We start from the raw sequence: 72,089 nt of genomic DNA on the forward strand, positions 1-72,089 counted from the left end.
AATTATTGTTGATGAATTACACAGACAGGCCAGACATAATTTTAAGAGACTCCCAGTAGTTACAAAAAGCATAGATGATTTATGGCAGAGCGACTTGATTGAAATGGCAAGTGGACAGTTGAAAAACTTAGACAAAATCAACAAGGGCTACAAGTATCTACTCACTGTAATAGACACATTTTCAAAATTTGCTTGGGCTGTGCCACTCAAATCCAAGACTGGAAAATGTGTTACAGAAGCCATCAGAACAATCATCAATCAGAGTGGAAGATCCCCGCGCTATTTGCAAACAGATAATGGCAAAGAATTTTATAATTCAGTGTTTCAACAATTTATTAAAAGCCAGGCAATAAAACATTATTCGAGTTACAGTGATCTCAAAGCCTCAATTGTAGAGAGATTCAACAGAACCTTAAAAAATCTTATGTATAAACAATTTACACTGCAGGGTAATTATAAATGGGTTAATATTCTTCCAGAACTTCTACATAAATATAACAACTCGGTCCATTCCACAATCAACATGAAACCCTCTGAAGTAACTTCATCTGATGAGCAAAAATTAATCAGCACTGTTTATTATCCTAGATACCAGCCAACAACAAGAAAGGCCAAATACAGGGTAGGTGATCAAGTAAGAATCAGCAAATATAAGCACTTATTCAAGAGAGGCTTTACAAGAAACTGGAGCACTGAATTATTTACAGTGGTTCAGGTTAAACCCGGGACCCTTAACACATATATAATAAAGGATCACCGAGGAGAAATTCTCAAAGGCAGGTTCTATGAACAAGAGCTCAGCAAAACTAAACAGCCTGACACATATCTCATAGAAAAAATCATCCGCAGAAAAGGCAACAAGTTACTTGTCAAATGGCTGGGTCATCCGGAAAACAGCTGGATCGATGCAAACAAAATAATAATATGAACACCTGGGATGTTATAAAGAGGCTGCCAGAACCTGAACAACAGAATAAGAGAAATGGCAAATTGCTACCTGATAATATTAGATGTCTTATTGTTGGGCCATCTGCTTGTGGTAAAACTACACTAATGGTTGATAATTTTTTATTGGCACCCAACTGGTTAGACTGGAAAAACAGGCACTTGTATATATTCTCTAAGAGCTTGGAACAATTAAAATATCAGCAGCTGATGAAGCTATATGATGGATTGGATATAGCCACTTTTGAACCAGATGTTAAGCCACTTCATGAATGTCTCGATAATTCTGTTGTTGTGTTTGATGACATTATATTGGATAATCAAAACAAGGTTAGAAATTTCTTTACACAGGGCCGACACAAAAACATTGATTGCTTCTACCTGGCACAGACTTTTTCAAAAATACCCAAGCAGCTGATCCGTGACAACAGCAATTTTATATGTATATTTCATCAAGACCATACCAACCTCAAACACATACATGATGAATATGTAGGTGGGGACCTGAGCTACAATGATTTTTCCAAGTTTTGCAGCAGGTGCTGGAACCAGGACAGTTATGGGTTTGTCACAATTGATATGACAAGAACACCCAACAGTGGCAAATACAGAAATAAAATCAACAATTTTCTAAACATTGAAACATAAATAAACATGAAAAGGCCAATCATTGATGATCTTAAATTAAGAGATTATCTTGTAAAAAGATTTAAGGGATGGAAATCAGAGAACCGTGGAATTTATGAAAAACACAAACAAACAGAACAGCCTGTAATTGATGCTATTAATAATTTAGGTAAGAATATCAAAACTGTTACAGAGCAAAATCAAAATTTGCTCACAGAGCTTGTACCTGTAGCTGCTAGGAACATATTAGATTATCCATTCACCCCACTTTCAAGTATTCATACACCTAGTCCTATTGCTCCTAGAAGAATTGAAGCTAGTTAGGATCCTATTGAATTGGGTCTTCTTGCTCAAAAATATTTAACCACACCTAAAGACAATAAAGATGAGGTGTTTGGCTTATATGCTGACACAGAGCTTGATGGTAGCATCATACATAGAATTGGCAATTTCAGAGTAACATTTATGGGAGATGATATAATTGTATATTCAGAATCTCGACTTGGAGAAAAAGGTGCTTTTGTTAAGTACTCCGGAACACCTGGATTGTGGGAACTCATGACTAGGAAAAGGCCTGGCAGCTATACAGATCAAGACTATGAGGATTACAAAGAAATATTAATAAAATCAGATGCTCTATACCAGAACAATGATCCCACACAAAAAAGAGTCAAGTCGAGCAGTGGGGCAAAATACAATAATTTAATCAAGCCCATATGGTCTCAAATCAAGACTGGAAGTGGAATCAAACAATACAACACCCTGCCTAAAGAATTTGTGTGGGTTGATGATGTCAGGAAACTTGTAGATAGGTTATTGGTGATAGCTGGGGAGGAAAATGCTGGGAACCACAATTTTTACAATGAAAAAGTTGGAATTATGGACATGATAAGCACCAAATTGTCTAATTTTATAGTGAATGATACTAAGGGGATTGGATATCTCATAAAAATTATTAATACTCTACCCCCCAAATTTTGGAATATTTCTGAGGGTCGGGGCTTGGTTAATGACATTATAAACAAGCTGCCATTTGAACTACATATTCCAGGCTATCAGTATTGTGGTCCAGGCACAAAACTGGATCATAGATTAAACAGAGGGGATCCTGGTGTTAATCCTTTAGATGCTGCTTGTAGAGACCATGACATAGCATACAACACACATTCTGATCTTGACAAGAGACATGTTGCAGACAAGAAATTAGAAGAGGCTGCATTTGGTAGATTTGTAAGCAAAGATGCATCTTTGAGTGAAAAAATAGCAGCATTGGGAACCACCATAGCTATGAGCACCAAACAAAAACTGGGGTGGGGGTTGTGAATATGTATATAATAAACCTACAATGAAGGCCAAGGGTGTTATGTATCAAATACCTTATGCAGGTCTCAAATCTCTTGGGCCTATTAATAATCTTCTAACCAAAAAGCGGCGCAAGAAGAAAAATTCTTGTATTGCAAAAGGTCATGGTATGAAATTATTGCTCAGCACCCCCCAATTAAAAAAATTACAGCAATCAAGAAAAAAATCACATGTGGGGGGATTTATATTTACCATCCCTGCCATCTTAGCTGCTCTCGGGGCTGTTGGGAGCTTGGCTGGGGGATCAGCTGCCATAGCAAAAACAGTAATAGATGCCAAGAAAAATAGGGCAGAATTAGATGAGCAGAAGCGCCATAACCTGGCAATGGAGAAAAAAGGCAAAGGTGTTAAGAGAGCCATGAATAAGTTTAAAAAAAACAAGAGCCGCTTACAAACCAAGATATTGAAGCTTTAATCAAGCCTCTGGGCATCAAACATTTTAGAGGTGTGTACATGTCTGATTCTTTGCCAGAACAACCACTCAACAAAGAGTGTGGCATTGTTAATTTGGATGAGTACAAAAATCAGGGCACTCACTGGATCTGCTATCTTAAATATTTAAAAAATGAGGCATTTGTGTTTGATTCATTTGGAGGTGTTCCACCTGAAAATTTAATAAAATATCTAAATTCAGCTAATCTTTATTACAATAATGCCCGTGTTCAAAACTTCAAAGATGTTAATTGCGGACATTTGTGTTTATCTGTTCTTAGATACATGTCTCAAATAAATAAACCATCAATTGAAGATTTTCAAAAAGCCTTGTGGTATCTGAAACATCATGGGGGTATTTCATCTCACCAGCCAAAATTCAATATTGAAACTCAAATTACATGATGATATAGTGTATCCCAAAACAATAGCTCTCAGGGCATTTTACGGCATGTACCTGATCCCTAATATTACACACCACAACAACAAAATTGCAGTTGGGGATGAAAAAATTGTCATCACTCCAGGGCAATATAATCTATCCACTTTAAATGCTCAATTACCCAGAGGTATAGTGTTAAGTCAAAATTCTGTCACTCACAGAGTAGAAATTGTATCTGCTACAGAAACAGTGGATCTGGGTACTATAGGAGAGCTGTTAGGATTTGAGAACAACACAAAACTTGAACCAGGCATCAAACACACTGCTATGAATATACCTAAATTCTTAGCCATAGAAACTCTGAATATTCACTGTAATGTGGCTGAGGGTATGATCACCAAATCAAATGGCATAGGCACTCACAAACAAACCGGCATCATTGCAACATTCAAGCCTAATTCTGAATTTATGGAGCCAATCATCTACAATCCATCCCCAACATTATATTTTCCTGTGTGCCATAATAGAATAGATTATATTGAATTGATGGTCACTAATGAAAAAGAAGAATTAGTTGATTTTGCTGGAGCCACAACAACTGCAATCATAGAGATTAATATTTAAATAAAAATACATACAAGAAGAAAATGGAGAATATTGAGAGTTATGAGCTACAATCATTCCCCCCAAACAGGAGGACATTTGCAAATTTAAATCAACCCAACACAGAAATTCAGGTTGATCTTGATGTGGGGGATGGATTTATACACCCCCACAGAGCAGATCTATACATCAAATTTGATGTTGTAAAGCTCGATGGTACAGATTATCCGGCAAATTCAAATATAAGACTTGTAGACAATTTTGTGCCACATCTATTCTCTGAAATTGAGATCAGAAAGCATGGCGTTGTTATAAACAGAGTGGATTATCCCGGTATTACCTCCACAGCTTTGGCCACACTAAAATTATCCAAAACCGAGGCTTCTTACTACAAAATAGGAGGATTCGAGGCTGGTGATAAGATATTATCTAAAAACCACACTGTACTGTTCCCTATGCGCCTGTTGCCAGGATTCTTCTCAGATTTCAAAGATATTATGTGGAAGGGTGGGTTAAGAATCACATTTAGAAGAGCTGCCAATGATAATAATGCTTTGATGAGGTACAATACATTAAACCCTACAGGGGAAGCTCTGCCCAATACCCTACCAGATGCAGGCAAATGCATTATTCAGACTATGGAGTTAAGAATCCCAGTTGTTGAATACGAGGCCAGTTATGCTCTTAAATACAAAGCTGATATAATAAAAAATCCACAGATTCCTTTACAATTTTATACATATCAATGTGTACAGAAGCCCGCAACTGGTTCTTATTATGAATTTGATGCTACAAATTCATTCTCAAGCATACAATATGACATGCCTGATTTTGTAGTGGTACTGTTTCAGACTGGAAGACACAACAATCAGGAAAAAAATTCAAGCAAATTTGATAACTGCAACATCAAGAACATATATCTTAAAAATGGCAGAAATGAGGTCTTTCCTAGAGAAAATTATAATTTAGACATGTCCAAGGATGATTTCCTCAAATTATATGAGGCCTTTACATCCTTCAAAAGGGTCACTACAGGCAATACTGACATGTATTACACACCAGATGAATTCAAAGCACAGAGACCCATGTTTGTAATCAATGCTTCAAAAAGAAAACAAGTTGTGGTGAATGACAGGACAAATATTAAAATTATCTGTGAATTCCATGAGGCATTACCTGATGACACCATATGTAGTGTTATTCTCATAGGGGAAAAATCATATGTTTATGATGTAAGAAATGAGAGAGTCACGGAGCAATTCTAGAAGAATTATATTATCTTAATACTAGATATACAAGTTGAGCCTGGTGCCCAATTGAACTTAGACCGGAAGTAAATATGTGTGGGTGTGGGTGTGTATGTATATGTGTATGTGGGTGTGGGTGTGTATATAGGTGAGGGTGGCCTATTTTTATGTGTGGGCAAAAAAAATATCAAGAGGGGCATATTTTTAACAAATTTATGGACAACAATCTCACAGAAGTACCTTTTGTAAGTATAGGCACATCAATCTGAGGGGGGTCATACTTTCTGATGGAATCCATGAGGGCATTTTCACAAAAATCTTGGATTAGACAGGTTCCGCACTTGAGCAAAAAGCTCATATGCTCATGTTGAGCTTGTTTTAAGTGTAAGCAAATCTGCTTGAGGGGGGTTCATACTTTCTACACTTGTAAGTGGTCCTTATCCTATAGCCAATCCCACTACTCAAATGAGCCAGATCGAAGTCTACAGCTTTATGTTTCGGAACATGCTTATCTACGTAGGAAGTTTCAGCGAGACTAGACCGGCTCGGTAGCTCAGCGGTAGAACATTGGCACGGTATGCCAGAGGCACCGGTTCGAGTCCTGGTCGAGTCTGAATTTGTCGCTGAAAATTCAACGTAGTACATCTCCTGTGTGTGCATAATTAAATGAATTCTGTTATGTGTTTTTCAAATGAACCTAAAATCTAAAAAAAGAGATAAATAAATATTATTTATGCAGAATTTCCATTAAAAATAGGAAATTCACATGTGCTGTTTTAAAATGGAATTTTCTATGTGCCTCATAATATATATATACACACACGCAGTGGCGGCAATTGGGGGAACAGTTGCCCCACACTTTTTTGCCACTTTTGCTCCCGCAGCTTGCTAATCCTTATGTATCAAGGGAAAGTAAACTGTTGTTGCCCCCCCACCCCGTTTTGGTATCTTTCCCCCAGTATGTGAATGGAGGTTGACCTTGTATCCCCCCAAATAGAAAACGTTTCTGCGACACCGTGTATATTAAATCGTTTTGAATCAAATTGTGAGCATACATTGTATTTTGAGGTTCAAATCATATACGTTTTCGAGTAATATCGTCGTATTTTGAAATTTACTTTCAGTTCAAAGACATTTCCACTGTTAAGGCTTGCCTTAGACTCATCATTATCTACAAAAGGCAGCCCCTGAATAGTCAGATACCGCGATGCGTCCACAACAAGTGACATGTAGTTGGATAGTTCGTAATATTCGTCCATAATTTACATCTCGACAAATATGTAGTACTCTAGTAAAGGCTAAATATGTTCTTGAAATATAGTGTATTGCTACAAAAAGACCCGTTAGAATGTGAATTGAAAGGTATATTCCTAGGAGTGACCCGGTTTTCTTGAATCGCCTTTGAATGCCTTTCACAAATTCGCTATTCTCCTACGTTGTTCCTCAAGCTCCCCGATGGCCCAGTGGTAGCGTCTTCGCCTTGTAGCCAAGGGGTCCCTGGTTAGATACTCGGTGGGGCCACATAGTGGTTCGGATCCCACTTTAAACTGTAGGTCCAGTCCTGATTAGCATTACTGTGCATAAAGTGGACTTAAAACACCAAATCAATCAATCAATGTTCCTCAAGTTGCTCCTCAATCTTTCTAGCTATTCCGCTGTGTGTAAGGCCCTCTGTATACGGAAGTATTATCTTTAACATCTTTACTAGCGTAAATGCTATGTAAATGCTTCCAAAAATCTTAGAGTAGATAGTATTTTACACAGAAGCGTTTCATGTAACTTTTCGGCTAGCTATTGCGATTACAATGTATAATATACAGTACGAAAGTTACGTCGAGTTACACTATATATGGTGAGTCCACAGTGTTCACAATTGAATCAACTAAAATACCCTTCCATACGTGTACTGTATACGTTATAAACTGTGTATTTAAGCAGCGCCATTGATTTGTACCTAATACCGTTTTGTATTAAACGTTATTCCTCTCGGTTGAGTAGTTACCGACTTTTTAAAATGTGAAGTGGTGCATTGTTTACATCTCACGCGGCCGCCATTACATCTGCATTCGTGACCTAGAGGTTGCGTCTGATTGGTTATGCTACGGAAATAGGACGGATCCTATACTTGAGAAATACCATGAAATATGCCATGCCATCTGAAATGCCATAAAGCGTTTCACCTTAGACTGTGGAATTTTGGTGATGGCGTAAATGTTAAGGAAAATGCTAAGGAAAATTCTTTCGTCTAAAGCAGGCATAATGCCTTGTCTACAAATAGTCTACAAACAAGTACGGCAACGAGTAAGGCGAAAAACAGAAAGTGAGAAAGTACCACACCACTAGTACAAGTTCAAGCAGCAAATCTAGCGTCGTCTGGTTCAGTAGTAGAATAAAAGCAGTAGATGAAAATATAATGAAGAATAGAAATTGTGAGTTTTCATAATTTGCAATGGTGCTTATTTTCACAAACACCAAAATTAAAATATTTAATTATATATGTGGTCTGAATTAAGGTAAAATGAAAGAAATTTAACCTGGCTTTATTTTTAATGCCCCCTCCCCCTTTTCAACTAAAAGTCTGGTCGAATTTCCGTAGGAAATTTCCCTTCGTGTGTTAACACTACCGTCAAGTTGATCGCTACATGTTTAATCTAGTGGAACTTCTTCTAGCGTTAATATTTCTCCATATAAGGTATTCAGAATTTCAATCAATTTGAATGACCCCCGCTTGAAATACTCGTACGTTGGCCTTCCTGACAGAATTACATTGTTTGTATTTTCAGGAAGCTTAAGGAATCACTGAGATGACTCGACCGAAACTTCCTTCCAAAAAAAACGAAAAGATGTATGAGACTCATATGCAAATAACGGCACAGTGGTATCAAACTTCAACAACTTCCTTAGTCGATTATGCATGAGCTCTTGAAATTTCGCAATTACGATTTAAACATTCCGCAAGTAAGGCGTATATTGAAAAACAAAAGTTATATTAATAATTATTACAAAACCTTAAATAGTATTTTTCCAAAAGTAAATTTTGGAGCAAAATTGTACATATAATTCACATTTACTATTCACTCTCATCTGCCATCTATCGGTAACATTTTAAATTACAACCTTCGCCAGGAAAGTAGTGTCACAAATAAACTTTCGGTAGGCATGATTTCAATAATTCAAGTTTTTGCACTCTAAAAATACCCATGAATACGTTAAATGCACCTCAAGGCACTAAAGAAGAAAATTGTTACGGTCTTAATAATAATACTTAAAAGATGAGCTACGACTAATTTCCAGGATCTTCCTGTATATGGTCGATACTTCACAAACACATACACTTTGATGATCATTTATTTGTTGCAAATTATTTTAAAAAGTTGGGAAAATTGTAGGGGAGGTATTCAACACGACTTAAGTCTTATTACATCAGGAGCGGCGCCAAAGGGGGGGGGGGAACAGAGTGGGCCAGGGCCTATTTAAAATCTGATAATGATAAATACACACTTTTCTTTGCAAATGTGTCCATCCAGTAACCCACACTAGAAGCCTGACGCCACTGCTGCTTTATACGGGGCGCAAAACTACAATGGGCCCATTGGGTCCAAACTAACCCAATAATTTATCGTGTTATCATTATTATTATTATATAATTGTTATCGAGATTCGTGGTGAGGTGCTTATAGGCCTTGAGCCAGGCAAGCTGTCGGTACCACTCGGCGGGATGGGTTCTCATATGATTTTTTGGTAAGGTTGGGATGACTAGAGATGGAAAATGTGTGATAGCATGTCATAACTCTTTGCCTTCTGTGTGTTATCACTCCACTCCCCAGATATCTTGATGTACATAAATGCAAAGTTTTGATAATTATTAATATTTTGACTTTTACTATTAGAAATGACAATTATAGTAATTCTGATCTAAATTAATAATAATGATGATTATAATTAAGATTATAATACTTACACCATATAAAATATGTGATTATTTTAAAAATTTCATTGACAAGTTGGATGGGATTTAACACCTTTACTGGATTCAATTCGCTATTTGCCCATCTTTAATCTCGATATATCTGAATTGACAACTGAAGTGCGTAGCTGTGAGAATGACAGTAGAAGTCCAAGGACAGCGTAAGAGTTCATTGAGGAACGTGAGAAAATGGTACAATGCCTCTAAAGTGCGATTTACCTGAATAAATGGCGTGGAGAGCCATAGGAAGGATGGAAGCTGGACGGACAGACAGAGGTATCTGTAGCCTTTGGAGTGTCTCAAAAATGCCATTTCTCGCCTGTATATTTGGCAATGTCTGACGAAGGTAAGGTCAAGGCCGTCCGCAAGCAACAACACCAAGAGACAACGGATACCTCTTGTTAACAACCGACTGGGACAGATGACAGAATGCATTGAAACTACAACTTGCCATTTCCACAGCAATAGGGCGCAGGTGTCATCTCAAACTGTCTGCAATCGCCTTCTTAAAGATGGCCTCTATGCATATAGACTTATGGTGTGTGTTCCATCATTGTGCAGCTTTCAGTCTGTAGAAATTTGGCTGAGAAACATCGCAATTGGGGCCACAACGAATGGGGTTGAGCGGCGTTCTCCGACGAGTCGCGGTTCAGCCTCCAACTTTACAATAGTAGTGCCTAATCTGGAGGATATGTGGAACACGCCATAACTCTGCTTTTGTGCAAGAAACATTCTAAAAATGGAGATAGTGGACTGATGGTGTGGGCTGGAATCAAAATTGTAGGACGTACGGACCTGCACGTCATCCAAAATGGCAGTTTGACGCCCCTTAGATCTGGGGACGAGAACCTCAGACCTCTTGCCATGCCGTGCGCAGATGCAGATGCATCATCGATAATCCTCGTCCTCACAGAGTTCTGTTAGTGCACATCGTGCCAGAGGACGAGGGAATCGATAGTATGGAGTGGCCAGCGTGATTACTGGACTTAAATCCTATATAGAGAATGTCTGGGATGCACTTGGCAGACGCATTGTAGGTAGGATGGCACCTCCCTCAACTCTTCCAGAGCTGGTATTGTCCAAAGTGAAAAGTGGCGAGGAATTCCCCATGCTCTTTTCGATCACCTCATCGAGTCCATGCCACACACACGTGCAGCGGTGTTGGCCGTTCGAGATCACACACCATACTAGGGGTGAGTTACTGCTGTGACCCTGTCCGTTTCTGAGCTCTTCTGTTGATACACTCATTGCTCTATAGTGACGCACATCATGTGAGCAGTGGTTCAAGTGATTGTAGGGTCTTTCTGTTTCCTGTACTAATCCATACTCTACTGCATCTGTTCTCTGAATGTTCTTTCAGTTGCATAAACATGGTTTTCGTCTAGTTCTTTCTTTCACTTGCTTGATCCAAGATATAGTAATAGCAGGTCAATTATCAGATAGGTACTATTTGGTCGAATTATTGTGACACCACAGAATCGGAATCTTCAAATGGGCTCTCTTAGAACGATTATCATGGGCTTTAGAGACATACTTGAAGAAAAATGTTATCCCCTGAGGAAATATCTGGAAATTCATTCATGGTGATTGACGGTATGGCTCTTAATCAGAGAGTGAAAGAAGAGGAGTCAAATTTGGTGAGGTCTATCAGCCATTTCCATCGCTTTGCGGAGGAGTCCAAGAATCGATGTCTGTCTGATACGTACAATGAAATGTTTGTCGAGATATGATAAGTCTCGTGATTGTAGTTCTCGTGATTACTGCATGCTACAAAATCTTCCGTACATTGTGTGAATGACATGGCACGTCGTCTATTCTGTGCAAAGAGGGGTGAGATAAACATTTACACCTTGGAGGAACTGTCTCAAGAAACTTACTTATCATGCGATTAAGCCGCTATAAGCAAGAGATGTCTTCTGAATGATCCATGTACACCTTGTCCAAGTGGGAGCAGCTGGACATTGAAAAAACACGGTGGAGCAGAGCAGCTGGTAGTGGACTGGATGGAGTGGCAGCCAGCACCTCAAACCGTGTTACATCTACCAGCTTGCAACTCCATTAGAAACAGCCTCCGTGATGACGGTATCGTCATCGCCTTGTAATCAAGGGGTCCTGAGTTCGATACCCGGTAGAGACACATAGTGGTTCGGATCTTACATTAAACTGTAGGTCCAGTCCTAATTCGTCTTACTGTGCCTAAAGTGGACTTGAAACACCAAATCAATCAACCAACCAATCTATTAGAAACTATAAACTGCCAACATGTGTCTTCTGTCTAAATAGCATCAGGTGCAGTGACAAGTGCAGACTACCCACATGTGAAAATTGATGAGTGATGACACCTACTGAGAAGATGATGGTGATGATGAATGTAAATAATTATTTTTTGTTTATGTTAAATTATAACATTCATGCGTATTTAAGATTTAGCCACCATTATTATTGAAAATTGTAAGTAAAACTCATGCATTTAATCGATGCCAGTGTATGAGCAAAATAATAAAGTTTTATTATTATAATAAGGATTATACTAATATTATTACAATTATTTTAAAATAATATTGAATGTAATCATTCTGATTAAATTAATAAAAAAATAGTTATTCATGTATTCTAATGAATGTATATGCTATTTATAAAAAATATGAAAAAAACATTATTTTTCAGCTATGGTTACTAATTCAAATCATATGAGAACCGATCCCCCCGAGTGGTACCGATCACCTAAATTTGAGGTCCTACCTCATGGATCATTATTGAACATTTCATTTGTTTTCAAAAGCATGGTGTGTATTAATATCACGATACACGGAGGCAGGATTTTTCTAAAAAAATTGTTTTGAAGAGATCGTGAGAATTTTTGTCGTAACAGAATTGAATTCATCTCATTATGAATCAATGTGATTTAACAATGGCAAGGTACCTTCAAAGCAGCCGACCTCCATGACTGTGTGGTTAGCACAGGGCGCTACGTCACCAGAAATTTTGGATTCGAATTCCGGCCTGGGCATGGGTGCTTTGTAGGTATCCTTTCATCGATTTCATCATATCATCACTCATCCTCATCTTCGCGATTAGCCACAGTGGCAGTAAAGCGAAGTGAATCAATCAATCAACCTCCACAACTATGTTATATGAGGGTTGCTGGAAAAGTTTCTGCAAACTACCACCAACAGTGGCGCTAGTGTTCCGCTATTATAAAAATTGGAAGAATGTTTAAATTATCTTTGATTGTTTATTTAGGCCTATTCGTTTATTTTTCACAGCAGTTTGAAGAAGTAGTTTCGTGTGAGAAATGGAAATTTCTCGTGAACACTTTCGGGCAATGATTTTTTATGATTTCAAATGTAGTTTAACACCGAAATAATGCATCGAGCACCCTCCCCCCGGCTAAACCCAAGGCTCGACCAAACACCCCCCCGCCCCCCCCCCCCCCAGGTAACATTTTCCACTTGAAGCACTGGTTCTGACCAGTGATGTGCCGTATCATAAGCCTACGTCTACATACGTTGTCTACAGTAATACAGTATATTCGTAGATTACGTAGACCTACAGCTAACATAGTCTACCTATGATACGAGGGCTGCTGGAAGAGTTTCTGCAATCAACATGAAAAAAGACATGTGAAATTCTGGGAATAGCTTTATTGTTTTTCAAAGTATTCACCCTTAAGACCGATACACTTTTGCATACGCTCAAATCAATTTTGAAAGAATTTTTCCACTCTGAAGCTGACACATCAGAAACCGCTGTTCGGAATCCGTCAACAGCTGCTTCAGGCGACACAAATCGCTCACCACGCATCATATTTTTCATGTGTGGGAACAAAAAGAAGTCATTTGGTGATAAATCAGGTGAGTACGGACATTGAGTCATTAACTCGACATTTTTATTGGACAAAAATCAAGTTTGGTTTGCTGAGTGGGAACTGGCGTTGTCGTGGTGAAGAATAATGCGACGATTTGGGTTTGTTTTACGTAATTCGGTGATGATCTCTTCCAAACAAATTGGTTTATACATTCAGCATTTACATACAGTCCTTCGACCTTCTAAAACTGTTGTTGCCACATGTCCGGTATAACGGAAGAAATAATTTGCTTGGCAGCACTCCACGAACGAACAACTTTGTTGGTTTCGGCTCGGTTTGAAACACCCAAACAGTGGATTGCTGTTTAGTTTCGGGTTCGTATGAAGATACATGTTTCGTCCCCTGTAACGATGTAGTACACCAAATTTGACTTGCCTCGGTTGAATTTTTTGAGCATTTCTTTACACCAATTTACACGAGTCTGTTTTTGAGCTTCGGTCACGTTGTGTGGGATCCAACTGCTTGGAAGTTTCCGTACGTTCGGATGACCATCCAAAATCGTATGCATTGCTTTCATGTCAATGTTCAAGGATGCCTGAATCTCACGGTATGTCACATGCCGATCTCTCTCAATCATTTCACGCACAGCATCAACATTACTGGCAACAACAGACGTGGATGGACGACCTTCACGAAATCCATCACTGAGAATGGTTTAGTATGGTGACAAGAGACCTCTGGGGGAATGATTTGCGAAAATTTTGCTATCTGGAGGCAATGGCGTAGCAACAGATTGCAAGGCCCTGGGGTACATTAGAAATCGAGGGCCCCCATCCGATTTTTTAAATTTGTAATGTCAACGTGAATTGATACAAAATCTTCAGGGAAACGTCAGAAGATTATCATATCTAAATAATAATACTAATAATAATTTACTGACGAAAATGATATTTCATAATAAGTTGCGACGAAGATTTTTTTCAACTTTTCAAATGAGAAATACAATAATAATTTTTACAATTTTTGAGGCCGCTTAGGCTTAGGACCCATCCGCCTGTATGTTACGCCTCTGATTTGAAGTACTCATTCAAATTATAACGTAAAACTATACTTAAAAGCCAGATAAAACATACTTTTTAATAATTTTATTGTTCTAAAAATTAGCCTTTTCCATCTATTTTTCTCACTTCTATTTATAACATTTTCGTACATACACCACGGTACGCGAGGTACTTGCCCACTTCGCCCACTCCTTGCTACGTCACTGTCTGGAGGATACCATCCCCCCGCATCCCCTCTCACTTCGGCCACTGGTGAGAATACATACAGGTATAGGAATGAACATACATAAATAACAGTCAAATTCAGACGCTGAATTACCGTAACGACCTTGAAAATCAATTCAATGTCAAGACGATTTTATGCTCAGCTTTTTAGCGTTTCGATGCATGATAAACGTCAAAAAGAGGTCAAGGAGTGGACAACAATTCCCAGCATGCAATTCGTAAAACGACAGCTTCTCGCTCCTTTCAAATGCCTCAGAATAAGAACATATAAAAGTTTATTGTCACGAGAATTACTGACGAAACACAACAGATTGGACACCAGAGAGAGTCCAGCGCTTCGAAAGATTAAACTTTCGTCCGTTATTCAAACGAAATATCTTTCTTTCACGCTATATTCTCTCCCGATGGATTCGAAGCAAGAGTCGGTCATTTTGTCATAAACTGGCCATAAAATGGCGTACGCCAGCTGCAGGCGTTGCGCATGCGTGAATATCAAAGCACGCTGTGTAGCATCAAATAGCATTAAACTGCGGCTAAATCCATGAGTATTTAGGTCAATTGTGTTTACAATATAAATGCTAAGGTTTGAGATTAGTGGAAGTAGTTGCCGCTATCTGAGTGCTCGTCCATCTTGGTTACTTTCTGCTGAAATACAAAATGGTCGACAGGCTGCTGGTAAGTGTTATTGACCGTGTTTTGCTTTAATCGCCAAACGAAATAATACATTACAGTGACTTATACAGATTCAAGCTAACTCCTGGACTAAATTCACAACACAGAACGGTTATTTTCACAAAGTCCTGTTTCCCTGCTGACCGCTTCGGGAAGACGGGATTCTAAGGTTGCCGCTTGTTGCTCAAACAGGGGGCAGCGGCAGGCCTGATCAGCTGTTTGACTGCAACAGGCTGTCACTGCCACAATGCCTTTCAAGCCATTCTCCCAATGTTTCCCAACATCCCACCTCTAGAATTTTCCAAAAACAAGTCTGGTTTTTGATCATATTGGAGCTAGATTTCCATTTGAATCCCTATAAAGATATTCCTGAACCTCCTTACTCATCGCAAGCTCCATGGCTCACCCAGTCTCCTAGAAACAGATACTTTAAGGGTGATTGTCCCGCCTGGATTTTCCAAGAGGGGTGTAAGGGATAACTCTTTGCGGAGTCACCTCTCTTCCAAGTACTACACTCTGGACGGTATTTTGCAGACTAGCGAGGCCCTGGCGTCTGAACTCACGACTAGTATAATCCTCCGTGCGATTCGTGCTCTTATTACGCAGGGTGTATCAGAAGTGATAGGGCAAACTGAAACGGTGAAAAGTACACGATAGTAGTAGCAAAAAAGTCTCAGTAAACATGAAGGTAGCAAACGAACCCCCTTGCGAGATAATTGTGAATGTAAGGTTACGATTCGCCACCTCCTCCGTGGGTGCCAACTGATTTACTGTCTTTGTCTGCAATTTTGTTTGTAGTGCGGCTTCAAGCTGCGACAAGGACGATTTCGTTTTGTCAGAATGAGAATTTAGGACGACTTAGAACGCACATTTTTGAGCATCCACTTAATGCACAGTAAGGCTAATCGGCACTACAGTTTAAACTGGAATCTCAACCACTATGTGCCTCCACATGGTATCGACTCCTTGATTGCAAGGCGACGACCTTACCACTACGCCACCCGCAAATCTGATTTTACCAGCTTCTCTTACTGGTTTCAAAACTACTTGTTCAATTTTCGTTCTTGCGTTAGACGGTGACAGTGGCTTATAAACTGTTCTTTCGGTGTGTAAGGGGTGTAAGGGGTGAACTTCCTCGTAGTATACACCCAATTGTCAACCTCACTTTCACGTAGTACACCCTGGACTGCATTTTGCAGACAAACGAGGCTCTGGCGAGTGGCCCTATGGTCAGTATAATTTTATGTGTTGTCCTTTTTTTTTGACCTTATGTGTGCTGAGTGCCTCTTTACAGCCTCAGCTTTTAACCAGGGTAAGGATATTTTAGTGTTTAGACACGATTTTTTTTTGTTGTGATAAGGGTGCAGAATAGCCTTAGTGCTGACGCACCCAAAATTTTAATTTCAAATTCAAATTCAAATTCTTTCCGTGTGTAAGCTCTGTCGCAGGAATTTGTGGAGCGAGCGAAGAAAGCTAGTATCTGTGCAAGTAGAAGGGCGAAAAGCAACTGCAGCTACCAGCTTTTGCAACAGCGTGTACTTTTTCGCTTTCTCCTTTTGTCTATCTTTATGCGCAGCCTTACTCCACAGATTACTGGGATAGTGTATAGTACAGCAAACGTTCAATACGTATCATATGGCAACACTGTCGCCATAAGCTCCCCACTGTATTCTTTAACTGAGGATACCGAATAGCAGAGGCTCAACCACGAAGTTTTGTATGGGAGGGCAAGTACCAGGAGGATAAACGTGACAATAATAATAGTAATGGCATTATTATTATTATTATTATTATTATTATTATTATTATTATTATTATTATTATTGACATTTTATCCTGCTATTTGTTCAACACGTTCACTTTCACATTAGCTAATAATGGAAAACAAGCTACGAAACTGTATTTTTGAAAGACAAAAATGACGAATATAATTCTTTTTGTACATAATATGGCATGTGCAACTTTCATGTAGAACATATGTTTTACACATATGCAACATGGAGCGACGTAAAATAAGAAAATACATATGCAACATGTTAACACAAAATTGTGCACGTATTCAATGTTCCTTTAATACATTACATAATGAATTCATCCACCTCATAACAAAGCAACAGCAAAAATTATATAAATTGTCTCTCGATGTGTGTGCTTCTTTCCCTCGAAGCAATTGTTCATACATTTGAAACAAAACTGTTTAGGAGCAACAGTCTGAAGTACATATTTGGTCTTACTTCTCTCTCCAGTAATTTACAATGCACTACAGAAAATAAACACAGTGCTAGCGAAGCGAGCAACAAAATTTTAGATCCAATTTTTGCAAACTGAAAACAATATTGATTTAATAGGGCGCAAATAATTTCGATAACGGTGTGATCTCGCATAAACTAATTTCTTCATTTTTGCAGGAGAAAGTACTTACGGAATTGAGTTTCTATAGAGTGTTAAAAGGCCGTGGATGTATTTTTTTCCATCGTGCAATATATTTGACCGCAAATTCATGTATATTTCAAGAAAAGTTTCTTTCCGACGCTCTACGATAACCAGATGTCGCGTACGTTCAATGACGTAACCCCCTTCAAGTGTTTCCAACCACGCGGTTGTTTTGCAAGATTTTATTTTTTATTTTTTAAAGCTGTCTCGCATTGTGTTACGAACAAAATTTTAACTCTGCTTGTCTAACCTAACCGAACCTAACCTAACCTTGCCGGAAATGGTTCGTGGGGCTATTCGTAAATGGTTTTTGGCGCTATACGTCAATGGTTTTTGGGGGTTCGAACCCGGGAAAAATCCGAAATCAGTAACACCAAGGTAGGTATTTTTCGATTAAGACGGTTGGAAACACTGCATACCCACTGATAATTCACCACGCTACTCAAGATGTGGCCGCCATCTTGTGGTACGCAAGCGCGAAGAAAGCAAGAACAATAATTACTGTTAATGTGATAAATTGAAAGTTATTTTCTTCACAATAGCAAAATCTCACCTTCAAGAACCTTTCGCAATGCATAATCGGTGAGTACGAATGTTAAAACTGACGAAAGAAACGAGTGAAAAGTGTTTGTGCGAGATCGCACCATAACATAATTTCACGGGCCGCCATGGCATTTTATCTTTTCCAACTTTTTCAGTTAGATCGTTCGGTGCCCAGGTCCGACTCCGGCTGCCACCTAGCTGCGACTCTGAACTTGATGAGACTGTAACAAAAGTAGACAATGCAGCGAAGGGAGCAAGAAAATTTTACGAAACGTATTTTTATTTGCATGAAATTTAAATTCGAGGGGGGGTGGGGTGGGAAATTGCCTCTCTGTGCTCTTGGCCGTCTGGAGGAAAAATGCAAGAAATACATGAAAACTAATTCCAGCTTGATTATAATTTTGTCCTACTACTCTTAGATTCTGCTAGCTTTGCTATCCATTACTTTAGTGTTTGCTCCCTTGCTCTCACTAGAATTTGGTATCCGTCCAAGGTTGGTGGGGAGGGGGGCAGGGTTTGAAATCCTGGGGGGACGGGGGATTTCCCCCCACCAACAATCTTGGCCTCAAAAATCCCCCCACCAAAAAAATTCGGGGTGAGAGTTTTTGTTACAACAAACAAAAGGTACGCAATTACTTTTAATTTCAAATATACTGTACTAAGAATAATATCGAAAACATACACAAATTAGAGTGTTCAATGCTTTTTCTCTCTCCAGAGATCGTTAACAAATCTACGTCAATATGCACAATAAAAGTAAAACAAGAATGCAAAACAATAATTACTATGAAATCTAATTGGTTTTTATTAACATAAAGCAAGAACCAAATAAGAACTTACACATAATAAAACCACTTCAACTATTTCATAATTTATTAACATCTTTAACCAGTTAGCAAAGGACGTAGTATGCTTCATTATAATATCTGATATACATGAAAGTAACAATAGGAATTGTAGCTTTCCTGGCGACGTGATTCGAACAGGTGTTCTCGGGTTAACAACCAGGTGATGAGAGCAATGTATGCGCTCGAAACGTTGGAAGCTAACTCCAATCTAAACTGCTTGGTAAGCCGAGAACACCTGTTCGAATGAAAGTAACAAATGTATTTCTTTGTGTGTAATTAATAATAATACTATTCTTAATTACTAAATTTAGTAATTATTTTTTACTTGTAATAACATTATAAATATGTATATTGTATAATTTATATGTATGTTTGTGGGGGGTTGTAGATTAAGATCTCCCCCCATCAGTTTTAAATGATTTCGCACCCTAGGAGGGGCAATGTCCCCCCTGTGGTTGCGCCACTGCCCAATAGCGAATCTGCACAGACAAACCCAGGGTGAGATGACAGTGATACCAGACATATTTATCCTCAGTCTCTACTTGCAGGTTCTGATGCTGCTGGTGTCCACAGTCTATTGCTTATCCGACGCCAAGGATAAAGATAAGGAGAAGGATCTAGATGCGGCCGCTCAGGAATATTATGGACACAATAGACCAGCCTTTGGAGGCCATCCCTACGATCCGTATTACAACGGATACTACCATGGTAAATACTTCAAGGTGTAGAGGAAAGTCACCAAAACTGACATAGGGCTCCTAAACCGACACACCCCTATTTCACACCCGAGAAGTGCTACCACTTCGCGGCAACAGAGTAACTCTATTCTCTAGGCTCTCAAGATATTGTGCAACCAGCGAAACAAGCGCTCGTGACAATTTTCTTTGTGTAGGGAGAGTTTTTTGTTTTGGGGTGATTTCAATATTTTTGTTTGTCCATAGTGTTGTATTATTCATACTGGAAGAATGAGTAATTTTTTGTAGTTTTAATCACGTTATTGTAGATAGAACAACGATTCCAAACATATATTTCCTTTAGTTGTGAAGATGTGGTGTTTGTAGACTTTTGAGATTATTGTTCTTGATGGCGTCGTTCCCTAAACCGACATACGTCAACAATTGAGTTCCCTAAACCGTTGCGCCAGATGAAGACGTTGAATGTATTTTTTGTGAAGGACTTGATTCCGAGGATGCCTGTGGTGAATGTGTATAATGTGCAATATTTGGGCTCATGTTCAATCTGCAGGTGCAGAACATGACATGTCCTCTGTGATTTCTGAAAAGGACTTTATTTGTGTTGCCATTAAATAGGCTAAAAAAATTACATTTCTTTTCATGTTGATGAAAGGAATTGGTTATTCTCTAATAGAAGCCATTAAAAAATTACCACATACATTCGTTTATGTTGCTTTGTAATTTAATTCCTTATTCTAACAGGTATGTCGGTTTAGGAACCCATTTTCTCAGTTGGTATGATTGTATCTTTCGTGAAAAAACTATTTTGTGAAACAAAACGTTGTTGTAATATATCTTGTTACACAGCTTATACTTGGGCATGGAATTGATGTTCACATTGCTGTGTTCTACTTCGGAAAATTCCTTCTGTAATCTGAGTTAAGGTTATTGACAACATTTGAGCTAAGAACAGTAGAGGAATCAAAGACCTTTCCCAACTAAAATTATCCAACAATCATTGAGAATCTGGAACAGTTTCTTTCTCAGACATACACAAACGTTCAAGACAAAAACAGAATTGTCCAAAGATGCAGCATGTCCTTCATTTGCTATAAATGCAATTTCCAATTCATGTTCATCTTCTCACCACGTGTTTCTAAGCATTTCTGGCATGATTGTTTCAATGACTTCTATTATTCATTGTTTAAGTTCAACAATGCCTTCAACTTGGTTGCATAGATGCAGTATATACAGATCCAAAGTCAGAATTTTATTTCGGGGCGTCGCCAGAAATATTTGTAGAGGGTTTCAGCACAGATAAGGATATACGTATCCTTATCTGTGGTTTCAGGCCACAGATAAAACTTGGTTAGTACAAATAATAATGACAATAATATTTATTGTTATTTTACAATAATAATTATGATATGTTATTAAAACTATACCAATTTCAATCCAAATTTATTGTTATTATTACATAAAATGGAGACTTCGCTACTCATCAATAAATATCTAACACAATTGTTGTCCATTATTTTTCATATATTTTGTACAGTTACTGTTATGAAAATCATAGTTATTGTATTTTGTTATTAACTTTTACACAATCGTTCAGTGGTAAATTTTAATCATAAAGTTTATATTCCGTAAACTCTCCCAAAGAAAGCTATAAGTTTTAGAAGCTGTGGATCCATTTATTCTTTGAATGGATTAAATGGTAGAATATAAAAATATAGCCTGGTTTCTCTATTAAAAACTAAACTTTTTTGGATGTAATGCAGTTTTTACTGTGGGTATAACTTTATTTCTGTTATTAACAAAAAATAACATTTAAATTTAACATTTGTAGGATTTCGGGAAGGGCTTCAGCCCCCTTAGCCCTCCCCCTGACTACGTGCCTGAGTATAAATATATCTAGTCTAGTACACTATAATATACATACTCTACCTCTATTTATATTTATCTCCCGTGTGGAAATAGGCGAGGAACGAATGATGGCCAATGCATATAAATGTAAAACAGCAATTCTGTTTTGCCTTACAGTCGTTGAACCTTCCAGGATTCGTTGGTTATTGGGTTTGAATAGAGAGTATGCTAGAAGCACTGTTAGAAATGCCATAGGCTAAGATGTTCTATCACAATGATTATATTGGTTATTGCTTCTTCAATGTGTTTAGGAAATATCGTGAAATACATGTCCCTTGAAACAACATTAATCATGGGGGTGCTTACCTGTGATATATTGCATTTTTCATTTCTTTCTCTTCATTGTACATTAATTGTTATCCATGACAAGCAAGGCCACCCGCAGGATTTTTCCCAGGGCAGCAAGGTCATAGAAACTTTTATTATTATTATTTTATTACGGCTTTTATTGTTGCTTTGTTTTTGTTATTATTACTACTACTACTTATGTTTTTTTTTTAAATTACCTACATTTGTAATTTCCATATTCTGTATATCTATATACAATTTGCATAACTGTGTACTGACAAAAAGCTGTTTTTTATAGTTGTAAGCTTAAATGTAACCCTACTTAATAATAATAATATTAATAGTGGCTGTAACTTACGGCCTCTAAGTCACAGAAAACAATATTTTTTGTTGTAAAATACATCTACAATTTCACCATTCGAATGACATTAACTCTTTCCAGAAATCTCAGGGGAAGCAAGTGCCTCCCCTGGCCCCTCCCTGCGGGCGCCCTTGATGACAAGGTTTGGAGTCCCTGTTTTATCCTAATGTTAACCACTGAAAGACTTGCCACCTTCTACCAGTCTAATCACTGAAACGGAAGAGGCTTGTCAAACCTTTAAACAGCTTTCCTTTGTCCGTAGTTCTGAAACCTCCGTATTTATGGCACTGGTCTCTGTTGTCGTGGGGAGAGAAAGGTTGTCAAATAATGTTGTGGAGTGTAATTATTGTATTGTATCTAGAACTTATGACATTGTAGCAAGTATACTATGGTGTTATTGCAGGCTACAATCGATACCATGGATACCCAGGGTACAACGGCTATTACAGCGGAGGCTATGCAGGATACGACCCCTACTATGGAGCTTATGCCAGATACAACTATTACGGACACCCAGGGTACAGAGGGTATTCGGCATATAGCAGTTATGGCTCTTATCCTCAAGGGTCAAGATACTGAACGAATCTGAAGATTGATTTGTAAATCTTCAGTAGCAAGATTTTGAGTTCAATTTATAGAAAAGTTATTGTGTATGGAATAAATAATCTTACATCAATGCCGAGTATGATTTTTATTTCATTGCTTCAAAGCAGTGGCGTACTCAACTGGGGAGAGGTGGGGGTTATAACTCCCTTTGACCCAGTACTCCTAAACAGAAGTTCAAAGGATGGAAAAGATGGAAAAATTGAGGGTTTTCCTTAAAGTTTTTAATATAACGTGTTGAAATAAAGAAGATTGATACGGGAGAATAAAACAAAGTGCAAAAAGCAATAACTAATAAACGATTGATTCAAAAGTAGAATGCATTGTAGTACAGAGAATGATATACATTTGAGATTTAAGGGAAAAGGGGCTAAGGTTTTCGCTTGTGAATTGTTACCATGTCTAGGTAGGAATCTACATAACCTCGATCTCGGCCTTAGTGGATGTGTGTATGTATTTATTCCATAAGGTTTCTCCAAGGTGACCCACTGAGTGAGTTCTAGATCTACCTATAACGATGCATTCACAGAAGAAGTAGTCCGAAGGAGATAATCCATTTCAGGAATCGAACCCAGGTCTCCAACCTACAGAGATCGTAGGAAGTATTCGTGTGTCAATTATGATAGTAAATAATAATAATTTTCGATCAAACGTTACAGGAAAGAACGACAGAGTGTCGAAAATAAAATTGCTAAATAAAAGTTGAAAATGTACACATACCACAGAAAATAGTCTAAAACGTAATTTTAAATAAAACTGCAGGGCATAAAAATAAATTTATATTTGATACTTTGGAATATACAATAAATAACATAACAAAGTTCAACATGAATATAGAAACTTTATTGTTTCCCAGTAAGGTCTTTATCTGAGAGGACTTCTTTGTTGTTCCTTCGTGCACAATTTCTACGTCTTGAAGAGTTCTTGCTGACGAATTATGAAGAGATTTTACTCGGGATATTGATCAGGTGAGTTTTGAAGAAGATTTGAAATTGTCGAGAGCTAACGTGACGTGAACATCTTCTATTCAGATTCTCATATTGAGTATCATCAACCACCATTGACGTGCCTGCATGTAGGGACGAGCGTGAATTTAACAACTCTGGTATTAAAAATGAATTAGAATATCAATCATTTCAATTTTTGAACTGTGTACTCTTCTTTAAAGGAATATTAATTTTGTGTTCACATCATGTTCTCGATGACAAAAATACGTTACATATTTCCTCACGTAACTGACCTTGAGGCTATTGCCATCTTCACGTATTAAATCTTCTTAGAATTGTAAGATTGCCCAAAGAACTAACATTTTCAAAGTTTCCATTGATTTGTAATTTGTGGTCGGCAGTGATGTGCATTGTCTATGACTTATATACACGTAGAATATTTGGACGTATACTTAATGGACAATGTAAACTATACATTAACATTAATTTTCAAGATTACTGTGAAAAAAGTGCCATTTTTCAATCAGGGTGCATCATATCCTGATGAAAACAATCCTGTTTACGAGAAGTTTATTGCATTCTCTTCAAGGCATTGGTAAAAGGAACAATGTGGACAACAAACACGCAACAATCGTGAGACAAAATTAGTGCATTTTCCAATTAATAACGAGAATATTTCATATATTGTGTTTCGCACTTAGTAGAAAGTTGTTTGTAATTGTAAAGAGTAACATTTAATCAAGCACGAGAATAAGTTTAGTTTAGTAAATTTGCGTCCAAGGACTACCGTGTGTACAAATAATAGCAGATGGTAATATAAACATATCAATACATTACATTACAATACTACACTAATGCATATCCATATATTGTTTCACACTTGGTAGAAAGTTGGTTATAATTGTAAAGAAGAGTGCACAGTTCAACAATTGAAATGATTGATATTCTAATTCGTTTTTACAACGAGAGTTGTTAAATTCACGCTCGTCCTTATGTTGTTTACATGTAGGCACATCACTGGTGGTTGATGATACTCAATATGAGAATACGTGTTGTTCAAGATACGTTGGGTGCTAGTGAAATTTTAGGAAATGGCTATTTGAGCTTAATGAGTAAGTTTTACGACTTGTTAACAGCTATTTAAATAGCTATTAGTGGTCTGAGTGGCATCTAATGTATGCTTGACGGATTTCATGTTCAAATTCCGTAAAGAAATATTGATTTCATGGAAAATATATATAAAATATTCACGTATTAAGGTGAAGGTGAGAATTACGTCACCTCTCCAACATTCTGAATCTCCAAAAACTCGCCTGATCGGGAACCCAATAAAATCTCCTCATCTTCTCCATTTCAAATATAGTTGGAGTTGTAACCAACTTGCAGAATGAATAAATAGATTAAGTTTTGCACAGCGTGCTGCATGGAACATATTCTTCATCTAAACTTGAAATCATCAAAGCCGAAATCCCCGAAGGAGCTCTTGAAGGAATTGTCTGGTGATGGACCTTTTGGCGAGACGTTCTGGCTCCTATCAGAACTTTGTGGTTTGAAATAGCCTCTGTATGACTTTGGCAGTTGATAGGCTGAATTCAGGGCTCCGTGTGATGGTTCCAGAGATGATCCTGAAAGTATTCATGAAGAGAATTATCAGTAATCATCTACTGTTGTATATATAATGGTTTTGGCACACGTATAATATCATATATCTAGGTAGGATCATCGGGAGTTTTCAGTGACGTAGGTTGAAAGTCCTCACAAATTTGCCCTACTCAAAAATTATACAGCGTCTTTTCCAATTTAAGGTTTTCTGAGAATAATTCAACGTACATTGAAGTATATGTGATTAATTGTAGAAAGGTGTCTCCTTTTTAAGAGATAATGATGCTATGGTGCTATTAATCTCCAAAAAGTCTTAGACCAATACGTAACATCATCTCATAAGTTAATTGAGTATCCCTAATAGACCAACCCGCATAATTCCATCTCGACTTTACTACACTTTCTTTAATAGAGCCTTCCTATGAAGTTACTAATATAATTTGTAAATTGTATTAGAACGAACAAAGCCAATTTTGTATGGATATTTACTGCTGACTATGTAATACTTATGTGAAAGTTTTCCACCGATTTACAGATAAGCTAATACAAACCCCTCCTAAGAATGGCAATTTGCTAGCTTATTTGTTTTACAGCTTTTAAGAGAAGGAGAAAACATGAAGACTCTAATGCAAAATATATATTTTACCTTCATCATTGAGGGTTAATTTTAAGCACATAGTCTTGTGTTCAATTCCTGCTAAAGGCACATATTAGGATATGAAGTACTCACAGTAAACAGCTTGACATAACAATAACAATAATAATGGGTTAAGAAGATGCTTTTCTTGAAAGAGAATGCCTATGTTTCATTGTTTATCTCTCTCGTGCGGGTAGACCTAAGTAATACTCTGAACATAAACCTATACATATGTAAGGAGAACTGTAAAGTCAAAAAATGTCAAAGTTTATCTCAAGTTCACTTCTTATGGAGACTGAAATGACTATTGAAGGTGAGATCCGAGGTATTGAAGTGTCCTCACATGGAACTGTATCCACGTCCAAGCAATATGTGCATGCACAGTATGTTAACGTGAATACAAAATTCATATAACCGTGCTTATGATATTATCATTTCGCTCAATATTAGTGACTTCTTGTACGATTTCATGTTGGGACACATTTGACTATGTAAACTGAAGGTATTGCTTCATTAAGTAAACTGTGTATTAAATGGACTTACAATAATGATACAGGTTAAAATACAGAACACTTTCAATAAACTTACCTGAACCAGTATTGCTGATGCCATCAAAGCTTCCTCCTGGGCTAAAGTGTTCACCAAATTGGCCTGCACCATCAGAGCTCCCGAAACTAGATGTCTTCGCGGGTCTACTGGGTGCACCATGCGAAGCACCAAAACTGTGAGGTCCTCTGTGGTTCAGCGAGCGTGCAGGACTATTCTCAGGGCCTGAAGATTTGACGACACCGCTGGACAAACCATGTCCTCCAAACTCACCGAAACCTCCAAATCCGCCTGTGATTCCACCTAGCCCATCCGAAGGCACGAACCCATGATTATCTGATTTCGCGAAGATTCCTGATCTAGCGGAACCCACAGCAACCCTTCCAGCAGATCCTCCAGAACCACCATACCCAGCGACCGTGGAGACTCTTCCAAGATTTCCAGGCCCTCTCTTACCGGAACCGTGTCCTCCGAAGCTGTCGAACCTCTCAAGCGCCGTGAAGTCTCCAGACAGATCGAAACCGTTTGATTTGGCGAAACCGTGGAAATCTCCCAAATTTCCACCATCAGAGAAGGTGTCCAAGCCCAACGAGTCGAATCCCGTCGCCGATTTGTCCTGCGTCTCTATCCTGCTGCTCATTGGCTTGGCAACAGCCAATGTGGACAGCGCCAAGAGACTCAGTGAGGTAACCTGTGAACAAATCACCAGTTGAACATCACCTACTTTTCTTATGGGTACAACCTTGACATAATTAGGCAGAACCAGTGATTTGACCTTAACTGTAAGACTTTCTGGTATGTGCTGGCCCTTGGATGTCTGTCAGATATTTTAGTGGGCTACATCTTCATTAGAAAAGCATATTGATATTGACGTCATGCAAACAAGGATATATTATCCCATAAACTAAATGTTGAGTAAGAAGATACTATAAAAGTTCAAATGTTGCATTGAAAGTGTGTGAAATTTTAGGTTTGATTACATTTCACAACATGGTAGTAATTAAAGGCTATAGACTAGTTAACAGCATAATTTGTTAATGGGAGATATGGAAAGATACTAGTATACTACAGAACTCCATTGTCCAGAGGTTAATTGAGCACGCTCCCAAACTGGATGGCTCGATTTCGAAACTCCAAAGGTATACCACCATATTTATTCATCATTATGTACATACTTTCATTTTATGATTATCACGATGTTTGCATCATATTATATTTTGACAAGTTCGGTAACCCCTCTCCCTCTCACTTAGTGTCGATCCTGCTACAAATCTACTTTTGCACGTGTTGTCTACATGTAATGTGAGTAGATTAAATTGTTCCATTTACATAGCCTACGTAAACAATGTTTACAACACTGTTATTATAAGATAAGTGTCATTTTTTAATCATGTCTGTTTCCATCTGAGAATCTTTATGTTTACCCAAAACCTACATGCACGTACTATGCCGTGAACTGCTTTATTGCTGACTAACGAGGCTCTGGCGTCTGAACTCACAGTCAAAATAATCCTCTGTGTTGTGTGCTTGTCCATGTGTGATTGTGATTGTCCTTTCATCAATTTCATCTTACCACCATTTACCTTCGGTTAGTCAAAAATCGTAAATCAAAACTTTACGTATTCTGTTCCAAGCATCAACTTTTGGTACAAGGTATAAAATGCGTGGGGGGAGGGGAAGGGGGTGAACACGTAGGACTCATGAAATAAAGCAGTATATACTTTTATCAATCAACTAATAGTGGTGGCTACTACAAGAGTTCTTTCATTGACATTTGTAATCAATGGTTTTTTTTTTAAGTATTGGGAAAATTGTGTGTGAAAAATGCAATCCTACATAATTGGCATTTGTCGATTTCCCTATTTAATTACAAATGATTTTGCAACTACTCACAATGGACACTACTATTAAAGGCCTCTGAACGTATTATTCAATAGCCAATGGTGTAAGTTAAATGAAATAGTAAATAGAAATAGAATATGGAAGAGACTGGCCAAGTTGGGTGTACCCAATAAGATAATATCCATCATCCAAAAAAAATAAACCCTGCTGTGTTCTGGAAAAAGGAAAAACATCAGAACATTCCTTGTCTGAGTGGTGGGAAATGAGGAATTCAATGAGATATTACAGGAAGATTGGAAGTTTTAGAGTTTGCAGATGATGTATGCCTATTAGCCCATAGATTTACAGATATCCAGAGTAAATTACAGATCTACATTAGGCAGCAAGAGAAGTATGTCTACAGATAAATATAAACAAAACCAAATAAATTAGGATCCACAATAAGGTTGAAACTAAGGTGAAAGTTGGAGATGAGGACATCCAAGAAGTTAAAAAAGTGTCTGTCTAGATGGTTTTATGTCCACGTGAGGTAGGTCAGAAGAAGATGTGGATTCCAGAATAATGAGAGCAAGAACAGCTTTCTGAATGCTCTCATCGATGTGGAGATCCAACCACATAACCACCAGAACAAAAATCAGATTATTTAATACAAATGTAAAATCTGTTTTACTCTATGGATGTGAAACATGAAAACAAACTCAAAGTATAAGAAATAAGCTTCAAGCATACATAAATAGATGTTGAGATTTTTCCTAGGAATTAGATGGCCAGAAGTAATAACCAACCAGGAGTTGTGGAAAAGAACAAATCAAAAAATAAGTGCAGGAAGAAATCAGATACAGGAAATGGAAATGGATAGAACACATCTTGAGACAAGACAACGAAAGCGTAGCGAAACAGGCTTTAGATTGGAACCCACAAGGTGCACGGAGAAGAGGATGACGCAGGAACACCCGATGGAGTACAGTGCAAAGAGAGGCAGAGAGACAGGGGAAGAACTGGATCGAGATCAAAGAAATGGCAAAAACAAGAATCCGCTGGCGTGCATTTATCAAGGCCTTATGCCTCCAAGAGGGCTGAACAGAACAGTAAAAAAATGTAAATTGTGTAAGAGGACCATATTACGAGGGCAAATCGAAAAGTCTTTGCCCTTATTTCTTTCCATCCGAAATATTAGTGTGATTGAGAAACCGAGATATACATTCAATGCAATAGGTTTCTCTTGGAACGGTCCAGAGTTAACTCTCTGCTGCTCCACAGCATGGCGCTGCTGTCAGCTTGCAAAGATGGCTGTAGTACTCAACACGTCCACGTCGTATGAGCAGCGAAGTGTTATTCGTTTTCTATGGAGTAAGGGGCGAACACGCATCGAGATCCATAGGGAAATGCAGGCGACGTATGAGGACAAGTGTCTCGCTTTGAGAAGTGTAAGGTGGTGGTGTTGTGAGTTCGAAAATGGCCGAGAAGACCTTCATGGAAATGAGCAGTCACTCACAATGGAAAATATTCCTCACTGTCTTTTGGGATCGCCGAGGACCAATACTGCTGGATTTCATGCCACGAGTTGACACCATCATCACTGACAGCTGTTGTGGCACAATCTCACGTCTGTGAGCTGCCATCAGGAAAAAGCGCCAAGGGATTCTCGATGTGGACAATGTGGTTATCCTCCACGATAACGCCAGGCCTCATGTGGCAAACAGGACCATCGACAGACTTAAGTCATTCGAATGGAAGATTCTGGAGCATGCACCGTATAGTTCAAACCTCGGTGCCAGCGATTTCCACTCGTTCGGTCCACTGAAGAAGTTCCTGGCAGGACAGAGGTTCATTTGCGACGATGAAGCAAAGACCGCTGTCCAGCGGTGGTTCCACGATCAACCGGCCGAATTCTACAACAGCGGCATCTCCAAACGAGTGGTGCGATGGGACAAATGCCTGAACCGCTGTGGTGACTATGTGGAAAAATAGTGCGAGGTACATAGAACAATTCCTATATTTTGATTTCCCTGCATGTTTATTATTTCGGCTGAATAAAAATTTGTGCAAAGACTTTTTGATTTGCCCTCCTATTTGACCTAGTAGTGTGTGAGATATTATACTGTGCTCAACATTAAAATATATATATATATATATATAATTATTATTTTATCTTAATAATTTTACTCTGTTCCATTTATTGATTATGACTTGTACGCACGAAATCAACTGTCATGCGAATAACATATGTAATCTTAAAAATAATAACTATATGAATAGTGAAACTCACCATAGCGATGGTCACCTAACCAGAGAGCTGATTATAACACGGTTCTACTGTCACCGTGGAAGTTCACCGTCCGACATTTTATAGCATGCGAAAACTAAACAAAAATCCCCGACATCACATGGTTTCACCCTCTGAGAACCAGAGTCGGTACCGTTCTACAGCGTCCAGTCATCCATGGCCCGAGAAAAACTTATCGAAGAAGAAAAATACTAGTAAAGCCAACGTTCTCGAGGCACGTGTGTGCAGCGCCGCGGTAAGACCGCCAAATAACCGTGAAATGAGGCGTGACGTGGTTGCGGGATTCTTGCAGTTTTTACTCATTTCGGTTGTTTTTTGTCAAAGTGGATGAAACTTTACGTTTCTGCTTTCCAATTCTTGACGAACTGTGAAGGAAGTAATGTGATGATCGAAGCATGATATTTCTGAGACAAATGCAAAAGCAACAGAGTGAAAAACAGGTGAGAATATTCTTCAATACATTTTCGTACCCGAATTACTCACTAAGATTACCCTATAGTGTGATAATGAAGTCATTTGTTTAATTTTTCTTCGCTTTTCTTCTACTTTTGGCTAATCGGTAAGATGAGGATGAATGATGACATGCAGGGCTAGGATTTTGATGAAATTGCATCTTTTTTTCTGGTGAATAAGAAACCCAAATCTTTTAATATTTATATGTTTCATGTCGTGCTGAAACTTTTAAGCACTATTTGTTGGGGCATTTTTTTGCATTTTTTGCCATTATGGGTTGTATAAGTCATTTTTTGGTCATTTTTTTTTATTTCTTAGTTTTCCAGAGCACTTGTACTCTGCGAGTGCATGGGCAGCATTAACGTGAAAGGATTAAGATGAATAAATATCCTATTTTTTCATATCTTCCCTAGACAATTTAAAATATCTGAAACCGCAGCTACCTTCCATCCGTCTCAGAAGAAAATAAACAACACGAATATAACGATTTCCTTACAATGAAATTCAATTGTTAGAAGTTCAAAACAGCTCGCAATTTTGCCCCAGGAGAAGAAAGTCATTGCCCTGCCTAATCTTATCTTCTAATCTGCTCAGACCAATTGTTGTGTTCCTTGAAAGTGAATGGATGGAACGTGTGATCTGGCCATTGTCGAAGTTCCTGTTTATTGCGAGAATTTACTTTGGTGCAGTGTTCAGTAGAGCAGGTTTTCGAAGCATTGGACAAGATGCCAAAACCCAAGCAAAGTACACAGTACAAATTAAAACAGTTTGTGTCCCAGTATGGTGAAAATACGTTCAGTACGGACGGATCAGTATCATTCTGTCAGCTTTGTGGTGTAAGAGTTGCTGCGGAAAAGAAATTCACGGTGGAGCAACATGTCAACCGCGAGAAACACAAGGCAGCTCTGAAGCAAATTCAAGATCGGAAGAGGATGGTGCAATTGTTAATGGGTGAGTGTTCCTCCAAATCCTCCGTTATTTCTTAAGAACTGTGCGACGCTTTTATTTCTGCTGACATTCCTCTAAGTAAACTAAATAATCCTAAACTTCGAGCATTTTTGGAAAAACATACTGGGAAATCGATACCAGATTCTTCCACGCTAAGGAAAAATTATGTCAAGAAATGCTACAACCAAACAATGGATCAAATTCGGCAGAAAATTCATGGTAAAAAAATATGGGTGTCAATTGACGAAAGTACCGACTCACTCGGACGGTACATTGCAAATGTAGTGATTGGTACGATGCAGGAATCCGTGTCTACTCAAGTGTTTCTAATAAATTGTGAATATCTAGAAAAAGTGAATTATTCAACGATCAGCAAAGTTTTCAATAACGCGATGCAGTTATTGTGGCCCGACGGCATTCAATATGACAAGGTGTTGCTTTTCGTAACAGATGCGGCACTGTACATGGTTAAAGCAGGGAATTCTCTGAAAGGTCTGTACTCGAAAATGGTACATGTAACATGTCTTGCACATGCGTGTCACCGTATTGCTGAAGAACTGCGAAGTCACTTTCCTGATGTAGACCAACTGATTGTAAACATTAAGAAGATTTTCCTCAAGTCCCCATCACGAGTGTTAGCTTTTAGGTCTCATGCACCTGATGTGCCTTTGCCACCAGCTCCTATTCTTACTAGATGGGGTACATGGTTAGAGGCTTGTGGTTACTATTGTGAAAATTATAAAGTTGTGAAAGAATTTGTAACCTCGTTCGACAGCAGTGAAGCATTGTGTATAAGACAAGCACAGGAACTCTTGGCTGATCCCGAAATGGAGGGAAAATTATGCTATATAAAGTCCAACTTCGGCTTCCTACCTTCTGCCATAACTTCACTCGAGACATCTGGAGCTACATTGGTTGGACAAGTTAATGTCCTTAACAAAGTTCAGGATAATTTGGAAGCAGTTCCAGGTACTGTTGGAATACAAGTGAGAGAAAAGATGCAGAAAGTGCTAGGGAAAAATGCAGGATACACAATAATATGTTCTATTCGTGACGTATTGTGTGGGAAAACGTTTTCATTGCCAGACTCTGAAACGGAATTAGAACCAAGTGACATTGTATGTTTTAAATATGCCCCTATTACCTCTGTTGATGTTGAAAGGAGCTTTTCTATGTATAAAAGTGTGCTAGCTGACAATCGTCATTCATTTCTTTTTGAAAATTTACAGAAAATATTCGTTACACACTGCAACTCAAAACTGAACAGTAACCTCTCATAATTTGTCAAAAGTTGCATACTAGAGTTGCTGTAATTTGAAGTGCAAATAAAATTTTACTTTGGAATTTTTAACGGTTTTTAGGTCATTTTTAAAGTCATTTTTTGGCAATTTTTAGGTCATAAATGCATCTTTTTAAGGGCATTTTTTACGAATTTTTAGGTCATCAAAATCCTAGCCCTAATGATATGGATGAAGCAGCAATCGAAAACACGCATGGAGAGGACACAACACAGACCCCACACAGGATTATATTGGCTCTAAGTCTAGACGCCGGAGCCTAGTTAGTTTGTTCAATGCAGTTCAGGGCGAGGCTCATTTACGTAGCCAGGAGGGCCGAAGCCCCCGAAATCCTACAAATGTCTAATTTAAATAGTGAACAGTGGTAATTAATTTTACTTCCTTATCAGGATTAAACATCTTGGTTATGATATGTTGTAATATACTTTAAATTCATCTTCATGGTTTCTACCCCCCTCGTCCCACACTTCTTCGCCTTTATATGGTGGCTTCTGGCAAAAGATGAGCCGCCTCCGAAATAAAATTCTGGCTACAGGCCTGGTGTGGCTTTCAGAAATATGAAACAATATTTCGTGATCAAATTGTGAGAAAATTATTCTACTTGTATCGTCAAGATTGCCCACTGTTTGTGTTCGTACATTGATATCAGAACATATGCGACATAAGACTATACATTCTCTTACAATAAACCTGAGCATTTGCAGATTCTTGGTTCAACAGTAATTAGTAAAATTATGGTTTGTTAAAAAATGCTAATCTACATTTCGAAATAATATAGGCGTTTATTGTGAATTTTATTAGCTCAATATAGTTTATATTTGAACTTATGTGAGGTTAATAATAATTTGATAAATGTAAATGTTAATAACAGATGGTCATCTGCGATGAAAAGTTGTATATTTTAAAGTAACTACGACATCAAGGGATCTGGGTTTGAAACCCGGCATGGATGGTCTTTGTGAGTGTCCTTTATGAATTTCATCATATCATCTGCCTTGTACTAATCAAGGGGTCCCGGGAGGAATATGGTTGTTCGGATTCCTCATTAAACGTAGCTCCAGCCCCGATCAGCCTTTATGTGCATAAAGTGGACTTAAAACACAACTCAAACCAACAACTTATCATTCATTAATTCATTTTTCATTCATTAGATCATAATGTATATGATGTTGAACAGGTCAATTCTTTACAATTACATATATCAACACACTATTACGTTTTAACATTTCTAGTAATTACATATGTTAGAATACATCAAAATTATTTTAGTTTGACAATTTGTAAAAAATATGAAAAAAAATAATATTAAAAAATGTTATACATAACTTTGAAGTGAGAAATAGTCAAGTATTATATTTTATTCTTCCATATACTCACTTACATTGTACAGAGCTCTCCCAGTTAGATACATTTTAATAGCTTTCATTTGAATATTTTTCTGAGGGATTAACTTTATGCTGTTTGGTAATTTATTGTAGAATATGGTACCTGCATTTGTCGGAGCTGACTTGGTTATGTTAAGTTTCAACAACAAGAATCATAAATCACTCATCCTCATCGTCGCTATTAGCCAAAAGTGGAAGGTAAGCGACGCTAAAACAAAAATATTTACAAATCTTAAATTTACTGCAACTGAGTGAAGTAACTGTACGTTTAGTAACTTTTCGAAAAATGCTTCTTGTTTGCCTCCAAATCAGGTGAAACAAAACACATTCGCTTCTTCCTTGCGTCACTCTCGTTCTCGACTGTCCCGGTCTGCAGAAAGTGAAATTGACTTTCTTTTGTTCTTGCCGCTAAATGGAGAAATGCGGCAGAGTCCTCCGTTCTTTTCATCCACCACGGAACACAGAAACCTTTGCGTAACCACGTGACCATAAACATGAAGGACGTGACGTCATCCGTAGAAACCGTGACAATATCCTCCTTCCTCATTTCAGCGATCCCATCAGCAAAGCTAAGAAAATAAAAAAAGCATACCATTTCGTGACGTTCATGTCACCTACAGATACGTATCTCGGGAACTGCGGCAGCTACAAACTAAACTTTGTGTCGGGTATCTCTAGAACTGACAAACGTGTAGAGATGAAATTTGGTGTCAGGTGTTGAGGTCCCATAAAATGATATCTACTTGCACAAATGTTTTGATTTGCTTTGATTTTTATTTAGCGTCGCTTTTCTGCAAATTTAGGCTAATAGCGGCGATGAGGATGAGCGATGATATGAGACTGATGAAGAGACACTCACAGGGAACACTCATGCCCATGCCGGAATTCGAACCCAAAGCCCCTGGCACGAATATTATGTATCAGGCATCTTGATAACTGATATACTAACATGGCAATTTTTTTTGCAATATTTCAAGAACTAATAAGCATAAAAAAATGTAATGTGCCAAATGTGGATACAGCGAAAAAAAATCACACCTTAAGTGTATATATACTCGAAATTCAAAATCTCGAACAGAGAATTTGATGTCGGAGGTTGTCATGACAAGGACTACTAGAGATGCAAAGATTTTGCTTAGTAGCAAATACTGAAAGATATACTCTGTCCCAGGAATCTGTGGAGCTAGGCCGCGCATGACGGTAGACAAGGGGAGAGAGCGAGTGGACGGAGCAATGCAGTGCGCCCTGTTGCAAAGGCTGGGCTGGGCGCACATGGCCCGCCTTTCCCTCTAACACGTTCATTGGTCAAGCCCTCTCAAGTCACTAGTTGCGCAGAGACTTGATTTCGTTCACTTGCTCCACATATTACTGGAACAGAGTATAGTTTGTTGTTCTTTGTTCTGTTTGTCTGTCCATGTTTCACCAAAATAATTTATGCATACCTTGATAATATTTCAGGTAAAGTATAAGGTATGGCCAAATAAAAAGGAGACCTTTGCTGTAGCGGCGTTGTATCTAATCGAAGAAGGTAAATATGTTTGCCGATAGATGGCGCGGTGTTTGTCCAAGTTTGCAGGTGTAGCGAACGGCTTCGCCTGCCGTTTCCTCAGTTGGTGAGAGTTGTTTTGCGCAGACGTGTGCATTATGGATTCCTCCAGATCAGCGTAGAAAGCTGCTCCAGGACAATGCTAGACCATATGTTCTCGACCTGTTGAGAACATTTCAATGAGAAGTTTTCACACATCCTCCGTACAGCCCCGATATTTCCCCATGTGACTTCCATATCTTCGGCCCCTTAAAACAATCACTGAAAGGTCAACGGTTCACCTGTGACAAGAAAGTGCAGAACACCGTGGAAAACTGGATTCGTAAGAAACCCAGGAGTTTCTACACTGAAGACATCCACTCCCTTCCTAAGTGCTGGAATCAGTGCATCAATATCAATTGCAATTATGTGTAGGTATCATGTTATATATTAACTGTAATTCACATATTATGTAATGCAAATATTTTGTAATATAATATTCTTTAGATATAACCGTAGTCTCCTTTTCATTTGGGCATAAATACAAATAAGAGGGACCGATGCTGCAGTAAGTGTAACTATTGTTAAACTTGGTCTAATTAAGGTTTTTAAAAATAATGCGAAAGAAAATTCAATATAATTATGTTTCAATTTATTTATATCCATAAATATTATTAGTTACAATTGTTCACAATATAATGGATTAGGCTTGCAAAGTCTTAATTGCAACTTAGTTTCTTTGAGGTATTGGTAAAGGTCATTGTTGGTATTCATTGTTGTTGTTTTCAATGTGTCTGTTGGAGTGACTAGAGCTTTGTTGGTAGTTCTGTTCCTGGTCGGCGTGTCGAGCGGCTACCCTACCGTCTCCATGGTTGTTTCTGGTGGAGTAGATCTTCCCATGGTAGGAAATGGTTGTGGTGGAAGACGCGGCATTTGGCGCAGAAGGGGAGAAGTGGCTGAGTTGCTGCGTTGCTTGTTCTGGATATTGGTTTTGCTGTGTTGCTCTTTGCTGGTAAGCTTGGCTGTTCTGTGCAAATCTGTGGTAGTTGGCAACGTTGAGTTGCTGCTGGTTAGCTTGCCTGGAGAGAGCCTGGGCGTATCTCTGAAGTGCCTGCGCCTGGCCTGCGTTGAGCACCAACGCCTGCTGCCCCTGGTGGCCTGCACTGACGAGGATACCTTGCTGGTTGCCTCCGAGAAGGACCCCATGGCCTTGGGAAACCCCAACGGACTCTTGCTGGGAAGGCTCGAATCCCCCGTTGCTCACGAACAGCGCCTGTTGTTCTTCATGGACTGGCACTCCCTGCCTTGGATCATACGCCACGGGTCCTTCTGCACCAATTGGACCAAACAGGTGTCCTTGAACTGGTACTGGGATCGGAAGTCCATGAGGATAACCTTGGGAATATGCTTGACCTTGAAGGAATGCTTGTCCTTGAGGGAACGCTTGACCTTGAAGTGATTGACCTTGAGGAAATGCTTGACCCTGAAGTGCTTGACCGTAAAGCGCTTGGCCTTGAGGAAACGCTTGACCTTGAAGATACGCCTGTCCTTGAGGATATGCTTGGACTTGAGGAACAAAGCCCCCTATTCCCTGTCCGTTGTAGCCACCCTGGAGCAGCAGTCCCTGACCTACCCCACCTTGGAGTAGAAGCAGCTGATTGGGGTCGATGCCACCCTGAGCATTGGGTGCCTGGAACTGTCCCTGAGCAGTGGGTGCCTGGAACTGTCCCTGAGCATTGGGTGCCTGGAACTGTCCCTGAGCATTGGGTGCCTGGAACCGTCCCTGAGCTCGAACCTGGCCAGCGTACAGTCCAGATTCTGGATTCCTCTCACTGTAGATTGCCCCCTGCCGCTGGACTCTCAGTGCAGGTGTTACCTCAACTGTTTTCCGCTGCTTTCTCTCCTGGTAAGGTTCTGCTTCTGAAACAAGCAGAACACAATCTAATGAGACATTCTTGTAGAAAATACAATAGAAAAATACTGAAATTATTGTAGGGTACGTATTTAACCCTACGTTCATTTTGAAAGCACAACAAAATAAAAATATAGGTAATTTGTTCTAAGGTGTACGTTTATGTACTATCGCGATATCAACAGCGTTGTGCCGTGCCGCACATATCTCACACATTAAAAAATATGGATGACAAGCCAAGTCACATTGCACCCAAGCAAATATATGCGTTTGATACCCTGTTAAGGCACATAATGTTTCGGACCACACTTTAAACTGTAGGTCTGGTCCCGATTAGCCTATCTATGCATAAGTGGACTTAAAGACTCATGGAAAAGTAAGTATGCTGACCAAGGCAGTAATTTATTTGATTAAAAACATAAACTAAACGTAACGTTTCAACCTTCTAGCAAGGTCTTCATCAGACTCTGTATCAGAGTCTTGATACAGAGTCTGATGAAGACCTTGCTAGAAGGTTGAAACGTTACGTTTAGTTTATGTTTTTAATAAAATAAATTACTGCCTTGGCCAGCATACTTAGTTTTTCCTAATCATGGAAACAAGGCTTAATGGTGTTATTAAAGACTCAATCAATGGAATTTATGCAGTCGAACTAGATGTACACCAGCATCTAATACTGAAGAATTGACAACCAGTGGCGGCGAGGGGGGAAGTAGCCCCCCACGTTTTGCTACTTTTGCCCTTGGCACAATGCTTAACCTTATGTATAAAGGGAAAGTAAACTGTCTTTGCCTCCCCCCCCCCAGTTTTGGCACCTTGCCCCCGCAGTTTTGGAACTCAATCGCTGCCACTGTTGACAACCCAATTTCTTTCCCTGCACAGTCCAGTATGTTGTAAGGATCCGTACAGTGTGCAAAATGCTCTCTCTAATGACACAACTGCGTTAATGAGAGGAACAGCTCACCTACTCACAGCCCGTCATCAGTGGCGTATGCTGAGTCTAAGATATGGATTATCTCACAACAATACGTGGCTCTAGGCTATGAAGGAAGGATGAAACTTGAGAACGGCAGCTAGATTGCAAAACTTTTAAGGAATCAGGTTCCCAACTCCTAAGAAGTCAGGTTGCCAACTACTAAAAAGTCAGGTTGCCAACTACTAAAAAGTCAGGTTGCCAACTACTAAAAAGTCAGGTTGCCAACTACTAAAAGTGAGATTTTCAACTACTAGAAAGTCAGGTTGCCAACTACTAAAAAGTCAGGTTGCCAATATCTAAAAGTCAGGTTGCCATCTCCTAAGAAATCAGATTTCTAACTTTAGAATCGCAATCATAACCTTATTGAAATGGGTATTTTCATTTACAGTTTCTAAGCTATTTTTCTTTCTGTATTTCACTCTCTAGGCTTCAGGCTTTGCATATAGTATAGCTAGCCTAGAATATACGCCCCTGTCCGTCATTTTCGCCAAAATGCATTGCTGACGTCATAGTATAGAGATTTATTGCGACTAGTAGAATAGTTCCAGGCATGAGCATTCCCAACAGCCCTCACAAATCTCAAGCATAAGAATGCTAGTAGCCATCGTACCAATGAGCTACAAGGACTAATTGAGCCTTAGATCAGAACCCATTCCTCACATCCCAGCATGTTTCCTCGTTTCCTAGTAACGATATCCTAGTAGCCAAACACCGAACCAACGATTGCTCGACTATTAGGCTATGGGAGTACTCTTGTGTTACCAGTTATTTTCAGACAAAGATTAGATTATGTCTATACTGCAGGAGGCCTTAGAAAGAGCGCTTCGCGGGCTAACAGCAGACGTCGCTCGCACAATGTTGCCGATACACTCTTGTGACGTCTGCTCCTCAGCCGAACAAACAGGCCGAGGTAGCAAGAGGCAGAGGTCACTCACCCTTCCAGAAGGGTGCAGCGAGCTAGCTGTGGCAACCGGGCTCGCTCATTCGCGGACCTGATTCGTTCTCGCAGACACACCCCCATATTGCCATCTGCTGCAAGCCCGCGAAGCGATCTTTTTAAGGCCTCATGGAGTATAGCAGATAGTAATAAGCATACCTTCTGATTCCTGAAAATGTGACGTTTCCTCCGCTATCTGGTCTACTGCGTGGTCCACTAACCGGTTTTCGTCTTCCGTGTCTTCATCTTCTTCCTTGGGATAGGCAGCAGATAGCGTTAGAAATAACGCAAGCGTACAAATCTAAAAGTGAGCACATATTTAATTTCAAAGTTAAGCATGAAGAGGAATATACTATTATTTATGTTTCCACATTTACATCTCATCTTGTTTTCATTTAGACAAACTATCTTTGTCAGGTTGATTATCTCAACACGGCTCGAGAGATGAAATTGCATGCAGTTAAGGATATAAGTACATAAACTTTTGATTTGATTTGATTTGCTTTATTTTACTTCGCTTTTTGTGCCAATTTTGGCTAATTTGCGAAGATGGGGATGAGTGATGATATAATGAATGGACACTCACAAATACCCATGCCCAGGCCGGGATTCGAACCCGCGATCCCTGGCGTCGTAGCGCGATGTGCTAACCACTCCACCACAGGGGCCGGCTAGTATATAAAGTATAAAAAATACTACACACCATGAGTTGTGTCAATAATTCAAATACGTTTCTAAGAAACATGTATTGTAGTATACTTAAGAGTTCCCATTGTGTAATTAACTGCATTTCTGTCTATATAGAATTAACAACAATTTTTTAACACTGAAAATAACTGTTAGACTTTTTCCCCCTTATATCCGTAATTTATTTTATAATGTGAAATTGCGAGGAAGGTTTCTGATATGCCAATAAGCATATACTCTTAAAAACATCGAGTTCTTTGCAGTATCGGTTAATATTTATCAATATATTTTTTTTCGAAAATCGAAAATTATGAGCGCCTCCTTCACAAATACACACAAACTTGATTGATTTGGTGTTTTAAGTCCGCTTTATGCACAGTAAGACTAATTGGGACTGGACCTACAGTTTAAAGTGCCTCCACCGGGTATCGAACCCGGGACCCCTTGATTACAAGGCGACGACGCTAACACTGCGCCATCTGGGAGGCTCAAATACACACAGATCGTACGTAAGCTAGCTTACAATTGATAATATAATTGTAAAGTGCATTAATACATAGTAAAATGTGATGTGTAGAGCTAATTTCATTGTACATTTTGTCTTATTCATTGTTATTTTTACACTATAATTTGCTACTAAGGAGAGCACAGTACTACTCTGTCATGTGAAGGTATGACTAAATATTGACCTTTTTATAATTAATTATGTCATTCTTTATTTACATTACATTTAATTTTGAAAACCCTGAACTACATTCTTGGAGACTAACGTGGCTCTGGCGTGTGGACCCACAGCTTAGGTTGTGGCCCTTTCCAATTTCATCTCATCATCTTTCATCCTCATCGTCGCGATAAGCCAAAAGTGGCAGAGAATAAATTGATCAAAATATTTAATTTTATGTTGCAGTAAGATTCTTATTTCAAAATTATCTTAATACTCCATTGTCAGTTTTGTCTTTCTGAAACAATTTACCAATTTAATAATTTTCTAAACATTTTTGAAAATTTCTAAACAATTCGAAATGTAAATATGTTCTTGATATGCACTAATTATATCATTCATAAGTATTTGTTTTAATTTAATTTTATATAACAGTCAGGCTATTGTTATTATAAAAAAATTGAAAATTAATAATTTTGTACAGTAGATATTGTCTTTCTAGTTAGATAGTGAATACTCTTTGAATGTATGTCATAAAATTCCTAAGTAGAATAGGAGAAATATTTCAATTCTAAAATCTCTAAAAAAAGGCCAGAGATTTAATAGCTGAACTTATTGAAAGCTACAATATGAACTTATGTTAATGTGTAAAATTGTAAGATCTGTTGTATTATTTTATATTTATATATTTAATTTTGTAATTTTGTATCTCTTGATTTTGACATAGTGATATATTGGTTGTCATCACCTAAGTAAATATCATCATCATTATCATTATCATGTGATTATTGATGTTAGCTTACCAGAAACCCGTATTTCATCTCAACCAGTCCGCAATCCCACACTGTAAGTCACCAGATGCTGCTCGGAGAGTAATTTGAAGACAAAAAAGAAGAAGTCGTCGTTTAAATAGCTTCAGGAGCAAACAGCATCATGCAAGGAATCCCCGAGGGCCAGGCACCTTGTGGAAAGCAGCCTCGACTGTTTCCGACTTTCTAGGACAAACAAAGGAATTCTGTCACGCGTGCTAGGACCTTCCGCACATCTCATTGTTACCCCCCTTCCCCACCCACTCTCCATTTCGTGCGTCTTTGCAAGAAAGAGATGCTATCTCTAAGGTTACCAGGTAATGCATGCATTTGCAGTAATGGCACATACGGAGTGGTACAGTGAGATCATTTCCGTAACATCTCTGTCCGTACTGCATTTGCAGCTTGGGAACGAGTCACAGCTACCGAAGGCACCAATCGACAATCGAGCCGCAGATGTCATCTGAAGTCTCTATAGCTCTTTTCCAGTATTACGGCGGGCGCTCTAGAAGCTGGCAAGGGAAGAGGGGAGCGGAAAAGCGACCAATCCAGCGCGATAAGAAACGCAGCAGCCTGTAGAACGAGGTGCATAGAAGTTCCTCCCCCCGATGTGGTAACTCTCGGCTCCACCTCTGTTGTCCGGTTGGTTTGCTGCGTATTCCCCGCTTCCCACTTTCCTTGCCAGCATACAGAGCGCCCGCCGTAAGAGTAGAAAAGACCTATACCTACCACTAACGTTCCCGCTTAGGCGAGTAGACTAAAATAAAATCGTGAACTAGCTGGGATGTTACGAAAATAACTGGCTCTACCCTTTCCTGTAACAATAATTGGCGTCACATGAAGAGAATTTATGAAGCCTTAATCCTACTCCATAAAATTCTTCATAGATGTATGATGAGAATTGATTTTTGTGACGTTGACTATGAAAATCAATATGAAGGTGTTAGCACTTGCAGACAACCTTGTTCCCCGTACATATACCTAGTCTTACCATAAATACTGTCACAAAGTTTTAAGTAAATTGACACAAAATGCTAAGAGATATTTAAATATCCTAACAACATTACTGAAATGGATGCATGACAAATCAAAATCACAAATCAATATTCAAAATGGCCACCCTTAGCACGCACACATTCCGTAAGTCTTTGTGGCCACGCATCAATTGAATTACGCAACACATCGACTGGAAAATCAGCAACTGCCTTCAGAAGAGACCGACCGCTTTAAACTTTCAATATTGGGATATCTCTTCTTGCAAGCCATCTCCTGAAGCTTGGACCACAATTTGTAGTCCAAAGGGTATAGGTCCGGACTTGCAGAAGGCCAATCTGAAGTGGAAATGAAGTCTGGAACATTTGCTATGAGGGCACGCTCCATTTCTGTGAAAAAGGGGTAAAAACATCAGCCAAAGTGTACCAGCAGACAGTGCTTGAGAAACTAGTCAAGAATGTCAACAACACTCACTTGCATGGTCAGAACTGGAGCTTCCAGCAGGATTCAGCCCCATCATATGAGGCCCGAACAACACAGCAGTGGCTGGAGGCAAATGTTCCAGACTTCATTTCCACTTCGGATTGGCCTTCTTCAAGTCCGGACCTATACCCTTTGGACTACAAATTGTGGTCCAAGCTTCAGAAGATTGCTTGTAAGAAGAGAGATCCCAATATTGAAAGTTTAAAGCGGTCTCTTATGAAGGCAGTTGCTCATTTTCCAGTCGATGTGTTGCGTAATTCAATTGATGCGTGGCCACAAAGACTTACGGAATGTGTGCGTGCTAAGGGTGGCCATTTTGAATAATGATTTGTGATTTTGATTTGTCATGCATCCATTTCAGTAATGTTATTAGGATATTAAAATATCTCTTAGCATTTTGTGTCAATTTACTTAAAACTTTGTGACAGTATTTACGGTAAGACTAGGTAGATTAATACGAGAGGTTCCAATTTTATTGTTATTGTTCAGGCAAAAACTCACCAATTACATAATTTTTTAACTATTCACTTGATTACATTATACACAGCAATGTTGCATTTTGCATTTGATTTTATGTTGCAGAAAGGCTCTCATTATAAAATGTACAAATAATCAGTTCAAATACGTCAGTTTTCTCCTTTTACGATACAATTTACTGATTGCACAAATAAATTGTTTAGAAAAGTAGTTTCTAAACAATTCGAAATGTAAATATTTGCTTAATATGCATTATTTATATCATTTATAACAATATTCACTTAATATTTATTTTTATGCCCCTGTTAAACTCTTACTTTTGTATTTGACAAGTTATAATATCTCATTGTTACTTTAATTTTAAAAATAAGTCATATTTTAGTAATACTCGATGGATTGTTAAGAGGTTGGGTTAAATTTCAACCAAGTGCTTGTCCTAATCATGGAATCTTGTCAACGTGATTAGTGTAAAGTGTTTACTAAGACAATGTTAAGCTCTTTCTAACATTCGACAATGCCACAATAAAACAATGCATGTCTTGACTATAATAAATAATGTGAGAATGAACACCCTATCAATGTCAGTATACTGTAGGACACGCATAAGAGCTGAGCTACCACAATTGTTAAGGTTGAGTTTGTATAAGTGGTACTCAGTGACGTCACTAAAAAATGAGGGTAGAGGCAGAATGGAGCGGGAATATTTTCTGTGAAGGGGGCAGTCACATTTAGGATTGACCTAAGTACAATACAAAAACTCATATTCAGACTAAATGAACATTTTTCCTTTTTCCCCTTCTCTACTGGTAGAGGAGCTAGGGTGAGAGAAGTGATTGACCAGGAGGGGTCCTAACCCCCAGCACCCCTTCTGGCTCCAGAACTGTACATAGCCATGCTCCCCTGGGCATTAACCTGTCTGAACCAGGTGCCAGAGCATCGTTAGATTGCAAGAACGCGGTTTCCATCTTGTACTGCGTGGAAAAGGTGTTCATGTTTGACCTTCATCCGAAACATTACCATACATTCCAGGAAAGATCTAGTTTGTATATCAATTTCAAAATAATTTAATACTTCCTTTTTGGTACAATTAAAATTACTGGGTGATATAGGCCTTAATTTGTTTTCTGTTAGGTGATGACACCAAATGGAAGCACGGATAAAGATAAACATTAAATGAACTTTGACACCAAACATTTGGAATTTGTCGTGTGTTATCATATACGTGATTTTGTATTTTTTTTAAATGGTACTTCTCTTATTCTCCTTGTGCATATCTAATTTTGTTTGTCAATCATTTACTTTCCTTATGAGTCTCTTATTTCAGTTGTTCATCATTTGTTGTATGCTGTGAATATCTTATTTTACTTATGCATTCTTTATCTTATTTGAGTATATTTTACTTTACGTTCTGCACATTTTACTTTACATGTGCACATCTTATTGTACTTGTGCACATTTCGCCTCTTACTTTGCTTGGGAGTATCTTATTTCACATCATATACCTCTTACTTTACTTGTGCATATCTTCTTTCACATCATACACATCTTATTTTTGTGCATGACTTATTTCACATCATACACAGTCGTGAATCCAGAGGTTATAGTTCGGAGAGGAGAATTTCAATCGGGTGTAAACTGTAAACAGGAGCTATATTGTTTTGTAAAAAAGAGATTGTTATTTTTGCATATGAGATCCTAATTCTCCTCATTACCACGGTAAACTCAATTAGCAGATATGACTCATATGAGACCGTAAAATGAATATACAAAGAAAAAAAACTCATTCTCTCAAGAAATCTCGGGTTGGATCCCTCTTTTGAGACACATTGCACAGTGGTTCGAATCCAAATTGAAACTCTAGGTTCAGTTCAATTGGCCTACCATAAGCATAAAGTGGACTTATTTATCGAATCTGTTAAACTTGGCGATAAAAGATCGAACATTTGAGTCTTCAAAAATATTATGCATAATAATATATAATAAAAACCTGTCGGTTCGTAGGGGCGATCGGCCCTATTGCCCTCCCCTTGGATCCGCTCCTGATCATACATCTCTTATTTTACTTGTGCACATCTTCTTTCACACCTTGCACCTCTTATTTTACCTGTTTATGTATTATTTCACATCATACACCTCTATTTTATTTCTGCATATCTTCTTTCACATCATACACCTCTCATTTGTGCATATCTCCTTTCACATCAAACACCTCTTATTTTATTTCTGCATATCTTATTTCACGTCATACACCTCTTATTTGTGCATATCTTCTTTCACATCAAACACCTCTTATTTTTTTCTGCATATCTTCTCTCACGTCATACACCTCTTATTTGTGCATATCTTTCACATCAAACACCTCTTATTTTATTTGTGCATATATTCTTTCACGTCATACACCTTTTATTTGTGCATATCTTCTTTCACATCAAACACCTCTTATGTTATTTGTGCATATCTTCTTTCACATCATATACCTCTTATTTTATTTGTGCATATCTCTTTTCACATCAAACACCTCTTATTTTATTTGTGCATATCTTCTTTCACATCAAACACCTCTTATTTTATTTGTGCATATCTTCTTTCACATCAAGCACCTCTTATTTTATTTGTGCATATCTTTTTTCACATCATACACCTCCTATTTTATTGTGCACACATTGTTTCACTTCATACGCCTTTTGTTTTAGTTGTACCTCTCATACTTTAACGTTGTGCACTTTCTATTTATACATTAAGCATTTCCTATTTTTCATCAACATAACTCATGTCATTAAAAATTACAGGACTTTTGCAGAACCATACACGACTATCAGCGGAATAACATGCTTAATTCCTAGTGAAATAAAACATATTTTTGTTTTCTACATACACTTTATTATACAAAATTAACAGCACAGACATCACAGTTTTAACACTAGAGAATCATCCAGTGTGGCTAAAATAGGGAGAGTACTGCAGAGTACCATACGCATGGCCCACATTGGAATGGTACGGTTGCATGTTATATCCAAAGGGTACAGCCCGACCATAGTGGGGGAACGGTGGTGGTTGGTAGGCGGGAAAGGGGTTGCAGGGGTTTGTGTAAGCTGGTGGAGAGAAAGGTATGCCAAAATGGTGCGGATGGTATGCACCATGTGGGTTGGGGTGGTAACCCTCATGATGGTGATTTTGGCTGTGATGGTGGTGATGGCTAGGGTGGTAATATCCTGCATGGGGATGTCCTACTTTAGGGTAGTAGTAGGTGAATCCTTTCGGGTAGCCATATCCTGTTATGTACAGATCTTGTCCGTATCCTAAAAGCAAGAACAAAGTTTTGGTATTAACTCAGGAATAACAGAACAAATTCATAAAACAGATTGCGAATACAAAAATGTATGCACTCATGGGGTTTGCTTTATTTAAGTTAAATATATGCTGAGATAGGCTAACCACGATTGGATAAATAGTTCAAATGGGATCCGTATCACTGTGTATAGTGTTTCCACTGGGAATCGATTCGCACCCATTAATTTCGAGGCGATAACTTTAGCCACTAGTCTACCAGGAACGTCCTCCAGTCAAAGTAATAAATAAAAAAAAAGAAGTAAAGAGCTCCCCTCTTCTTGGAACCACGCTATGAAGGCGTATAGGGGGTGTGGAGTTAGGGTCCCACCATGGCCGTCCAGAAGGGGGGCAAGGGGGTCCGTGCCCCTCCCTGGAAAATGAAAGTCAACCAAAAATTATGTATTTCACACATATAATTTCATTTTAGCCACAATAATATGTGTTAATTATTGCATGAACACCATAAATCAAATTTAAGTAATGTTTTTTAGGAAACAACACACTTTTGGGGGGAAATGTGACTTGTTTGCCCCCCCCCTCTGGAAAAGATAATACCTTCCTTGCCCATTCCTGAAAAAAATCCTGCGGACGTCCACTTTCTTGATCTCGGCCGAGTTGGGGGTGATGTGATCAGCACCACGCCCCTGACCGCTTTTACCCCCCAGAGTTTCCTCCAGGTACCCACTTTATACGACGCTGGGTGGGCGCCGGAGCCGCTTGAACAGTTTGAAAATGTACCGGTTCTCCCCTGCCGGGGATCGAACCTGGGTCTCTCGCATGGTAGTCAGACGCCCTAACGGCGTCCTCCAGTCAAACTGACATTAATCAAGGAAAATACTGATTCTACGTTATTAGTAACGTTTTACTCTATTGTCTAATAAATCAATAGGGGGACATTATTTCAGTGGTTCGGATCTCTTTTCTCAACTGTAGTCCTGGAACCTGGATGGCGTAGTGCCTTGTAATCAAGGGTCCAGAGTTCGATACCCGATGGAGGGGAATAGTGGTTCGGATCCAACTTGAAACCCGTAGTCCCGATTAGCGTTTCTGTGCAAAAAGTGAACTTTTACTCAAAAATATTTGAAGGTATTACATATGAATATCTTTATTTTAATATTAAATACTTTCTCGATGGTAATCAACATCGTTTTGTTAATAAGAAATCAGTGAATCAGTAAATAGACTTAATCAAGTTGATACTATATACGAGGGGATGCTGAAAAGTTCGTAGCCCGACCAAGTTCCCAAACTCTTAAGAGGAAGGTCACATTATGTCTTGAAAATACATATCCTTGTATGTACATATACCAAAAGGCATTGGATAATTGACAGGCTTTCTTGTTGTTTCAGGTTTATTAAGTGACCATGTCTGCTCAGCAAGCGAACTCAAAAAGGGTGTCCTGTTTCTCCATGACAATGCACCTCCCCATCGAGCAGCAGCAACACAGCAGAAATTGCGAGACCTGGGCTTTCAGTGTTTTGATCATCTACCGCCCTATTCCCCCGATCGGACTACTTTCAGTTTCCTCAGCTCAAAAAGCACCTGAAGGGACGCCATTTTGCCTCAGATCAGAAGGTGATTACTGCCACAGAGCATTGGTGCGAGGAGCAAACTTCAGATTTTTTTAAAAGTGGTTTGCAAAAGTTGGAGCACAGGGCCAGAAAGAAAATGCATTGAGTTTCGAGGGGAGTATGTTGAGTAACTATGAAGTTTCATCATTTCAAGTGCCTTCCTTCTACATCCGGCTACGAACTTATCAGCATCCCCTCGTACTTGGATATTTCTAAAGCATTTGATAAAGTGAATCATCAAGCATTGACATGCAAACTTCCTGGATATGGTGTTTATCAATTCTGTAATGGATCCAAATGGCTTGGAGATTACTTAGCTGGTTGAACTTTTATAGTAAAGATAGGAGATAGATTTTCTGAGGAAGGTGTGATCAAAGCTGGTGTTTCACAGGGATCTTCATTACCCCCCCCCCTTCCCCGCCAAAAAGAGAGAGAGAGAGATGATGATGCAGTGACGATGTCAGGAGGAGCATGAAGGGTAGGCACTAAGCTTACTTTTAAATCCAGGCCTGTCACTATATATTGAAAATAAATATTCGTAACTTAAAGAGAATATTGCCACTCCTTGATGTACTTTAGTGGGTGGTGCCTGCTTCCAAATCGATGTCAATATAATCAAATGGGGAAAATACAAATTTTACAAATTAGTTTTCCAAGATCATTGTAAAATAACAGATTTTGTATGTTGTATAATATTTGTAAATATAATTATTGTAGAGTCAGAGTGGTCTCGTAACATCTCCAGCTGAGTGCACGAGTGCGGCCAGCGAGCCCACCAACATTGTATAGCGTGACGAAGCGGGTTAGCAATAGGCGCTCGGTTGAGATGACGTCATGGGCTCTCTTGTTAATTGGATGTTTCAGGAGTCGTGACTCACTCCCCAGCTGCAGGTTCAGAACAGCCAGAGATACTACGAAAGTAATCCTACTATACTATATAGCATAATGATAAAGCATACATACCTTTTGGTACTCTATGGTGAGTGTCAGGGAGGTGCACTCCAAGATCAATGGATTTGTTCTTCAGAAAATTGTAAGTGTGAAACACGTCGTGATAATTGAATGTCTTTTCTTCTTCTCCTTCATCCTTTGCAGTTTCTTCATCTTCTGCTGGTGCTTCTTCTTGCTTGCCTTGGATTCTCGGCTGTCGATTGGTTAATGTTTCTATGTCATCGTCGAATTCTTCAGTGTGATGGGGGATACCCTTTGCTAGGTTGTCAATCTCTTCCTGTTCTTTAGTTAATATGCCTTCTGTGGTGAAGGAAATATAGAAGTATATTCTACTATGTTAAAAATTAGCAAAACATCTAAACGTGCCAAATTTTTCTCACCTTCTTGATATTTTTTGCTACAAAAATGCTATAAATTTTCATTTAATGAGCTTGAGTTTTGAGTTTTGTTTGAAGTCCACTTTTATGAACAGATATTGGGACTGGACCTACAGTTTAAAGTGGGATTCGAATCACTATGCGCACCCACTGGGTATCGAACCCGGAATCCCTTGTTAATTCTCATTTAACAGTTAAGGTTTCATTCCAACTTTAAAGTGTTAATCTCAGTCCATATTAGCCTATCTGTGCATTAAGTAAACTTAAACAAACATAGCAAATCTTTATCACAAGAGAAAATCGAACAGATTCGAACAGAAACTCATAAAATAAAACAAGAATTACGAAACGGAAGTAATATATCCACAACGTAAAAGAATAAGATGCAAACATGTACCATAAAAACATATATTAGTAATAAGAAATACGTAACTGAAAATTGAAGTAATATAATAAGTTACGTAGAACAGAGACAAAGGAAGATTAAGGCTATGTTCTAATAAGAGAACCAGAGCACAATATCAGGCACAGAATACAAATTATAATATGTGTAAAGAACACAATAACCTGGAGCATAAGGGATGCATGCACGTTTGTTGTGATATTTTACGTCGCTTTTCTTACTCCTTCAGGTAACCGTGACGATGAAGCTGAAGGATGAGTCTATTAGATGAATAAAAATACAGTCACACATGGAGAGGAGAGAAAACATAATCTCCAGTGTATCCAGCCACCAGAGCCTGGTTTGCCTGCAAGTTTCAAGGGCGTAGTAAGTGATGCACAGCACGACATAAGAGGCTCACAACGTCAAGTAAGAAATGCACGAGAAAATGACGGAATGACGTAAAATCAGAAATGTACAACGGAAAATTAGAAGTGCGCAACTTCAAATGAGAGACGCGAATCTTAAAATAAGAAATGTACAGCTGCAAATAAGAGACGCACAACGTGAAACGTAAGTAACAAATGAACAACTAGAAATAAGAGACATGCATCGTAAAATAAGAAACACAAATCAGAAAATAAGAACACAACCAACGTGAAATACGTGACGCGCCACAGAAAATAAGAAGTGCTAACTTCAAATGAGAGACGATCATCTTAAATGAAGAAACACACAACAGAAAACAAGAACACAGCGTGAGATAAGAGTTTGAGTTGCTGTTTTAAGTCCACTTTATGCACAGTAAGGCTAATCGGGACTGGACCTACAGTTTAAAGTAGGATCCGAACCACTTGTGCCTCCACCGGGTATCGAACCCGGGACCCCTTGATTAAAAGCAATGACGCTACCACTGCGCCATGGGGAAGGCCCTACGTGCGTGAGATAAGAGACGCGCATCGTAAAATAAGATATGTGCAACGGAAAATAAGAAGTGCACAACTTAAAATGAGAGACGCGCATTTTAAAATAAGAACACAACGTGAAATAAGGTACGCGCTACGTATAATAAGGTACGCGATTGAAAATAAGGAGTACAGAATTTCAAATGAGAGACTCGCATCTTAAAATAAGAAATATACAACGTAAAATAAGAAGTGCAGAAAAGAAAACACGGAAAAAGTGCAATGAATGAATGGAAGTATGGCGTAACTCCTCGCATCTCTTGGGTATTCGTGCACGGCTGAGAGACGAGGCGTGAAAAGACGAAGGGAAAAAATACACCAGTCACGCACAATGTCGTGCGCCATCTTCGGCGCGAGTCGCCAGCGAGTGCGCTGGCCAGCGGACCGTGACGGAGAGAGAAGAGGAAGAAGCTTGGAAAGTAGCAGACTCGCTCTTACCGTCAGCCAGCGGAAGATCTTCTGGCGGTTGCACCTTCTCCCTGAGCCTGTCGCTCGCTAGGTTTTTCCTTCCTTCCAAGAAAGCCTTCTTCTTCAAGTAGTTTCCTTGTCTTCGTCTCTCCTGAGCTGATATCGCGAGGACGCTGGTTGAAATCACGAGAAGAATCACCTGCGATTACATCTGACAATGACATACCCACTTTGACGGTCGTTCCAGCAGTGGAAAAGGGATGTGTGCCTTATATGGGCCTGTGTAGGATTACCAGACGTCTTATATTTCCCGCACATGCCATACATTTTGAGCGTCACATAATGTAAATTAGGAAAATAGTGTTTAAGTTTGACAAAGAGAAATCATGCAAGATACAAGTCTATGTACTGGACTCTCAAACTCAATACTGAAATTTATTTTGATTCAGTAATTGCCCAAAAAAATGTGTCATGCTAGAAAAAAAGACTGAAGCAATTAATGATCAAAGTTTTTGGAGTCACTGTTCAATGCCTGAGCGGAATTTCTTGCTTAGCGGTTTATTCGGATGGAATTCATCATGTAACTTCCCATGTTCTTTTTCCAATGTTCATTAAAATTTGGCTTGCAGAGCGGGGAGGGTATATACAGGGAAAAGTTATCGAAATGAAAAAACACCACAAAAAACTTCTGAAAACATTCCAAGTGATGTTAATTGCTGAATATTTGGTTGTCATTCGAGGTCATAATGTAAATGTTGAGAGAGTACTTTCATTAATATCAACACAAGTTCTCATGACAGAGTATGTACTGGTACTGGTTCAGTAAAATTTCAAAGAGTTTGACTGTTCAGTCTGTCATAAATATATTTTGATTAAACCTGAAATTTTGAGAAAAATTCGCTCCTCTGAGAAGTACGAGTTAAAACATGTATAGTAAGAAGTGAGTTGTTTAGTATTGATTACAAGTTTGGTAATTTTGCATTAAAAAGTGAAAATGTGTCAATTTTACATTATTTGCTAACATGTTGTATTAATGTGTATTTACTCCGAATGTTTTGTGCCCTACATTTTGGAACAGCATGTCGTACTTTCCCCTTATAACGATCTGCTAACCCTAGGCCTGTGGGTTTGATTTTGATTTGATTTGATTTATTTTACTTCGCTTTTTGTGCCACTTTTGGCTAATTTGCGAAGATGGGGATGAGTGACGATATTATGAAATTGATGAAATTGATGAATGGACATTCACAAATATCCATGCCCAGGCCAGGATTCGAACCCGGGACCCCTGGCGTCGTAGCGCGATGTGCTGACCACTCTGCCACAGGGACCGCCCCCATGCCTCTGGGGCTCGAGTCCAATTTGCCTATTACTATGTTTTAATTTAGAAATAAAATCCTCGCGTTTAAGAATACAAAATGTTTCATTGTACATTTCAGAACTTAATTACTAACTGTTACCAAAATATTTCATAATGTTTTTCTTTTTTACAATTTAAATATGGTACTTTTCAGTGTCCTACATTATTTACACTATGCTTGGTCATATTGTTATTGGGAATGTAAGGTGGGATAAAGGCTTGTAACCAGTATGAGGATGGATAGGTACAGTGGCGTGCCTAGGATTTTTGCAAGGGAGGGGCTGCGTGCACATTTCCTGGTAGTCAGCCCTCATTTCGCCATCTTTTCCTACCTTTGATATTATTTTTTTGGAGTACTGAGCCAAAGGGGTGGGGTTATAACCCCCACCAACCCCCCTTGAGCACGCCACTGAATAGGTACTAAAAACTCTCAAAACAGGGAGACAAAAAAGCACCACATTAAAATCGATGAACATAGACACATTTTCATTTAGGCGAATTAGGCACTAAAGAACCAATTATATTTGAAATAGACAATATAGTTTAGTGTTTGAAGTTGAGGGGGAGGATGCAGGGACGGTATCTATCCACTCTTTGGAAATCACAAGTTTCCTCAAGGCAATTGGAGACAACTCTGTAAAACTATTTGGTGTTAAAGTGACGCAGATAGTGGTCGCAGGAAGTCCCTACCGTATTTTGGTCAATGTTTAATCTCAGTGGTGTTAAAATAATAAAAACAAACTTGCAATCATCACTAGTGAGGTTGACCAAAATGTGGTGTGGACTTGCTGGGACCACAGTGTGTTTTTTTCTTCAACACCGTTGAGGTTAAAAGTTGACCAAAATGTGGTGTGGACTTGCTGGGACCACTGTCTGCTTTTCTCTTCAACACCGCTGAGGTTAAAAGTTAACCAAAACGTGATGTGGACTTGCTGGGACCACTGTCTGCTTTTCTCTTCAACACCGCTGAGGTTAAAAGTTGACCAAATGTGGTGTGGACTTGCTGGGACCACTGTCTGTTTTTCTCTTCAACACCGCTGAGGTTAAAAGTTGACCAATATGTGGTGTGCACCTACTGGACCACTTCTGCGTAGGTTCAACACCACCGAGGTTCAACGTTGACTAATATGTAGCTGTGGAGCTGCTGATACCACTCTTAGTCGCTTTAACACCAGTGAATTCTCAGCGCATCCTCGGACAAAGGTGACCGAGCCGTTACTCACCTGATACCGAAGAATCATGTTACAGAATAGATCTCTTGAGCAGCCCGGGGGAAGTGGAAGCGATTATTATGGCGGATCTTACTTTATATACTGCAGGGTTAGACTAGGAACTTGCCAGCAGAGGGAAAATGTCGGCAGCCATATTTCCTTCCACCGCCGACAGTGGAAATCCTTCTCACGACTCCCTCATCCTGCTCGCTGTTAAAAATTAGCGTGGGCGTGGCAGGAGGAGAATTTGCAAGAATGTCCCGGTGCGACTTCCTTGTGCGTCATAGCTAATGATCTCGTTTGAAGAGACGCTCCTGAAACGCACCTAAAAGACAACCCGTGACTGATGCTCGTGGCATGTGCGCTCACGAGTAAACGCTAACGAGCAAGTACGTATCGTAACGTGCCCCGCATCTCCACCATGTAACGTTCTGTCACGAACGTGGGATCGAAACAAGAACCTTTAACCATTGAGGTGGGTGATGCAACTCGAGGTATCATTCATCCTGTTGATTTGAGCGCTCGCTCTTAATGGTAAGTCTAATGGTAAAGAGCAAGAGGTACTAACTACACACTTGGAAATGGCCAAACACAAGCTTTTGGATTTATACCTTCAAGTCTAGATCAACATGGTTGGAAAGAACAATACCTGTCTGTCTCTGATGATAAAGTTCCCGCTGATAGCTGTTTGAATCGAATCGTGTTCGACCGCTCAATCTCCTCAATTGCTACTTGTTCGACGACTCCAGGCAAAAGACCCCACACCGCCCGTTGCTCTCGGTTTTGTTTCCTTACCTGTAACTCTGGTCATTGCCCTGCAAATCCCAGTTACTCAGCACCTTAACTCTAGTAAATCAGGAAGATTTGTTAATAACTGACATGGCATTCTTTGAATGCCTGATAGAGCAACGACCGATGACTGAGGTTAAGAATCCTGGCTCGATATGATTCTCTATTTAGAGGAGATTGATACGGAATTTAGGGGGGTCCAGGGGGTTCGGAACTCCCAAAAGACTTACCAAATACACTCACCTCACTTAGTACTCCGGCAGTTTGTTTCTTTTTACAGCGCATTTACAGATATTGCCATGGCGTCCAGTGAAATTATTTGTGCCCTATTAAATCAATATTGCTTTCAATTGCAAAAATTGGATCTAAAAGTTTTCTTGCTCGCTTAGCTCGAAATGTATTTGTTTTCTGTAATGTAATTTATTTAAATAATATGTGTTGTATATATGTATTCAATAAAATTTGAAAACGTATATAGTTTAGTATTAGCATGTTGCATATGTATTTTTTTTTTATTTCATGTCGCTCCATGTTGCACATATGTGTAACACATATCTTGTACATGAAAGATATACATGTTATATGTACAAAATTAATTATCTTCGGAATGCATTTATCATTCATTTCTTGCCATTCAAAAACACAGTTTGTGTGCTTGTTTTCCATTATTAGCTAATGTGCAATAGACGGTGTTGAAAAAAATATTTCAAATCGTTTGTTCCAAACATATGCTTTATCTTAGAATTCTAACCCCTTATGCGTAATTTAACAGGATAATAACGTCTTTGATTCTACTACTACTACTGCCACTAGCAATAATAATAACAATTATTATAATAATTGGTACGTTTACTCTGGTACTCCCCACGACCACCCAGACAAGAATTCGTGGTTACACCCATAGACAAACTACTAGGAGAAACTTGCGAACTCAATGTTATAATCTGTGGTTTTAATACGTCACGGGCGAAACTAGCGACTTCTATTGGCAGTGCACCAAACAATGTTGCCGATTTGCTTCTCTGTGGGCACGCTAGATGGCAGGCTGGGCAGAGGAGATGGAGGCGAGGGGTTGTACCAAACAATGCATTTCAAAAATTTTCTAAGTTTCTCTTTTTTACCTTTTAAATATCCTACTGTTAATATCATCATCTCTTCAATGTAAGCATGAGCGAAATAACTTATTTTGTAGCTATAGATTACGATAAGAGTGTTTTAAACAGCTTCCACTCACTGCCGTTCCTAACGAGTCCAAAAACAAAGCAGCCTTCATACATCACGCGGCACCCTCGATCCTTGTCCATCCCAGTGTTGCCACAATATGAGGGCACAATTTCCCTTTCCAAAGGGCAAAATTTCCCGTTTTGGACCAATTTTTCCCTTCGCCTAAGCAAATTATATGATAATAATTAGTAGTAGTAGTATTAGCGGCATTATTAGTGGTGTTGGTGGTGGAAGCAGTAGTACTACGTAGTAAAGTATTCTGTTCAATTCGTTATTATTTTGAATAAAAAAATATTTTTAAAGAAATTCTAATTTCAGTTTCATTACTTCCTGACCAGATATCCCAGGTTTCAATCATGGTCAGGAATCCATTTAGTCGTTAATTCTCATCGTTACTATTTATCCAAATATGCATAAAAGCAACGTAAAACAAGTAGGAATACCTAAATAAATAAATAACATAAAAATTAGGATATCAAAATCGAAACTAACACAAACTGTAATAATGTAGTCAGATGACCTTAAAATTTTCCTGCAATTGTGGTATTTTTAATCGAAATTCGCTTTTCTCTTTTGGCCCAAATTTCGGTCCGAATTTCTCTGCAAAAGGGAAATTTCCCTTCATGTGGCAACACTGGTCCATCCACGTCCTTTGTCCAACTGGCGATGGCGGACGAGTGGTCATTTCAAATTCAAAGCTGTGCTTACGGGGGCTGGCGAACCCTCAATGAGTGTTGCTAAATCTTCTCGCAGAAAATGAGCTGAGGACTGGATTACAGAAAGTATGGTAAATGCTTTGTGGAAATAAATATCAATGTGAAGCACTGTGTAATATAAGCTTCATATTACAAGCAGCAAATACCAAGGATTAGATATAATCCCCAGTAATGCTAATTAATATATAATTCGTTTTAAGATGTCTACAGTCTTCTTTGGGAACTAAGGGCCAGGGAATATATATTTCAATTTCAAATGGTACACTTGATAAGATTTATCGTGTTTCTTAATCAAGGAAAGAAGTTCAACACTGTGTTACATAATGGACATTACGCACAAGACCATGTCGCATCCCGGATGGCGTAATGAAAACTTCGTTCGTTGACATGTAATCAAGGTGTGTCGGGTTCGATATCACACTGATGGAGATAGTGTTCGAAGTAGAAATTTTTAGATGAGGGGATGTTTGCTCGAGCCGTGAGTCCAGTTGTTGTATGCTCCTGTGTTTTGAAATAATTAATAAAATAGGACAGGTGCGGAAGCTTTCCGTAGGTATTTCTATCTTAGAGATACCCGACACATCGTTGTCCAATGCAGGCATTGGATGGTGTGGATCCAGGCGCGGCTCGTGCATTATTTACCCGGGGGTTCACTGAAGTGATGTGACATATATTCACTTTCCGCAAAATATACTTCCTTCGCCCAACAAAAGGATGGGGGAGGATTTAAAAGCTTTGTCAAGAATTCTTTTTATCTGGGAGTATAAGGTTTTGTTGTAGGGGTGTGCGAATAAATTTAGGGCTGAAACTACAATAAATTGTGCCTTTATGAAAAAAGTTGAGTTTTGTTGGAATATCATGGACGTCCTCAAGTAGGGGCAAGGAATATATTTTTTCCCCACGAGGAGCAAAAAACACTCCTTCAGTCTGAAGTTACTGCAACGCTTTTATAATAATTACCAAAAATTACTGTGACTGAAATTAAATTATATGCGTGTAATATATAATTTTTGATTTACATTCAATTTCCATTGGGGGGCGGCCCCCTTTTCCCCTTCCGGACGTCCATGCTGACTAATCAGAACTGGTCCTACATTTGTTAAAGGGAAATGGCAACTAATGGCATGCGCATACTAGAAATCGAACCTGAGACCCTTTCATTTATACGCGACAGGTTTGTTCAAATTTGGGGCTGGTCGACCAGCACACGCTTTTTTTCAGTGGACAAGGAAGTTTGTTTACGTTAATTATGTGCATTTCTATCGGTCATTTCTTACCTGCGCGGACAGCAACGCCTACACTGCATCAAATGACATAACCTAGGTAAAGTCCATCCCTCGTTTCACTCGCAGCATCACTTAATACTTTCCAACAAGTATCCAAGCACTTCAAAAACTAAAAAACTTGAGACTTTGACGCCGAGCGACAGCGAGTCACGTCTTCGCGCCATTCTTTCTCTTTCGCGAACCCGAAGTGTTTCCACCTTTAAGGAAAAACCTCTGAATGCATGCACAAGGTATTTTGGTAATGTATCTCCTTTATTTTAATTCATCGCATCTAATTCCAGCTTCTATTTGTTTCCACTCATCCATCTCTGACACAGTCTTGCATTTATTCCAAGAAGTTCGGTGCAAAAATGATGCAAGAGAAGATTGAATATGTAATGTGTGCGCTTCAAACTTGAACCGCACACAGCAACACTGGAAGGGAGGAAGCAGCGAGAAAGGAGCCTTGTCCCGCGGCTTCTGCGAGAGAACGAACTGCGCATGACCGTTGGGTAGAGACATAGGTTCTGGAATCTCATCTCCCATGTATTTTGTCCTATACCCTCCTCGCGCTTCTGCTCCCGCACGAAGCTTTCACAATGGCACGAGCTGTCCTGTGGGGGTTCAACTGAGGGTCTGTATCAGGGCGGCCGATTCGCGGTTTCTTCTTCTCAGCAAGAGAGTTCGCCGTGTTACGGGCACAAATACATGACTTATTGTGTAGAATTTTTAGCGAAATAATGTGAAAATTTAAAGACATTGTTCATTGTTCATTCTCGAGGTGATTATCGTATATTACTGGGGGTTCACTGATCCTGTGCGCTATAGGGCCAACCGCGCCTGTGTGGATCCCATTTTAACCTACTGGGCCAGGCTCAAGTAGCCTATCTGCGCATAAAGCAAACACAAACAAGCTTAAAATTCACGACTTCTTCTGGAGATATTCCTGCGAAAACTTTCAAGTAGATGTCCTAAACACGTTCAATGTAACTAGATCAGCAACTGTATATTGTGGTTTGTTTCACTGTTAGTTGACGATTGCCTGACATCTAGCGTAGAACTATGAAATACTTCGCGACTGAGAAGCGCATAGCGTGGCTGCACTGCCAATAGATGTCGCTAACATCGCTGAAGTCACGAAGACCACAGCTCACGCAATTAGAGCTTCAGGTTACAATTCTGTACCAAACTTCAACCTTCTGAACTAATCTTACTTCCTTTTTCCGATACATTTCGTGGTAATAATACCAACGTGGTTAGAAAAGGAAACACATTTGTATTTTTTGTATATTTAGGAAGTTGCAAGGAATCACAAGAATGACTCTACCAACAAATTCCCTCCAAAAAAAAACAATATTCGTGATAGTAGATTGTAGACACTCAATTTTCCGATAAAGCTACGGTTCTTCAAGAAATAGCATACCACAATACCTGTAGATGTTCTTACATCATGATTTATTATTAAAAAGTATGTGAAACTGACGTAATATGTGACAACGTGGTTTATATAACCTTTTAAGACCTGACAGAACTCAGAAGTTAGGTAAAATAGCTAGTGAAATTTTCTCTGCAGTAGAACGTCACCGACTCCTATTCGTTAAAAGAAATCCTGACATCTAGCGGCCAATTATGAAATTACATCAATGTTCCGTACCACGCCATGAAAGTGATTGCTGTTTTGTTAGAAGTTATCTGAATGTTGAAGCCGCGAAATTACCATCTATCAGTGGCGCAACAACAGAGAGGGCACAGGGTCATTCACCCCCAACCTTCGACGGAAGTCAATTCAACATTGGCGCCGAGGGCACCTGTAAGGGGCACATAGGAGCAATTACCCTACCTCGATTTCTAACTTTATGGAAATAAAAATAATTGTCGTAAAATGTTCTTGCTCGCAATACCTACTTTTCTCACCTTCGTCAAATTCAGAGCCATAGCTAGGGGTAGCCATGAATGCCGAATGATCTAAATGGAAAAAAGTTGCGAAAGAGAGAATGCCTTGGCGCCCCATGATATTATTTGCGCCCTATTAGGGGCAAATAAGGGAGCAAACGTTAACGGCTAAGAGCACCTGCAGGGACACAGAGGAGCACTTGCACCCTCGATTTCAAATTTGACCCAAATAAAAATGCATTTCCTAAAATGTTCTCCTCGCTTCGCTCACAATACCTGCCTGCTATTCTAACTCTCGTCAAGGTTCAGAGTCGTAGCTAGGGGGCGTCGGGAATCGGCCATGGCTGCCGAGCGATCTAAATGAAAAGAAAAGTTGTATAAGAGAGGTTGCAATGGTGTCCAGTGAAATTATTTGCGCCCTATTAAATTAATATTGCTTTCAATTGAAAAAATTGGATCTAAAAGTTTTCTTGCTCGCTTAGCTGGCAATGTATTTGTTTTCTGTAATGTAATGTATTTAAATAATATGTATTGTATATATGGATTCAATAAAATTTGAAAACGTATATAATTTAGTGTTACCATGTGTTCTTATTTTATGTCGCTCCATGTTGCACATATGTGTAACACATATCTTGTACATGAAAGTTATACATGTTATATGTACAAAATTAATTATCTTTGGAATGCATTTATCATTCATTTTTTGCAATTCAAAAATACAGTTTGTGTGCTTGTTTTCCATTATTAGCTAATGTGCAATTGACGGTGTTGAAAAAAATATTTCAAATCGTTTATTCCAAACATATGATTTATCATAGAATTCTAACCCCTTATGCGTAATTTAGCAGGATAATAACGTCTTTGATTCTACTACTACTACTGCCACTAGCAATAATAATAACAATTATTATAATAATTGGTACGTTTACCCTGGTACTCCTCACCACCACCCAGACAAGAATTCGTGGTTACACCCATAGACAAACTACTAGGAGAGACTTGCAACCTCAATGTTATAATCTGTGGTCTTAATACGTCACGGGCGAAACTAGCGACTTCTATTGGCAGTGCACCAAACTATGTTGCCGATTTGCTTCTCTGTGGGCACGCTAGATGGCAGGCTGGGCAGAGTAGATGGAGAAGAGGGATTGTACCAAACAATGCATTTCAAAAAATTTCTAAGTTTCTCTTTTTAACCTTTTAAATATCCTACTGTTAATATCATCTTCACTTCAATGTAAGCATGAGCGAAATAACTTATTTTGTAGCTATAGATTACGATAAGAGTGTTTTAAACAGCTTCCACTCACTGCCGTTGCTAACGAGTCCAAAAACAAATAAGCCTTCATACATCACGCGGCACCCTCGATCCTTGTCCATCGCCACGTCCTTTGTCCAACTGGGGATGGCGGACGAGTGGTAATTTCAAATTCAAAGCTGTGCTTACGGGGGCTGGCGAACGCTGAAAGAGTGTTGCTAAATCTTCTCGCAGAAAATGAGCTGAGGACTGGATTACAGAAAGTATGGTAAATGCTTTGTGGAAATAAATATCAATGTGAAGCACTGTGTAATATAAGCTTCATATTACAAGCAGCAAATACCAAGGATTAGATATAATCCCCAGTAATGCTAATTAATAAATAATTCGTTTTAAGATGTCTACAGTCTTCTTTGGGAACTAAGGGCTAGGGAATATATATATTTCAATTTCAAATGGTACACTTGATAAGATTTATCGTGTTTCTTAATCAAGGATAGAAGTTCAACACTGTGTTACATAATGGACATTACGCACAAGACCATGTCGCATCCCGGATGGCGTAATGATAACTTCGTTCGTTGACATGTAATCAAGGTGTGTCGGGTTCGATATCACACTGATGGAGATAGTGTTCGAAGTAGAAATTTTTAGATGAGGGAATGTTTGCTCGAGCCGTGAGTCCAGTTGTATGCTCCTGTGTTTTGAAATAATTAATAAAATAGGACAGGTGCGGAAGCTTTCCGTAGGTATTTCTATCTTAGAGATACCCGACACATCGTTGTCCAATGCAGGCATTGGATGGTGTGGATCCCATTTTAACCTACTGGGCCAGGCTCAAGTAGCCTATCTGCGCATAAAGCAAACACAAACAAGCTTAAAATTCACGACTTCTTCTGGAGATATTCCTGCGAAAACTTTCAAGTAGATGTCCTAAAAACGTTCAATGTAACTAGATCAGCAACTGTATATTGTGGTTTGTTTCACTGTTAGTTGACGATTGCCTGACATCTAGCGTAGAACTATGAAATACTTCGCGACTGAGAAGCGCATAGCGTGGCTGCACTGCCAATAGATGTCGCTAACATCGCTGAAGTCACGAAGACCACAGCTCACGCAATTAGAGCTTCAGGTTACACTTCTGTACCAAACTTCAACCTTCTGAACTAATCTTACTTCCTTTTACAGATGCATTTCGTGGTAATAATATCAACGTGGTTAGATAACGAAACACATTGTTTATGTTTGTATATTTAGGAAGTTGCAAGGAATCACAAGAATGACTCTACCAACAAATTCCCTCCAAAAAAACAGTATTAGAAGTGGTACATATTTACTTATTCTGTGGGTATTTCATTCAGATCTCATTTATTCAGTGACGGTAGTGGAAAATTATCTTCAGTGAGGAAAATAATAATTTACGATGGATTATTTATATATGCAACATGTGTTGGATATATCACATGCTGTAGTTCCAGGGGATGATTTATATTATACAGCTGATAGTCAGGATGCTGTGGATCAATGAGGAAGGTATACATGGTTAAGATATGCTGTAATGGTGTGCAGTGGTATGTAGGAAGGCAGTCGTGAAGAGCATCTTCGTACATTGTGCTGAGATGTTGTGGACGGTGCGAGTTAATTCGACCAGTTATATATTTGTGACGGACGGCTTCGATATCAGTTGTGATTTCGGGAAAGGTTATTCGTTCGTACAGTAGTCGTGTAGGGCTTGGTAGGACCACAATTTAAAGGCCAAACGAAGAGCATGTCTTTCCAGAACATGTAGTTTGTGATAGAATGAATCTGGTGCTGATATCCATGCAGTGTGGCCGTAAGTAATTGCTGTTCGAGAGAAAGCCTTGCAGGTATGTAGGACAACCTGGGAGTTGAGTTGAGAACAGGATGTGTGGAAAAGTCATCCTGGCATACAAAAATCTGGTGGGTCTGGGTAAGGATATCCTATAGGAAGTGCGAAGAGCATGTCTTTCTAGTATTTGAAGTTTTTCGTAGAAGGATGGTGCTGCAGATATCCAGGCTGTGAAACCATACGTAAGAATTGGACGGAGCATAGCTTTATATGTCATGATAACCAGTTCAGCCTTCAAGCCCCAGGTTGTCCCACACACTCGTTTCATTAGGTTTAGTCTTATTTTGGCTTTACTGGTTAAAATGTCAAGGTGAGTTTTCCAAGTGAGGTGTTGATCGAAAACAACACCGAGGTACGTCAATGTTTTGGAAGATCTTATTAGGGAGTTTTGAACCTTGATAGCTAGCAAATCTGGATTTCTATGAACCCGTGAACGTCAACCCTTTGGCAGGAATACTATTGCTTTTGTCTTGCTACAAGTTATTAGGAGTCTCCAACGGCGGCACCAGGAAACAAAGACATCGACTGTTTTTTGTAGGTGCTGATTCAATTGATGGATTGTTCGCCCTAACGCCAGAAAGCCTGTATCGTCAGCATATTGGAATGTATGAACATCAGGTGGGGGGTAAGGTAAATCTGCCAAATGCAGTAAATATAACAACGGCGAGAGTACTGAACCTTGTGGGACTCCCGAGTGGAGAAATATTGGGTGTGATAAGCTATTGTAGATAGATACATAGGATATTCGATTTGATATGAAGTTATAAATCAAACGAATATAACAGGAAGGTAACTGAAATTTGGTTAAGTCTACTTTATGCATACTGTATATAGGCTAATCGTGAGCACTAGACCAACACTTTAAATGGGATCCAAACAACTAAATGGCTCCAGCGGGTATCTAACGCTAGGCACCTTGATTACAACGCGACGACGTTCATATTTGTTATTGTTGCGTTTCTTATTTAAACACTGGACTGATTATATACACTATTTAATGTACACTGACACTGGACTACATTGGAATGGAGTCGACCACCGTGTAGCAATGTCTTCGCTGTTCTCTCGTACAGTGCGGGTATTTCCCGATATGTACCACGCCCTGCACAGTCTCCGAAGCAGAGTCTGCACTGTCCTGCCACCTAGTGGCGACAAGTATAATGAATACTTAAGATATACAAATTTTCACACATTGATAACACAAATAATAATACATACACTAATCTATCCCAAACATAGTCCCCCCTCTTGATCGAGTCGATCAACAAAAGTACAACTAATGATCTACTGGAAGAGACACTAGTTTGTTAACTGGACGTTTATAGGTTGAAGATGAAGTGCGAACAGTTGCAACACGCACTAGTCCATCTGTACCAGGATGCACTTGTTCAACTATAGCAAGTTTCCATGTAAGTGGAGGTAGGTGATCTTCCTTCACTAAGACCACTGTTCCTGGTTCCAAATTCTTCTTTTGGGTGTTCCACTTGGCCCTCTGCTGCAGGGAATGCAAGTAGTCCTTTGACCAACGGTCCCATAGTTGTTGGTACATCTGCTGCAATCTCTGCCATCTGGATAAACTGGATTCTTTGATGTTAGTTAGACTAGGCTCAGGAAAACTAGTTAGGGGTGCACCAATAAGGAAATGGCCAGGGGTTATAAAACTGGGATCTGTAGGGTCATGTGACAATACTGTGAGGGGCCTTGAGTTAAGACAGGCTTCGATTTGAACTAAGAGTGTTTCAAGTTCTTCGAAAGTGAGAGCAGAGTTCCCTACGATTCTCCTCGGGTGATGCTTCATGGACTTCACTCCTGCTTCACAAAGTCCAGCCATATTTGGGCTATTAGGTGGTAGAAAATGCCATTTGAATCCTTCCTGAGCTGCATGGTCTTCTAAAGACTTGTTGAAGTCTGATGATTGGAATAAATTCTTCAAGTCTTGTAATTCACGATTGGCACCGACGAAATTTCTTCCGTTGTCACTGTACAAGTTCAAACATTTTCCTCTGCGTGCCGTAAATCTTCGCAAAGCTGAAATGAATGACTTGGTGCTGAGATCTCCGACCAATTCTAGGTGTATGGCCTTGGTGGCAAAGCATACAAATACTGCTACATATGCTTTCAGCCTTGATTTGCTTCTAGTGATTGACGGCTTGATGATAACTGGTCCAGCGTAATCAATTCCAGCGTTTAGAAATGGTCTAGTGGACTGTATTCTGGATGGTGGTAATTGTCCCATGAGTTGGTTGGAAATAGATGCCCTTAATTTGAAACAAATGAGGCACTTGTGGAGAATAGCTCTGACAACTTGTCTGGCTCTTGGTATCCAGTACTCCTGTCGTAATGAAGATATAAGGAGTTGCGGTCCTGCATGTAATAACCTGTGGTGTTCTGAAAGAATTATCAATTCAGTTAAATGATGCTTCGGTGGCAATATGATTTGATGTTTGCTATCATATGGTAGCTGCGAGTGTCTAAGTCTTCCTCTAACTCTGAGTACTTGCTTGTCATCGAGGAAAGGATGCAAGTCTGAAAGTTGACTATCCTTTGACACCTGACTGTTAGAAGACAATTGTCTTATTTCCTTGCCATAAACTTCGTGTTGCACGCTTCTAATGCAAGTATGCAACGCTGATCTTAAGTCATTTACTGACAATGATCCTATGTGTTTCTCTTGTTTATTCCTCGCATTGTGTAGAAATCTCAAACAATATGCAATCACTCTTTGAAGTCTCAATAGCAACGAAAATCTGCTGATAAATTCTATTGGTGCATTTGTGACTAGACTTACTGTAGTTGTTCTTTGTTCTTCAAGTTCGTCGAGTTCGAAGTCATCATCCCTTGACGATGTTGTACTCGAAGGCCATGCTGTTGCTGGAAGTGATAGCCAATCAGGGCCATGAAACCACATTTGAGAGGTGTGTAGTGAGTCTACATTTGTCCCTCTGCTGATTAAATCTGCGGGGTTCTGTGCTGACACTACATGTTTCCAGTACTGAGGCTTAGAACATTCTTGAATTTGTGAAACTCTATTCGCTACAAAGGTTTTCCATCGTCTTGCAGGTGATGCTAGCCACGCCAGTACGATCTTCGAATCGGTCCATAGATTGATTCTACTGACTTGCAATTGTAGTAGTTGTAACACCTTGTGTGTTAGTTTCGCCAGCAACAAGACAGCGCACAATTCAAGACGAGGAAGAGTGATCCTTCTTATAGGTGCCACACGCGAACGTGAACAAAGTAAATGTACAGTGGTTTCACCATTTTCATTTGTTGATCTAAGATACAAACAACAGCCATATGCAACTTGCGATGCATCTGAAAATCCGTGGAGTTGAATGTCAACCACTTTTCCTTGAACTAGCACAAATCTGCTAACTTGTATCTGATTAATGTTTGGTAACTGTCGAAACAAACGTTTCCACTCCATGTTGAGTTGATCTGGTAACTTATCGTCCCATTCCATGTTATGAAACCATAATTGTTGTAGAAATATCTTGTAAGAAATTACTATTGGACTCACTAGTCCCAAAGGATCAAAGATTGATGCGACAATAGAAGCTACTTGTCGTTTAGTGATGTTGTCTTCATAATATGACACTATATCCTTGTTATTTGCTTGCAATTTATCTGTTGCTGGTTCCCACATGAGGCCTAAAGCCGTGACGCTTGCTCCCTTGTCGAACTGAAATGGTAGTTGCATTTCTCTATGAGTAGCTGGTACTGCTTCAAGAAGTTCTGGATGATTAGAACACCATTTCTTCAAAGTGAATCCTGCTGAATTCAGTAAATCGATTAGTTCTCCTTGCAATTGTCTAGCTTCTTCAATACTGTTGGCTCCAGTGAGGAGGTCATCAACGTAAACATCTCGTTGTAAAACTTTGGATGCATTCGGAAACTTGGTTGCTTCCTCTTCAGCTAACTGCTGAAATGTTTTAGTCGCCAAAAATGGTGATGATGCCAAACCAAATGTGACTCTTGTGAGCTCGAACGTCTGTACTGGCATATCTGTAGATTTTCTCCAAAGTATGCGTTGAAACTTAGTGTCATCTGGATGAATCAGAATTTGTCTGAACATCTTCTCGGCGTCTTCCGTAAATACAACCTTGTGCGTTCTGAAGCGAAGAGCTATAGACTGAAGATCGTCATGTGTAGTTGGACCGACCATCAGTATATCGTTTAATGAGACTCCATTTGTTGTTTTTGCTGATGCATCAAAAACAATTCTGGTCTTCGTGCTGCTGCTGCTAGGTTTGAATACTGGGTGATGTGGTAAATAGTATGACAAGTCATCATCTTCATTTAGATCTGGTTGTACTGGCTTCATGTGTCCCAATATTTCATACTCCTCTTGTATTCTGCCATACTCCTCTTTCAACTCTGGTTGTTGTTGAAACCTCTTCTCTAACTGATGTAATCTGAATAATGCCTGGTTGTATGAATGTCCTAGCTCTGTATGATCTGATCGAAATGGGAGACGAACAATGAAACGCCCTGTTTCATCTCTGGTGGTGTGTTGATTGAAGTGGTTTTCACAATCTACTTCTTCAGCTGTTTTTGGTTTCGAGTACATTTCCTCCAACTCGAAAAAACGCCGTAATTGAGAATCCAAATTGTCTTCCATGCGTACAAAACATGCTACTGTGGGTGTACTAGGTTCTACAGGCTGTTCCATCCGACCAGCTAAAATCCAACCTAATTCAGTATTTTGAAGAACTGGATAGTTTTCATCTCTCGTTTGTCTTTCAGGAAGAAGTAAGTGCAAGTAAAGTTCCGATCCAATTAGTAGGTCTATCCCTTCCGGTTTGTAGAAATCTGGATCTGCTAACTCAATGTCGGTTGGTAGGTTCCAATGTTCGTGATGAATAACTTGAGAAGGTACGTTCCCTGTGATGCGTGGGAGTATCAGACAAGTAAGTGAAGTCTGGAAGTCTGACACTCTTGAGCGCAGCTGAATGTCTACACTGTGCTTGGCTTCCGATGAAACATTATTGATTCCTCTGATTGGAATATGATTTTTCTGCTTTCGCAACTGTAGTCTCTGAACAAGATCTTCCTTGATGAAATTTGACTGAGACCCACTGTCCAGGAGAGCTCTACATGTATGTGGCTGTCCCCTAGAATCGATGACTTCTACTAAAGCTGTCGATAGCAGAACGTGTGATCTTGGTTTACTCTTAAATGTGCAGTATGAAGATTGTACTGAAGTTGTCCTTGCAGCTTCATTCCTCGTGTCTGGTGAGTCATTCCTTGGTTGGTCTTGCCTTAGAGGACCTCCTCGTTTACCGCCTTCGTCTGGATGCAACAGTGAATTGTGTTTCAATCCACAGCGCCTACAATTACCTGAAGTACAGTTTCTTAAATTATGATTCGATCTGAGGCAATTGTAACAAAGTTTGTTGTTGCGCACACACTCTTGTTTCTGCTTCAGACTTGCGCCTGCAAAAGACTTGCATGAATATAAGGAATGTGCTAATTTACAAAAATAGCATTGTGTATTTGTAGTTGTCAGGTAAGAATTTGACTGACGGATGTGTTTCTGTTTAGGGCTAACCTTGTGTTCATTGACATTTTTATTTACGTGAACAGACTTCAAAGATTCCAAAGCTTGACATTTTTGTTCTAGAAAGGTGAACAGTTCCTTTAGTGTAGGGAAGGACTGATCGGTATGGCTTAATTCCCATTCCCTTCTTGTGTGAGAATCAAGTTGAGCCAAAAAATGATGTATCAAAATAACATCTTCTAACGGTGTTTGTAATTCAAGGGCTCGAAGAGCATTTAAGTTACTGGTGATGTCATTAATGAACTGACGTAATTCTGTGGCATTTTCCTTGTTAACTGCGTTCACATGCAAGATGTTATTGACATGACTTGCTGCTATCAGTCGTTTATTCTCATACCTATCTTTCAACAATTGCCATGCAATATCGTAATTTGAATCAGTCATGGGCAAAGTATCGATAAGTGTTCTTGCTTCAGATTCTAATGATGAACGCAAGTAGTGGAATTTCTGTATTTTAGGAATATTGTCATTTGTGTGAACCATAGCCTGAAATGCATCTGAATATGCTAACCAATCCTGATAATTACCGTGAAACGTGGGTAAAGATACCGTGGGTAATTTAATGTGCTTGGTGCCTAATGATGAAGCATTGTTTACAACATCCGATCCATCTGTAGGTGCAGCTTGTGCTTGTTTATGTTTCTCTATAATGGATTCCATTTTACCCCGTACCTTATAGTAAACTTCTTCAAAATCCTCCCTGTGAGGTTCGTGATTCTCGTTTATATCTTCTACTTCTAAACGTGTTTGAACTTCATCGTATTTTTCCCACAAAGGTGTTAAATTCTGTAAACGGACCCTTACTTCTTGAACTTCCCCCGTATCTTCAAAGGCATTGACAAATGCTTGTGTTCGTGTTAACTGGCCCCTAAACCCAGCTCTCTTACGTATCAACACTCTTTTCTCTTCTTCATCCATCGTGAAGGAAAGAGGGCAAGATATGTAGGAAATAGTACGTGAGGAAAGAGTAAACAAAATATGGTGCGAGCCTAGCTAACTACTGACCTTGACCTGAAGCTTCCCTGGGTGTTGGCGATGACGTCACTTCAGCCGACAGCAGGATACTGTAGTGGATGCTTGAAACTGTCCACATTTATGATACTCAGTCCCGTGATGAGTTATCGTAGCAGATAACTGATTGTCCACTGAATACAACCGTGTATAATTCGGTGTTATAACAAAACATTCGACGTACGCGCGATAACGATACGGAATGTCTGTTCAAATCACACGCGTAACAGTTGTGATTGAAAATTACACGTAATACGTAATAAGTGCTGTGACACAGAAAGTTCTACGATTGAGCACATAACATGCAACCATATATTGACGTAAGTACGAATGTCAGTACACTTCTGTAACTGGAACACTGCACACAAAGTCACTTCGACACCGCGCGAAAACACTCGTTCTTTCCATGGCGGGCGAGCTAAGACGTTGTTCTGCTGCGTAACACGCCATATCTCACAGAGATTGTTCACTTGGTAAACTAATCCTGCCCGGAGATGACCATAAAATGTTGCGTTTCTTATTTAAACACTGGACTGATTATATACACTATTTAATGTACACTGACACTGGACTACATTGGAATGGAGTCGACCACCGTGTAGCAATGTCTTCGCTGTTCTCTCGTACAGTGCGGGTATTTCCCGATATGTACCACGCCCTGCACAGTCTCCGAAGCAGAGTCTGCACTGTCCTGCCACCTAGTGGCGACAAGTATAATGAATACTTAAGATATACAAATTTTCACACATTGATAACACAAATAATAATACATACACTAATCTATCCCAAAAAGTTATTGTACGGAGAATATGTATAAATATAAAAATAAGGCAAAGTTTTAAAATAGAAATACACTTATTTACAGTCTCGTCAATTTATAAATTCATGTATGACCTGAACTTGCCAGGAATTAGGAGACTCATTCAACAACTATCCTCCATGGAATATACTTCGGAAGTTGTGTTGCTGTGAATACAAAAAAAAACAGTAAACAACTTTGGAACAAAGGAATATTTATTGTTGTTACCAATGAACGTTCCCTCGGTATAGGTATAGTATGTCTCCACATTTTAATCACGGCAGTATGTCTCCACATTTTTTCTGGATACGTCAATGTGAACCACGGTAGGTTAGGTTAGGTTAGGTTAAGTTAGGTAAGTAAAACATACACATATTTTTTTGTATGTTTCCCTTACCTAACCTAACGTGGTTAATAAGAAAGTAAAGTGGAGAAAATATACACAAATAAAGAACTTGAAACATACATACATGTCACACCTACATTATTCCAATGTGGAGACATACTACACCTATACCCGTTCCCTCTAAGTCATTCCTTAAAAGGAAACAAGGTAAAAAGATGCATATTTTTTTTTCCGACTATTGGAGGTGAGAAGCTGAGGCTCATGACTTTTCTCAAGGAAAAGGAATTTTACATGTAGTATGCCGCCACGTACTATTTAGAACCAATTAGGATGGGAGATTTGTCTCAATGCACAGGCTGTGTTCGAAAACACGCCACTGATTCGTAT

At 39.1% G+C, this 72,089-nt stretch overlaps 4 protein-coding genes across 7 annotated transcripts; 1 reads left to right on the forward strand and 3 right to left on the reverse strand.

Annotated features, from left to right (window-relative positions):
- Positions 1 to 15,316: 15,316 nt before the first annotated feature.
- LOC145996815 (uncharacterized) lies at positions 15,317 to 22,983 on the forward strand. Its single transcript, XM_083133348.1, has 3 exons — positions 15,317 to 15,334; positions 19,704 to 19,863; positions 22,808 to 22,983. Exons 1-3 carry the CDS (start codon positions 15,317 to 15,319, stop codon positions 22,981 to 22,983), a joined length of 354 nt encoding a protein of 117 aa, XP_082989474.1.
- A 14,124-nt stretch (positions 22,984 to 37,107) lies between these two features.
- Positions 37,108 to 42,625, reverse strand: LOC145997036 (uncharacterized). 3 transcript variants are annotated; one of them, XM_083133657.1, is made up of 4 exons: positions 42,454 to 42,623; positions 40,462 to 40,603; positions 38,222 to 38,397; positions 37,108 to 38,167 (listed from the first exon to the last, which is right to left on the reverse strand). In XM_083133657.1, exons 1-4 carry the CDS (start codon positions 42,469 to 42,471, stop codon positions 37,235 to 37,237), a joined length of 1,269 nt encoding a protein of 422 aa, XP_082989783.1. In that variant the 5' UTR covers positions 42,472 to 42,623; the 3' UTR covers positions 37,108 to 37,234. The 3 variants fall into 3 exon arrangements, with proteins under 3 accessions (XP_082989783.1, XP_082989782.1, XP_082989781.1); XM_083133656.1 differs by having other exon boundaries at positions 37,108 to 38,394; positions 42,454 to 42,625; XM_083133655.1 differs by having other exon boundaries at positions 37,108 to 38,397; positions 42,454 to 42,622.
- Positions 42,626 to 47,276: 4,651 nt separating this feature from the next.
- Positions 47,277 to 55,028, reverse strand: LOC145997037 (uncharacterized). 2 transcript variants are annotated; one of them, XM_083133660.1, is made up of 4 exons: positions 54,981 to 55,028; positions 52,428 to 52,596; positions 50,278 to 50,562; positions 47,277 to 47,711 (listed from the first exon to the last, which is right to left on the reverse strand). In XM_083133660.1, the coding sequence occupies exons 1-4, from the start codon at positions 54,996 to 54,998 to the stop codon at positions 47,341 to 47,343; spliced, it is 843 nt and encodes a 280-aa protein (XP_082989786.1). In that variant the 5' UTR covers positions 54,999 to 55,028; the 3' UTR covers positions 47,277 to 47,340. The 2 variants fall into 2 exon arrangements, with proteins under 2 accessions (XP_082989786.1, XP_082989784.1); XM_083133658.1 differs by having other exon boundaries at positions 50,278 to 50,565.
- Positions 55,029 to 65,262: 10,234 nt separating this feature from the next.
- LOC145996817 (uncharacterized) lies at positions 65,263 to 70,464 on the reverse strand. Its single transcript, XM_083133349.1, has one exon. It carries the CDS (start codon positions 70,462 to 70,464, stop codon positions 65,263 to 65,265), a length of 5,202 nt encoding a protein of 1,733 aa, XP_082989475.1.
- Positions 70,465 to 72,089: the final 1,625 nt, after the last annotated feature.

Source organism: Lepisma saccharinum, chromosome 13, assembly GCF_977018435.1.
Source record: "Lepisma saccharinum chromosome 13, izLepSacc3.1, whole genome shotgun sequence".
Classification (NCBI taxonomy): domain Eukaryota; kingdom Metazoa; phylum Arthropoda; class Insecta; order Zygentoma; family Lepismatidae; genus Lepisma; species Lepisma saccharinum.

Coding starts and splice junctions, on each gene's coding strand:
- LOC145997036 (XM_083133655.1), bottom strand. Junction 38,398..40,461: donor ACATTTTCAGGAATCAGAAG/GTATGCTTATTA, acceptor TGCTTGTTTCAG/AAGCAGAACCTTACCAGGAG.
- LOC145996815 (XM_083133348.1), top strand. Junction 19,864..22,807: donor TTACAACGGATACTACCATG/GTAAATACTTCA, acceptor GTGTTATTGCAG/GCTACAATCGATACCATGGA.
- LOC145997037 (XM_083133658.1), bottom strand. Junction 50,566..52,427: donor AGATCTTCCGCTGGCTGACG/GTAAGAGCGAGT, acceptor CCTTCACCACAG/AAGGCATATTAACTAAAGAA. Junction 47,712..50,277: donor TCACCATAGAGTACCAAAAG/GTATGTATGCTT, acceptor TCTTGCTTTTAG/GATACGGACAAGATCTGTAC.
- LOC145996817 (XM_083133349.1), bottom strand. CDS start 70,464: ATGGATGAAGAAGAGAAAAGAGTGTTGATACGTAAGAGAGCTGGGTTT.